Here is a 72,089-nt window from a genome sequence, read left to right as displayed (position 1 = left end):
CTTGGCATAAGCTTCAGTGATGGTCATTTCCTCAGCATGAAACAGTGATTGCCTATTCATATTTCATTGCAAAATTACTCATAATGTAGATGCAAATATATTGAGTAAACAAAAAAGTTGCTGAAACCCCTATGAATATTTTTTATGTTGAATACTGTAGGAATTATTTACAAATAAGAACTTAACCAACAAATGTAGTGTTTGAATTCTCTGGTAATATGAGATGTTAAAGTCATATAGCAATATAAATACTAATAAAGGGCATGTGTAAATATGAGTAAGAGGTGAGCGTTGTCTGTACTTTTCTCGTTACATATTCAGCATATTAAATAGCAAAACCAGTTAATGTTCCTACCAAAAGTATTCCAAATTGTTCTGAAAGTAGCTATTCTAGTTCAGTTACATTTGGAATCTAAGGTAAGTGGAGATAAATTAAGTTTAGCATTAGCAGGGGGTGGGGAAGACCCAACTTATGTTTGCCCTTTGAAAGAACTTCTACCAAAAAAAAATTATATATATATATATATATACATATATATATATATATAACAAGACACAAATGGTAAAGCTAAGATAAATTAACCACTACAGTAGAAAGGTAGAAAGTGCTTTGCCCTTTAATCTCGCAACCACTATACGGAAATCCATCTAAGACTTGCTGTTAAGCACTGTAAAAGAAATTTGTACTTTGTAAAGTGTAATCCAGCAGCTTGTAAGGAATTAAAATAAAATTTTGGGCCAGGATTAAAAAAAACCCTAAACAAAACCAAAACTCATCAAAATAAAATGATGGTTTGGGTTTTTTTTTTTTTGAGGTTTGTTTTGTTTGTTTGTTTGTTTTTTAATTAATGTTACCAGCCAAGAAATGATGATATATCCAAATTAGAAAGAAGAAGAAGAGAATTGATAAATCAATTTGAATGGATCTGTATGGGCTTGCTTTTTCCACAAAATATGATGGTGTAGGAAAAAAAAAAAGTACTAGTGATCTGAACAAAAGCATTGCAGGACAAAGCCATGAAGCTTAAAATTGATAGAAATGTGTAGAATGTTTAATCAGTTTTCCTTCAGAAATTCTACATTTAAAAATTATTGAGAAATAATTTAGGAAGGTCTGTGAAGCTGTTCTTGAAAAAATATCTATTCCCACATGCTTGCATGCAAATTCAAATTTTGTTGTAGTGGTATCCTGTTGCTTGCATTTTAAAAAAATACATAGTAATTATTTCGATTTTTGTTCCACATTTATGTTCTTGGCAGCACTCAGGGGAGCTAACTGGTTACAGAGGCAGAAATATAACAAACTAGGTATTTCACTATACTGTGATGAAGCCAGACTTCTCAAAATGGTGCAGATTTTGCCTTCATACAAGTGTATTAAGTTTTAAGTGATCTGTTTTATCTTACTTTCTTGTGAGGTTCCATTGACTTTGGCATTTCCTAGAACATACATGTGAAAGGTTAATTTTCAGAGGAAAAATAGTGAGTCCTTAGAGCACTCTCATAAGACCAGAAAGATCAGTCCCTAGCTACACAGAATATATTTCTTGTGACTAGCTACTTAAGGGCATCTACAATGCAATTCCCCTCTTGACTCTGAGGTGGTAATTGTTGCTTATCTTGTCCATGATATTTTGCAGCTAGGCTGTCTTCAACAGCCTGTACACTGCAACATATTCACATGCTGCCTGTGAATGTCTGTCTTGCAATAACTCAAAGCCTTTTCTGTAAAATGAAAAATAAAACTATAACCTCATTATCTTCACCTCACTCACTTCACCATGTTTGTTTGGTTTCTTTTCTTTATTTTTTCTTCAGTATTAACAGTGAAGCAATAATACACGCCTTCCACTAGAGAATAAACAACACTGAAATAAACATTCATATTCCAGAACACAGGAAAAGGGCTATGATCTGAATTTAAAAGGAGTTAGGATCTGCTTTGATTGGGGAGTCAAACTATTGCCCAGTACTTACATATCACTTTATAAGCAGTGACAAATTAAAACTTTCCTTTAAGAGTGACATGTTTTCTCTATTGCAAATTGCAAAGAGAATCCCGTAGCAGCTACACTCACTGGGAAGCTGCCAGCTTTGCTCTGTGCCCTAGAGAGTTGAAAGAACAAGAAAATGAAGTTGTTCGAGGCTAGATTTGAAGATGAGCTATTTATTTTACAGGGAAAATAAAAAGTATTGAAACCCAATTTACAAGCCTACCAGCCTGTGAATGAAACCAGAGTTCAGTGGTAGGACTGCTCTGAAAATCTTGAAATTGCTTATATTAATTTTTTAATTGGATCCTAATAAAACACACAGTTAAAACCCCTAACCTCTTACTCCATGCTTGAGAAAGGTCAACAATGAAAAAAAGAAAGGTACAGGGGAATCTGAAAATGTGTCATACAAAAAATAAAAGAATCAATTAAATGCAAAACTTAATAACCTGCTTGGCTGGGAATACTACTGTCAGAGGAAAATCATTCCTGTGTGCTTCTTTCTGCTCTACCTCCTGATGCAAGAGAATGTATTTTAATTTCTTTGTCCTGACAGCCAAGGCTTTCAGACAAAAGCTGGCAGTCAGAGACTGAAGGTAGTGAAGTAAAGAGTAGGAGGTGGAGGGAAAATAAGGAAGCAAGGATGTAAGCGCTGTGAGATTGCCTGGTGCTCAGAAAGTGAAAGTAAGGAGTTTGAAAATTTTTTGTTTGCAAGACAACTGTTTGTAGCAGATAGGTATTTAGCCCAAAAGACATGTTCATTGGAATTACAGCAGTGAATGAGATAAAAAGAAGCACCAGAAGGAGTGGATGTTTCTAACAGTGTTCAGATCTCCAGTGGTAGGCTAAACAAGACATGGGCAAAGCAGTTACAAAATGTTAAGTGGAAGAGTTGGAGCACAGTAGTAGCTGTTTTTTTGACTGTCTTTCTGAAGTCAGTTTGAGCTGGCTGGATAACATGGATAGCACTCTGAGAAGTGACTTGATTTTAGAGATGAAGATACGGCATCAGGTTCTTTGTGAGGCACTTAGAGATCAGGGCAAAGGATTTTCTAAGAGACTGTGCACCAGAACTATTGTACCGAAGAGGCACAAGATCAAGTAGATGTTAAGGGCAAGGCTCAGAGAGGGAGTAAGTGAAACAAGAGCAGAAGCACACAAGTTTTCTTCTTGTTTGCTATATTTGTGACTTATGTAGTGATTCATGCCTTTTGTATATCATCCCAGAATTTCATGAACTAAAGATCTTATGAGCCAAAGACCAGCTTAATATGAGTAGAAACAAAAGAAAAAATAAATAAGAAAAAAACCTATATCTGACTGTCTCTCTCCTGCATGGAATATTGTGTACAAATGTGCCACTATGATAAGGGAAATAGTTTAAGAACAGTTAAATGTCCTTTTATTTTGTACACTTCCACACACCGACAAACAGGAGGGGATGGGTTCAGCTTAAAACATGTGTGAGATGATGTCCCTAACAAATACACATACAGTAAATGTTTCTTGAAGTTCCCTGGGGAGTCAGGAAAATCAATGATCAGAGTTTATCCACTGTTTGAGAGTCCTGGCCAGATCAACCTGCCAGCAACCTCTGGTAGGTCATAGACATTGAACATCTGTGCACGCTGCTTAAGCTGAAGGGGATGGTGGTTGCAGGGCAGCAGGCTGCTGGTAAGGATGCCAGTCCCATACAGAGCAAAGTGCCAAGATGAGCGCTGGCAGTGTGACTGCCTCTGCTGTCATTCAGAAGGGAAGAGTCAGAACAACAAAGCGAACTGGTCAAGACCATTCACAGGGCTACTTAAGGGAGGGTCACAGGGCGGCACACACTCTCTGCTGCTGTTTTAGCAAAGAAGAGAGGTGAGGGGGGACTGCCATGGGCAGGCAACATTTTGGCAGCCAGAAATTAAGCTTGGAAACATACACAAATGGATGCTTTAAACACTCCTCCCCCCTTTTTTTTCTAGATTTCCATGGGTTTATGGGAAAAGATGCAAAGGGAGAAGATAAAAAATCTGGATGAAATCTGTTTCCTAATCCATCATAACAATCTCTTATGTATTAAAAACGTTTTGTTTATTCCAGCTAAAGAGAGGAACACGTGTAGGCACAGCCTATTAGAACATCTGTTGCAGAAATCTGAACAACCTGACGCTTCAGAGAGGAAATGACTGAAGAACAGCTCCACAGGGGGTAGTTTGGATGTCTGTCAAGGTGGTGTCGTTCTGATTCTCTAAACATGTGCTTTTAAAAATCAGCCGGATTGCTGGAATGGGGCTCTCTCTTAGGCGGAGCCTATGAGGCTCTTCTTTCAAAGCTTGATGACTGAAGGTCAGTCCACAGAGTCTGCATTTCTAAGGATACAGTCTATCATTGGGGCAGGGTTTGGATACAAATTCAGAAAGATAATTGCTCCATTATGAGGCCAGTAATGGAAAGAAATATCTGTGTTGGTGGCGAAAACAGTGACAATGAATGCAAAAAATTGAATTGTTACAATGAATAGACAAAGTTGATAATAACAGTCTAGAGATTTTTCTAGGCTTTTGTTTCTTCTTAAATTGGTGCTGTGCTTGGTTTTGTTATCGCTAAAATAGGGAAGGCTAAATTAGAGCTTTAGTATAGCTAAGGATATAAAAAACAAGGTACAATGCATTGTGTCAGCTATTAAAGCACTCATATATGACTGACGGATGCTGTCCTCTTGTAATCTTTACCTCAGAAATCTATTTAGGGACTACCCTTACATTTTTTATTTTCTTGATAATAATCAGAATATGATATGCCTGTCTTGAAGGACAGATTGCATAGTTCAGGAGCATTGCTCTGTATTAAGTATGGATTTCTCTGCATAAATGTGGCTCAGATACACATAGCTCTATAACATGCTGCTTCTGGCAATGGCAGTCAAGCTATGGTACTCCTCTTTTCCTTATTTAATCATGTAATTTAATTTCTGTACTTCAGAGAAAGACAGCAAGGCATCCAATAGCAAGAACCAGACAGAAGTGGGAAATCGATCAAATAATTTAATGAAATACTTACTGGAGTTGGAAAAAGCAAAATCCATAGATGTTTAGAAAATTGACCTTAATAACAGCCACCAGGGAGACATATTCCATCTTTATATGCACACAAACAAGGCACTGTAAGCCTGTTGGGGCACAGACCACATAGAACTCCAGCAGCCTGGCATCTGTTCTTCCAACAGTGTTGCGTAGTTTTGTACTGCCAAGGCTGATTGATGAGTGCTAACAAGTATAACACAGAATAAATGAGCCACAGAGCTTCTTTAGGAAACAAAAGTGAGACGGGCTGTGGAAGAGGTGTGCACCAAGGAAGCCCTCTGTGTGGCAGACTGACCCTATGCAGCAACAGCACAGAGATTAATTTTTATCTCAGTATTTGTTATTATTAAATATCAATTTAAAATGAACACCAAGAAAAGTGTTTGGGAGGAGATTTTGGGTTTTTTATAACCTTGCAAAGTACCACAGCGTGAAAAACACCTGTGGATCATGCACACTTTCAACAAGAGTATAATTACTGTGCCAATGTAAATACCATGTTAAATTAACACTCTCTCACATTCATATCTCAGCTCTGACCCAAACTTTGTTAACCTTCAAATCAATATTCAGCAACTGATGTTCAGCTCTGACACCAGATCCATCTGTGTGACTTTTGTTTCTCATAGGTTCGTGGTCATGGACTACTTATCTCACTTGTTGAGGCCAGGAGAATTTGATCCCCGAGCTACCAGGGGTCAGACCGGCAGGCAGGTGCTCAGACTACCCAATCTGCCAGCAGCTGCGTGTTTCTCTCAGCCAGGCAGGGTGCGGTGGAAGATTCCCACAGGCAACACCCAGGCATGGGTGTGCTGGCTCTGCCCCACCTTGCACTGTGGGGCATCACATTCAGCAGGTACGAATGAATAGGCTTTCCCTCTCAGTTTTCTATAAAGTAGATGATTTTTTTCTTTCTTTTTTTTTTTCCCCCTCATTTTAGCTGTTGCTCTCAGTGTTATCACTGCCTTTTTTTCAACTAACACAAATTCTTATGGTGGGAAAAAAATGCCAAACTGTCATGCTAGCTGTTTCATCATTGGTCTGTGGAATTTGTGTTAACATGATGTAAGCACAAGTTGCTACCTGATCCCATTATGTATTTTAGATTTCCTTTCCACTGCTCTTAATGGTGACGTAAAATGCAGCAATGCTGAACTGAACAAATAGGAGAAATGAAAGATGCATTTTAGTTACTGTTTCATTAAAAAATAAAAGTAAACTGAAACAAAAGACATAACATTCTCTAATTAACATGTTAAACTCATTTTAATCTTTGGATTTCCATGGTGATAGCTGGTTTTGCCCATCTGGGCCTAAGGATGGTCCTCACCTTTTTTGCTGAACCTATGCTGCTAGCAGTGAAGAATACAAGATTACATTTGCAGCGCACAGAATAACACTATGCAGAGGTCCCTGTGGTGTCTTCTAGAAAGCTAGCTGTGGAGTGCAAAAATGATATAACTTCTTTATGGGTCATCACATGACCAGTGGATAGCCCAGGTTTGGTGTTCCCCTCATGCAGCTGTATCATAGTCTCTGACTGTGGCCCTATGGTTCATTCCCTCTTCAGAGCCATACTTGAGAGGAACATGTCTTGACATGTTATTTCTCTAAGCAGGGAGAAACAGTTACAGCCTGACCCTTTTTATTTTCAGTCCTAAATATTCTTTCTCAGCTGTTAAAAATCATAATCTTTCAAATACATAGAAAAATAATTCCTTTGCTTCTCTGTAGATCTGCATGTTTTGTTCCTCTCTTCCCAGTACACCTACGTAGAGCATGTGTGAAAATGCAGACTTGTGCAAGCACAGACATGCACACACACACACCCAAATACCCTACCCCCACCCCCCATCACATCTTGTCTCTGTGAAAAACACAAGTCCATCTCCAGTTGCCAGATAATTCAAATTTGCAAAGAACTATGGACTTACTTGTTTTACTTGCTGACAAGCCTTTTCATAAAGTGTTCTTTCTGTACCTTCCCTTTTGCCTTATCAGCCTCTGGAGTTATTTTCTATGACTTCTTTGTCCTGAGGATTTTATATCGTGAAGGTTACACATCTTCATAATTGTATACAGGACTCTCAATGTTAATGCATCGCTCCATAACAGATTTTAAAACGAGTCAGTGAGCCATCAGCAGGATTCTTCACCAGAATGGCTATTACCCATGCTAAACCAGTTATATCACATGAAATGAATCACCTGTGGGTGGGGAAAAATGTTGCATAAATTGAGAATAACTAAACAAATGTTTTCCATTGTGAATGGATTAGAGTCTTTTTACAATCTGGAAGTTTTTGCTAAGTGCATGAGTTGCTTCCCATCAGCATGCTGTGACTAACCATGCAGAATAAACTACATAACCCATAAAATTTTATTTACTTAAAAAACCCAATCTTTACATTTTTTACTCTCAGTTCCAATTAGACCAGGAAGACATTTTTCTGGCAGTTTCTGATAAAATTTAGTAAAGCGCCATGTCACAGCATGGGAAACATAGAAGCTTAGGAATTTGGAACAGGCAGGTAAAACCAACTCTTTATTTATATATTCCATATAATGCAAACCTACACCAGAAAAATTCATTGCAAATATTCAAAGCTAGATATTCTTCTGCAGCTTTGGGGTAATTTGAATCATTGACTACAAAGGCTTTTTGATCATGTCCTTCATTTTCCTTACTCAGATTCAGTTTCAAACTGCATGATCTGAAACTTTATTTTAGCAAATTCATGTGTATTTTGATTTAATTAAGTTTTCAATTCATCTTTGTTTGAATATTGCCCTTCTTGCTTCTGAGATATTTGATTAAGAATTAGTAGTCCATGTTTAAACCTGCATTAGTAAACGACTACTAAGCTTTTAATAAAAGCAAACTCCACACGTATTGCATTCAGGCCTTGCACATGAGATGAAATGGAATCTTCAGATTATATATCTCTATTTAGGAAAACTTCATTTTAGTTAAATTCAGTTATAGCTGTGTTGAATCTGTCATAATAATCCACACTAAATGAGATGAATTCGAAGAAGATTCTTCTTTGCATGCATTGTATGTATATGCCTATACATACTAATTTATATAAAATTAATTCTAATGAAGTATTGATTCTAAAAAACCCAGTAATCTTCATGACTTACACTGAGGTGATCTTTGCAGCTACCATATCTCTGTCATTATTGACAAGCTTTGAAATAAAATATCATATGTGTGCAAATGTCTTAAAATTTGAGGAGTTGACTATTACAGAGTGTGCTGATTTACCTCTTTGGAAACATTAAGAGATACAAGAAAGAGCAAAACCAATGTTCCTTTTCAGAGAGCCCTTCTAATAATGTGAGAATAATTGCCTGAACCTCTTGTACCAAAAGCAATCAGCTTTGCTAATCAATAAGAAGGAAAAAGAATGAAACTAAAAAAAACATACTTCTGGTAGGGAAATTTCCAGAGCTTATTTAGAAGGCTATTAGTACCTGAAGGTAAAAGTTAAAGATTTTTCTGGTTGTCATATTTTATTGTTTTGGTTTGTTTTTTTTTTCCTACTCTTTCTTGGTTTTCATCTTATAGTGATCTTTTTTACAAAATTCCACAGAATTTAAGTGTAAATAACTCAAATGTTTCTAAGCATCTTTCTGAGTGGAATTCTGAAAAAAATAGTGTGGGCTTAGTGGACAACAAATATATATATACCCACATAGATCTTCATTAGGCCTATTGGGAGTGATGTGCCCAAAATTACTAAGGCTGACAGCATTTGCAAAGGAGAGGGCAAGAGGTGTTTTGCAGATGGGTGATTAGAGACAGTTCCACTATGCTGGTTTTGATCACAAAACAAGTTTGAAGTGCTTTCCATATGAGAGTAAGGCCTGTTCTACTATAACAGGCTGTTGGACTACTGAGAAATGGTGCTGTAAAAGGAAAAAAATAATTTTTTACACAGTATATGATGTGGAGTCATAGAATGATGTAGTCTGGAAGGGACTTCTGAAGTGCAAGCTGGGCTGCTGTGATAGTTGAAAGAGGTTGCTCAGGGCCTTCTCCAGTTCATTTCTGAAAATATCCAAGGACGGAGACTCTCAAACCTGCCCAGGAGCCTGTGCCAATGTGATCAATCTTGATGACCTTTTTCCTTTTACCTAGTTGGGATTTCCCTTGCTGAAGCCTCATCCTTTCATTGTGTGCTTCTGAAAAGAGTTTGGTTGAGTCTTTTTTATTATCACCCACTAGGTAGTTGAAGGCAGTTGTACCAAACACAATTCACAGTAAGATAGTTGGTATTCATCAAGGATCCAAGCATTGCAGAATATTAAAATTGCTTGCTAGAGTTTCCAATTTTACATTTAAAGATACTTTAAGAAAATGGAAAAGAGTGAAGAAAAAATTTGATCTATTAATAAGGTAACTGGACAAAAGTAAACTCTCTGCTTATATCTGCTCTGGATCATCTTTTCATTCCCGAGGCTTTTCTCATTGCTGTAACAAAGTTAATCAATTCAGGATACCAGCTAGACAAATTGTGAGTATGACTGTGACAAAATTGGGAAGACAGCAGTATGGTGACTATGTAACTATTCTTGTGTGAATCCGAAAAAAAGTTGCACCTTTTTTTTCCACTTAATCTATCAGAATATGCTTTTTAACAGAAGATATTGTCCTTAATTCTATGAAAAAGACAGAATATGTCCAATACGATAAACAAATTTTAGTAACTTTAGTACCTTTTAACTGGTGTTTCCTATGTTAATATTAATTAATATTTATTTTCTGAAGTGGATCAGCATTCACCTTGGACTAGGAATGCTAAGGCTTCCCAAACCCTTGTGTAATCACCTGGAAATTACACAATTTGAATTCTTAAAGATTTTAAATGTACTTCATGTTGCTACAGCCTAGAGTCTGCAGGCAATTTTTTTTTGCCGTTTATTTGTTTCATTATATTTATATTAGTATGCAAGTGAGTATTGAAAAACAAAATCAGAATCCATTAAGTAAATTTATTTGGATAAAGTTATGTTAAGATACCCACATAAACAAGTATTATGTGGTACTTTAGAACCTGATTATTTTCTGAATAGATAGTGAAGTTTTCTGGTTCTCATTTAGTCCTGATCATCCTTATAGCTCAAGGTATTATCTGTGTTGATTATCATATAAATGTATTATTTTAGGTAGAAAGGTAATACTTTAAGATGAAAACTAAGTTATGAAGTATTTATAGCTCTTAAGACACCTTCTGGATGCTGAAACACTTAAACACAAATTTATAGAATAAGCATATAACACACAAACTTGCTTTATTAATTCTTACAGAGTTAAATTATCCAAGGTTTTCTGCATAATTCTTTAAACTGAAGTTGATATTTTGTGTGGGGTATGAAATATGAGAAGGTGATGTCTTTGCTACTGGAAATACTGGATCAGAAGAGATTTGTTTAGCATTTATTTGTATTCTAGTAGTCTGTCCTGCATATCCCCGTTTTTTAGGATTCCACCACCCTTTGCTTTTAGAGTAGTTTATAACAGTCCATCATACCTTTCAATTTTCCCAGAGGCTGGTGCATGGTAAGGTATATGATATACCCATTAGATACCATGTTCTTTGGCCCATCTGTCTATGAGATTATTCCAGAAATGACTTCCATTGTCTGACTTGATTCTTTCTGGGGTGTCATGTAACCAGAGGACTTGCTTCTCAAGACCCAGGATGGTGTTCTGGGTGGTGGCATGGAGCACAGGATAAGTTTCTAGCCAGCCAGTGGTTGCTTCTACCATTGTGAGCACCTACCACCTGTCTTGGCATGTCTGTAGGATAGTTATGTAATCAATCAAGCAAACCAAGCAGTTAAAACCTCTGTGGTATGGAGGATAATAGCTAAAATAGAAATAGGAAAAGAGCTAACTCACCAGAAACCCACAATGCCTAAGAAAGCTTGTGTCTTTTTGTAGGGGAGTGATGCCAGGTGGTGCAGAAAACAGCCTGGGCTAACTCAACTCACCTGTGCTGGCTGCTCAGAGAGGTTGACTCTGGCCTGGACAGTACAAGGACATTATCAGACATCCCATGGTTAGTAGGACTGTGGAAGCTGATCAATTCTCCTCTTTGTCTTCTAAGCAGGAAGTGGAAACCAGTCAAGAGTTTTTTCAGTAATGGCTAGAACACAGTAGAGTAAAAAAAAAAAAAAAATGCAAGAAGCTGATTTTTGCCACCAGAGAAGGAGTGAGAAGATGTAAGAAACTGTGTAGGCACCAAGGTCAGTGAAGGGACCGGGAAGAGGTGTCCCAGGTGACAGAGAGAAAGAAGCCCCTGCAGCCCATGGAGAAACCCATGGTGGAGCAGGTGTCCCCCCACAGCCCATGGAAAAGGCCAAGACCCCACCTGCAGCCTGTGGAGAGGCCCCACGCTAGAGCAGGTGGAGACATACAGGAGATGCTGTGACTGCAAGCCCCTGCCAGCACTTGCAGCCCATGGAGAGAGACAGAGACACAGAGATGAGCAAGGGAGAGATTCATGCCTGAACAGGTTTGCTTGGGGGGGATGTGTGGTGCTTGAGAGACTGAGAGACATTATATGATTCATTACTGCATGCCATAGCAGTGACCCACACCGGGGCAGCTGGTGAAGAGCTGAAGCCTTGTGGGAAAGGACTCACACTGGAGAATTTTGTGAGGACTGTCTCCCATGGAATGTCCCCCACCTGGCCAAAAAGAACAACTTGTGAGGAACTGACCAAAACCCCCACTTTCCCCAGTCCCTGCCCGTCCTCATGCCACAACGGGGGGGAAGATGGGAGAAAAATCATGACTAAAGTGAAGTCTGCAAAGAAGGGAGGGGTGGGGGGAGGTGCTTTAAGATCTGGTCACACTTCTCATTACCCAAATCTGGTGTCACTGGATGTGCAGTGCAGTGTCATAAATTAAAGAGTTTTCTTTCCTTTCTTCTGTGTTGAGTCTGTTGTGTCCGTGATGCTGATTGTGGAATGATCTCTCCCTGTCCTTATCTCGACTCCTGAGCCTCTCAATATATATTTTCTCACCTGTTCAATTGAAAATGGGAGTGACATAGCAACCTTGGTGGGCATCTGACCTCAAGCCAGGGCTAAACCACCAGTTAGTAAATATAGATCTGCATCACCTATTAAGTTCTGTTGAACTGAAATTTATTAGATTAGGCTTAGAAAAGAACAGTTTGCCAAAGTTTTGTCTTTTGGTACTTACCCATCTCTGAGCTGGTCCAAATAAATAAATCCACAGTTTATTTTTGTCATTACCCTACTAGAAGATCACACTTATGTCTTTCACCTTGCCTTGCTTGCCTTTCCCTTTTATTTTCCTCTTTAACCTTTGTTTTTTCCCCCTTTTTTATTCCTTTAATTTTATTTTTAAATGTCCTTATCTGTAGCACAGCTTTCCTTATCTTAGAAAATGAAAACAAATTAAAAATTCCTTTTCTACCCAGTAGCATTTAAACCTGAACCCACTTACTCTATACTGGGTGTTCTGCTAATATTATTCTACCTTGTATTAACCATTAAATATTCACCGAAGTAGTATCAGAACCCTAAAATTCCTGACTCACAGTCATTTCCATTACAAATCATTTTCTATAAAATTAACAATGTCATGTTGGGAAACTTTAAAGACCTTGTTGGTTATAATTTTATTTCATTTTTTATAAATACGAAAAGACAGAACAGTGAGTGTGAACCAGTACAGGCTGCACTACACAGCCTCCAGATGGACATTTTGCTGCTTTTTTTTTTTCCTCTACTGACCAGAGGATGCAAGTCTGCTTGTTTGGCTGCTTTGTGGCAAATATCCTCATTGCTTTTTTAGGATTTTCTGAAGTGGCATTTGGCTTGCTCTAGCTCAGTTTCTGTTTGCCTTTTTTTTCAGTTTGATTGCTGAACTGAAAAAATAATTTATACAATCCTTCTGTTGGAATGACATATTCCCACAGTTAGCTGCACACAAGCCCCTAAAGCAATGCAAACCCAAGATGTATTCTAATAATGGAATAAACTTTTTTCCCCTGTATGTTTAAACACAGTCTCCTGCACTTAAGTTTGTATTTCAGGAAGTTTGTGGCCATTGTCTCCCATTCTATCCCTGTGAACCACTGAGAAGGTCCTGTCTTCTTTCTTTTTCTCCCTCCATAAGGACTTTTTATCTCCCTCCATAACAAATTTTTACTAATTGGTAAGATTCCCCCAGAGTCTTGCCTGGTCCAGACTGAAGAGTCCTAGCTCTGTCAGCCTTTCCTTACATAAGTGATGGTCCTCTCCCCTCAGCACCTGAATGGCCCTTCTCTGGACTTGCTCTGGTACCTTCCTGTCTCTCTTGTACCGGGGAGATGAGAACTGGACATGGTTAGACCACAGGTGGGGTCTCAGAGAATCATATGTCCTTTTATCTTTCCTGCTAAAGGACTAAATAGGTTATATTTGATTGTTGGACCAGAGACATCAAAAAGCTTGGGGGGGAAGGGGAAGGCCATGCTACTTATAATGATTAATAAGCAGGATTATATGTTTTTTTAAATGGCTGAACCCTTTGCATGAAGGATATTATGATATTTATATATTCTTCTATAAACACACAGAAACATTCAAATGCACACGCTCCTACATTCAATTAAAACTTGGATTAGCACTTTAACACACTGAAAAGAATTAATGCAAAAGGTGAGCTTGTATAACATGACATAAAGTATTTCTAAGTAGTAGGTTTTCCCTCAGGAAAAAGTTGAAAGTACTGGATTATTTAAGAGAGATAAAAACACCCTGAGAGTCATGAGAGAGACAATACGAAGAAAGATTTTCCTTAACATAAGGATGGAAGTAATAAAAGATTTGCAAATACAGGTATCTTTGTTCACTCAAGTGACAGTATTCCACTCTTTTACTCTTTAAAACTACTGATCAAACTGTGGGGTATGGAATTTGATCTGTCTGTGGAATTCTGAATCTGTTGCATTGGTTGCGCTGTACAGCAGGTTACACACGGAGAATGCATAGGTGTGCATACCATAGGTTAAATAGGAAATGATCTAATCATTAGATGCAATTTAGTTGCCAATAGGTTTCCTTCTCAGCAGGGAAGCCGGACAGATTATGTGCCTTCAGCAGAGAACGTGCTTTCCATTTTCTGTGCTAATTGCAGGTCCACCAAACTGTTGCTGGTGTTTCCAGGTGTGTTATTTGGGTTAATCGATATGCTTCAGTCAGATCACCCACAACTTGAGCTGAAGCGATCTGTCTCTCCTTTCTGTCAGCAGCATGCCAGGGGCTTGAGTCTGAATAAAAGGTGTGGTAAGCAACAGCGTTTAGATGTTGCTACTTTTGCTTTCCTTCTGCTTAAAGATGCTTTTAATTTTATCTCAGTCTGTTGTTTGAGTGACAAAAAAATGTGTGAAAATTGGCTGAAACACACACATACATACTTACATCTGTTCCATTTGCTGCAGGCCTTCTATAATATTGTTTTAATTTAGTAAGCAGATTGAGGCATTTGATTAAATGTCTGATACTTACTTATAGGTTCACATGCCAGATAACTGAAATTTTTGGATGGGAATTCTAAAGGTACTGTGGTGTTAGTTGCTGGGATACTCTTGACTATTAATGGGAGGCAGAACTCTACTATGCATATGCTCTGCGTTGTCATAGCATTAACCCTTCAGTCTTAAAGTTACTAAGAAAATATTCAATTGATCAATTAACTAATGATGATAGAAAATATTCCTTTGGAAGGGTGGATGAGATGAGAAATTTATGAAACAAACAGCTCTGCAAGAAAACAAAGGAGTGAACCAGTTTTATTTGTCACAGATAAACGTTTCTCTTTCAGAGCTGGAGCACCATACTGTGATTGCAAGACCCTGGCTGGGCTACAGTATTTTAAACGACAGGATCAAGATGTGCCTGAGAGGTGGGGTTTTTTTTCCGGTTGAAAGCACAGTGATAAACAGGAGTAAGGCAAACTAAGCTGTATATGCAGTCGTGCAGATGTACTGTGGGAGTCAGAAGATGGCAGTCTTCACCCACTGTTGAAATTGCATAACTAACCCTAATGATGTGTACACTTTACAGGTGAATAAAATGAATATGCATCTTCCCCTGTGTTTTTAGTTGTTAAATTTTAATTTCAGGTGCATCTTGATAATGCAAAAACGACAGCTTTTTTTTTTTCCCTCAGAAATCATTCACGATGAGAGCAGCTAAAACACCAGTTAATAGCCTCTTATTCAAACAAGAACATCCCCCCGCCCCCTACACACACATACACACACATTTAGTGTAAAGAAACATCTAAAAAAGCATAGGGGGTGCATAGACAAACATATACAAAAGGAGGATCGACTGAGGCTGCTCAGCAATTGTGTACGCCTCGAGGCACCTAAACCTCAGAATCTGATTTTGTTCGCTTTCTGTTCATGTCAAAAATTTCCTCATGTAGGAAACGAAGAATTTAATATCTTTTCAAGGCACAGTGGGATACAGGAATTAGACAAAAATGGGTCACCATTCCCCAAAGGCTTGATCCAATAGGTGAATGTTGAACATGCCTGGTATGCACAGTGGAGTCTGTAACGTCAGCTGCCTGTTAGATCCTACTGATCAATGTATATCTACAAGCAAATTAAGCCAAAAGCCACCCTGGCACCAAGGGGAACCAGGGTTTTATCTTACCCAGGATGCAAAGCAAGAAGGTGCAAGCAGCTCTGCTCCTCCTGGTTAGGGCACTCAATCATCCACAGGAATTTTTCTTCTAGGCTCCTTTCAAAAGAAGCCAAAATGGAAAAGTTCTAACTGTAATGAAGCCAAATGTACTAATTTAATTTCTTGCAACAAACTTTGAAAAGTGAAAAAACACCCTACCACCTGAGGGACTTACCCAGTAGGACATAGAGCCACATTCATTTTCTTACACTCCTTCTGGCATAGAAGTTTTGAATGCTTTCTTTACCAGCAGCAAAGTGTCTCCTGGTCTTGAGTAGCTGAAAGACTCTCCTATAAAGGAAGAATGGGAAGGAAACAGAATTTTAATGCCTTGTATTTGGAGTTCCATGACCATCAGACTATTGTAGACCCCCTATTTCCCCTTACCATCCTGCCAGCCCTTGGGTTTATATATATATATATATATTCATAAACTTCATTTTTTATGAGAGGGCTGGGAGATTGAACATTTTGGGACTATTTGAATCCCTTGCAGCAGACACATTGTGTACCTGTGCTGGTGATTTGGTACTGGAGGGTTCCTTTTTGGTGCAAATTCTCTCTGTGTGTACTGTGAATCTCACCATGAGTGAGAACACCATGGGTAAGTTTCCTTCCTGGGAGAACCAAGGTTGAAAGGATGATTGACTTCATCAAGAATGTAGGGGACATGTCAGAAACCATTTCTTATAGTAGGATAGCAAATGCATTCCGTGGCCCTCCAAGCATGCACCACATGTGCCTAAGGCCATCAGTGCAAGCTTCACTGCTGGGTAAGACATGATGTGGATGCACAGTCCTGGAATAGCAGTGAGCCAAATCACATTCCAATTTGGTCATTCCCTTTTGTGCTCACCTATCAGTAACATATGAGGATCTGATCTCCTAAAACTGGTTGTCTTTTAGCTCTTTCCTTTAAGCGTTTTTGTCTTAGCTATTACTGTTCATCATACAGAACATTTTGTTTTCTCTGTATTGACATGCATAAATGAAAGCAGATATTGTACAGCCAAACTCTGGGGTTTGTATTCCTATCTGGCATCCAAGCATTAAAAAACCCTTAACATTAAAAGGGTTTAAATTCGGCAATGTTGATTGGACCTATTTTTTATGAACTAAATAGCAATATTTATATTTTTAATCCGTAACTATAGTTCTGTGAAGACTTTATTAGGAGCATAGCTTTAAATACAGAAAGATTTCTTAAGTGTTATGTTAAATGGACTATCTGAAAATATTTAGTTAAACTTTTAAGTCTTCCACAAAGTTAAAGACTCCAATTTGCACTTTTAGAAATAATGTATCAGATGAATACTTATTGAAATTCAGCTCCATTGAGTTCAGCAGAGACACACTAATTTTAATCAACCAAAAATCCCATATGTCAGATGATACAATCTATTTTTTTCCTAATCAGTTTAGTATTAAGAATTTTTCTACGTCTCCTATTGAGAAAATGAACAAGCATACCATACTTATGGTAATATTTTGATTATTAAATGTACCTGTGGTAACTTATAATCACACTAGGGTTGTTAGAGTCTTGACTTTGCTTGGAAATGAAACTGGAAAGATAATAATTTTAGCTTTGAGCAAATTTGAAATTAGGAAAGCAAAAGTATTCTTGAAAATTCTGTTAATCAGAAACATGGCACCTATTGCTCTGTTCAAGAAGAGTTACAGTGACTCACTTCTAAAAATTTGGTTCCAATTTAATTCATTTTTTCATTTTTTTTAATCCATCTTGAACACAAATAATCCAGAAAAATAAATTATGAAGGATGTCTCTTATTTGTCATGCAATTATTATTTTACAAGAATTTGTTTGCAGTCATATAGCAGTGAAACACAATAGTAGGTAACATTTTAAACCAGAAAATTGGTAGCATAAGGGAAAAAAAATCCACTGAAAAATGTATGCTTAATGTATAATTTTAACTCTTATTGATATGTTTTATAATATAAACAAACAGAATCTTTTAAGAAAGAACCAACAGTTTAAGATTGATTTATGCTACTACTCAGATTAAATATTTATCCCTTCAAATGAATCAACTAATGTTCCTGGACAAGTAGCTATCAGCTACATTTTGTTCCATAAAAATGTTTCACTTCAGTATTTAAAACTCAGCCTTGTAATTTCTTATTTTGTATTGATTTTCCATAAAGTAAACAGATTATCTAAACAAAAAGTCACTTTCAGCCAAAGAATGAAGAGTTTCATTTAGACAGTTTGAAAATTTGAAAAGCCTCCCACTCTCCTTAATAAACAACTGAAACCTTTCCACATAATCTTTCCTTTGACAAAACATAATTCAAAAAATGTGTTTGAACAAAGCTCAGGCAGTGGAAATTATCATTCTTATGCAACTGCAAAATGTGTAGATAGATATCATATAAATACTTAAAGTAAATAATTTTATGTCAATATTACAGCTTTATAATATAGACCTGTGGATGAGGTTTTTGAACATCAGATTGCTTGTTTCTATGATTTTTTGTGGTTTATTTTTTATGGTTCATCTATGCTTTCATTGCTCAACACTTACACATCTATCTCACCATTTATCTAGTTCAGAAGGTTTAAGTCTCATTCCTCTTAGGATGACCACTTTTAAGTGAAAATACGCCTTGAAATACTAGGAATTGGCACGCTTAGACAAAATGTCTTGTCTGACCTCTGCAAGTGACTTTTGTAACAGATTAACAGTTAGCCTTATTGTCCTGCAAAGCTGAGTTAAACATTTTGCTAAGAAAAATATTTTCCAACTTTTTATTTTGCTCACCTCTAGAACTTAAGTACACTTTTCAAGTTGGCTAAGTTCCACTAACTATTAATCCTCCAATTTTTACGCTCTTATCACTAGGAAGAGCATATCTTCTTGTTGAGTCTTCTATCTGAAGCATCCTTTTTATACAGCTTGGCTCAAGGATGTTGAGGAAGCTTGGAGGACCCGTAATTCAAGTCAAGAGTGCAAGTGTTGTTCAAAAGGGGTAAAACCCTTTATCACTGTGGCTGCCCATAGTAAAACATCAAACACCTGCAAGTCTATTTCTGCCAACAGCCACAAAAGGATTCTATTTCAGCATAAGAGAGATGTAGAAGGATTCTCTGAGTCAACTTTGAAAATTTTTATGATATGGAAGAGTCAGATAACCACAAAATATCTTGCAGGGAAGGTATCTGTCAGGACCCTTCAAAAACACAGAAACCTAACATCCTTCACGTAGTGATACTTTACAGTGGGCATTATCCTTCTTGCTTTATACTGTCTTGTTTAAACCAGCTAGTGTATGTTTAAATAACTACTTTAAAGTTAAAAGATCTATGCCAGCTCATCTTACAGAAACCTCAATTCAGTATACTTTGAAACAGGTAGCATCATGTCCTGACTGACATTTCCTTCCATTATGATTTTCTTCAGTGTTTAAAACTAGAGAACAGACGTTTCTTCCTCACCTCTCTCCCCACTGCCCTGTATAAATTTTTGGAATTAAATTTGAATTTAAAAACTTGTAAATAATAATTTCAGAGATTATTTAAAAAAACTAATCTAAAATGGTTAGATTAGCATTTTCTGAATTGAATACCTCTGTTGTGTGACATATTTCTGGTTGGAAATTGCATTTCTGATTTAAATCAGTTATGAATATAGAACACACATTTTCAGAATTTGTTGTCACCAGTATAAAGTCATGACTACATTTATTGTATTTGAATTTCATTATTGTTGAAAGGAGAATGTACAAGGATAAACAAATTAAGTTGTTAACTTTTTTTTTTTTTCTAATGCTGCTTTTTTTGTAAAGTGCTACATTCCACTACAAAATTCTCCATTTATCTAGGTTTGTCTGATTTGGTAGTCTGGTACCATATTGACAAACTACGCATAAACACCATGATAGGTCTGAGATTAGGGTACTGATTACTAGTTCATTGCTCAGGTTTTATGCTGGAGCAATTCTATTGATATAATTGCTTCATTTAGAAATTATGTGTGTTGTAGATGTTCAATAGATTTAAATTCCAATGTTGCTACTCCCTTTGAATTATTAACTTATCATTGGAAACTTTTCAGTGGTCTCTGAAAAATATTATTGTCTAATTTCAGAGAATACCAGTTCTTTTGCTGAATGAAACTTGACTGAAAGACTAGTCTGCCAAGGACTCTGCCACTTCCCATGTCATTTTCACCTACTGAGTTAGTTGAGATGGAAACTGTGTGGAGGAACTGGTCTCAGTTTCATATGGGAGTGCTTTTTTTAGGTTCTGCTGTATTTAAGAAGAGGAAATGTGAGTTTTCATTTATGCATGGTTATAACTGGGCTAATATGTTCCATCAAGATCCATGTTCTTCATAATTTTAAAGAATGTTTCATAAAAGCTGCTCTTGCAATTCTTTCTGAGCTGCCTTTGGTAGGTAATTCTTATAAGTTTACATATAGGTTTGCACACATTGATTTTAAATATCCCTGTCACACTAATTCCTTATTTGAGAAGGATTTTTTTTTTGTCTATGTGCATGCCTCTAGTGATAAATATGAGATGACAGAGTAGACAAAGGACAAGGAGAGTTGTCTTACTCAGCTATATAAAATTATATACAATCTCTGCAAGCTCATTTGCAGGTAAGTCCTCATCTGAGATGACCTGGTCCTACAAGAAAGGTCCTAAATCCTTCCTGTAACTTTGACATTCAGCAGTCACATTGACACAAAGTGGACAGGTGAGGGACTTCCAGGAATGGTTCACAGGTTAATGATTTTCTGTAGTACCAGTGCCTGCATCAGTAAATCCACATGCCATGTTACATAGTGTAGGAACAAAAATCATTGCTGAACACTTTGCCATTCAGAGTTGGGTCAAAAGATATATCTTTGAGTGAGAAAAGCAGTGGAACTCCAACCATGGCAGAAATTGTTGCTATATTCATCAGAAAAAAATATTCAGGTTTAAGCAATATGCCACAAAAAAAAATTATCTGTCAGCTCTGCCACCATACATAGGGAAAGAAAGGTCAATAAACTGACATAAAATCTGTCTTGAACTTGTGACAAAAAAAGTAATGTACTCATTACAATTGCAATACTTTTGAACCAGTATTTACAGAACTTAGTTTGTTCCAGTGAAAAAAGCTTGAAATTACCTGCCACTAAATAATATCTGATTTTAATTTCAGAATTTATGTAAATTTTTTTCTTTCAAAAAAAATACATAGAATGTGATTTAGAGGATTAAGCAGAACTGTGCAGTAACTGCAGAAAGCCCACAATTCTCCCCTTCAGCTCTTCCTATTGTTATATCTTGATACCTTTTAAACACAGTGGTGCTAAAACTACAGCAATGAAATGCCGCTGCCTTTCAAAAGAAATGGGATCCCCAATGCAATGAGATTTCTGTCCTCAAGTAGCTGACCCACCTCTTGTCCATGAATTGAATTAACTAAATTTAGTCATCATTTGGTGTCACGCCAAAAGGGAACTTGCCTTACCTATTACAGCTAGAAGGGTTGTAAATCTTAGTTGAATAAATATGAAACAATTTTTCTAATCCATCTCTCTTCTCAATGTTTTAACTTCTTCTCCCTTCTGGTCCATTGGGGTGAAACTGAAAATTGTAGTATAAAGTTGTTTGTAGAATATTTTTGTATCTTAGCAAGTTTAGTCAGGGCAGAGACAGTGACCAGTTGACCTGGTCTCATTCTTAGAGAGTGTTTGTTGGAGAAATAAGAATGCACCTAAAGCTGTACACCTGTTTTTTCACATTCCTAGTGCCTACCTGAACCACCTGGCCGTTGTCACTTCAGTAGTGGGAAAGTGTTTCAACTCTGTATAAATAATTAGATCCCATGTGAGAACAGGCATAAAACTACATTTTCCTGCCACTTTGACATTATTTAACCTCTTGGCCTGAAGTGTCCTTCTCTTTCCTAGTAGGCATTTCAATGATTACATAACACTGTCAAAGCCCAGACTATTTGGATAAAGAAACACATGCCCTACTACTAGGCTACTCTGGCCTTTTAATCACTAATTTCAGAATCTCAATTTCCCCATTTACTGTCTTTTTAGACTAGGAATCCCACAAAGACGGAATACAAATGCAAAATTTTAATTTTCCACTCAAAACCATCTACACCAAAAAGCCCCTTGATGCCTCTAAAAGTATGGCAAAAAATGTGTTCTTAGTCATACTAAGCCTGAAAAATTCCAATCATCTCAAGAAGATCTATTCTCCACATTTAAACTGCAGAAGTTCAGTATAAGCTTGCTAACAACTTGCTAATTTGATTTTCTGGTTATTATATCTTTACATAGCTAAATTATTTTTGTTTGCTTGCCTGCTCCTTGGTATTAAATACTATAAACTGTATGCCAGTACCTGACAGTTATGTATATCATCAGTTTTCCAGTTAGATTAGTCCACATGCCATACAAGTGAAAGTGAGGTATGCTTGCAAATGGAGTTCCCTTTCCAAAGAAAAGGTGAACTGTCTAGGACATGACATCCCTCATTCAAAACTAACAGACTTATTTAAGGACAATACAGAATGTTTGGATCAACATGACTACATGATACTGATATGTGGAAATTTGCAGAAATTATGACTTGCATATTTTTGTATGTTTCATAAATACAAAACAGTATTTTTTATAGGGTTTGTATTGCTAGGTTGGGCAACAGGAGTCACTTCTGTGAGAAGCTGCTAGAAGCTTCCCCAATGCCAGCAAGCTCCAAGATAGACCTCACTCTGGGCAAACCTGAGCCCACCACTGATGCTATTAGCCTCTCTAGGACTATATAGATAAGAAGGGGGAAAAAACTGCTGCACAAGAGCAGCCAGGAGAGAAGAGGAAGAAGTGAGAGAAACAACTCTGCAGACACCAAGGTCAGTGAAGATGGAAGGGGAGGAGATGCTCCACATGCCAAAGCAGAGATTCCTCTGGAGATAATGGTGAGACAGCCTGTCCCACTGCAACCCATGAAAGATGATGGTGGAGCAGATATTCACCTGCAGTCCATGGATGACCCCATGCTGGTGAAGGTGTATGCACCCAAAGAATCACAAATTTATTAAGAAGGCTCTGACCATGTTGGGAACCTATGTTGGAGCAGGTTTCCTGGCAGCACTTGTGACCCTGTGGGGAACCCTCGCTGCAGAAGTCTCTTGCTGAAGGACTGGAACCTGTGGAAGGTACCCACACTGGAGCAGCCCAAGAAGAACTGCAGCCCATGGGAGGGCTTCACATGGGAGAAGTTGGTGGAGGACTGTCTCCCATGGGAGGGAGCCCATGCTGGAGTAGAACAAGAGTGTGAAGAGTCCTCCCCCTAAGAAGAAAGGAATGGCAGAGACAACACATGATGAATTGACAACCACCCTTATACCTACTCCCCCCTGTACCACGGAGCGAGAGTAGGTAGAGAATTTGTGATTAGTTAACCATAAAATCTTAGAATCATAGATTGCTTTGGATTGGAAGCGACCTCAAAGATCATCTAGTTCCAACCCCCTGCCATGGGTTGGGCCACCCTTCCCTATATCATGTTGCCCAAAGGCCCATTCAACCTGGCCTCAAACACTTCCAGAGAGGGGGGCCCAGTTTCTCTGGGCAGCGTGTGCCAGGGCCTCACCACCCTCAGAGTGAGGAAGTGAATTTCTTCCTGATGTCTAATCTAAACCTAGCCTCTTTCAGCTTGAGGCCACTACCCCTTGTCCTATCACTACACTCCCTGGTGAACAGTCCCTTTCCCACTTTCCTGTAGGATCCCTTAAGTATTGGTAGGACACAATTAGGTCTCTCCAAAGCAAGCCCAAGTCTCTCAGCCTGTCTTCATAGGAAGAAGTGAGGAGTGGGAGAAGGTGTTTGGTGATTTGGTTTTATTTCTCATTATTCTACTCTGCTTTATTTGGTAATAAATTAGATATTTTTTTTCTTGAGTCTGTTTTGCCTGTTACAGTAATTGGTAAGTATCTCTCCCTGGCCTTATCTCAACCCATGAGCCTTTTGTTACATTTTCTCTCCCCTGTGCAGCTCAGGAGGGGAGTGATAGAGCATCTTTGGTGGGCGTCTGGCCTCTAGCCAGGGTCAACCCACCACACCACACCACCGACATTGAGTTATTAAGTTGAGAGATTGAGAATAATTTAAGGTAAACATGCAGAAGTGGGTATGTGGTAGCTCAGTCCACTCACACTAATTCTAGCTTTTCCATGCCTTGGCCTTTATAAAAATAAAGCTTTTATTAACATGATCATCCACTACTTCTAAAAAAAAATGTAAGGAATGACACAACTATTAAAGAATGGGTATTTATTCAAATCTGGACTTTTACTTGACCTCCTTTTTGGCAATTTTTCTGCAAGACTGAACTGTGAAAAGGAAAACAGAGGTAGCATCTTCCTAGCTTTACATTTTATGACTACAAATGTACAAAATGACCAGAGGTTTTTTCTACTTTTTTTGTTTGTTTACTATTCATGAATTATTGAATTTACTTTTATCTTTTTTCCCTTTCTACCAAGTTTTTGTTTGAAACAGAAAATCCAGCTATGGGATCAACATTTAGCTGGCATATTTTACCTTAGTTTAGGGTATGTGAATTTAATCTTCTTATTGAGATAGATTCAACAATACCCATTCACAATGTATTCATTTAATATACTTCTAAAATACCTATCTACTCACTGAAAAACCTCTGCAGATACTGTGATTATTCAAAGTGGTGTTAAAAGATACCGTTGCATTCCAAAGCCTGTAATAAAATAAGATATATTTAAATCTTTTGCAAGAACAGTCTTTGAAATTCTTCTAGTGCCTTGAGATAACATATACAAATACCTTCTTCAACAATACAGAAAGATTCATCTTTTAAAAATAAAATTTTGGAGTTTATTCATACCCTGTGTATCCTGTCTTTATTTCAAAACTGTCTTTCATACTTCAACTATTTAGAGCATTTTACAAGATTAGGTGATACTTCTTAAACCATAAAAGGACAAGAAGGAACATTCAGATACATAAACTAATTGAATTTCTCGGATTATTTTGGTTTGCATTATCAGTGTAGTTCCTTTCCTACTTAAATGATCAACAGAACTCCTGATGATGTCCAAAAAAAAAAAGCTAATATTGTTATGCTGACCCTCCAAGTTTTTGGAACTTTCTAAACATTAATAAGACCAGTTCAGATGATTTTGCTCACTAGAGTCTAAGTGTGAAGAAAATACAGTAGACAGACAAGTCAAGTGATAAGCCAAATCCAAGTTGCCTGCACTAGAGATGCACATTGTCTTTCCAATTCCTGATATAACAACGTAAAAAGTTTAGATAACAGTGTGATGAGCAGGACCAGGGAGGTGATCTTACTTCTATACTCAGCATTGGTGAGGCTGTACCTCAAATACCGTGTGCAGCTTTGGGCACCTCTGTGTAAGAAGGACACTGAGGTGCTGGAGAGGGTGCAGAGAAGGGCAGCTTGGATGATTAGAGGTATATTTTCTTGAAAAAAAAAAATATATTTTTAATGATATTCATCTCATCTGTCTAGTATTTGGTAGAAAGGTGATGCAAGACCTAAGCTGTTTTGGTTAGGAGTGTTTGGAGCCATGACTTAAACTAATGACATCAGCTTAAATTCAAGAACAATCTTTACTTTATAACTAAACTGTGCAAATCAGTTGCAAAATAACTTTTTACCTGCAATAATCACTGTAGAATATGTTTCAGTTCAACTCTGTTACCCAATAAAATTCTTCACGGCATGAGATATAGTTAAGGACACCATTTTACTGGTGAAAACAAAATCTTCACTATTTCTGCGTAAAGGGGCAAGAAGGCTTGTCTCATCAATATTATTTTTCTCTCTGAAATTGTTAAGGTAATGATGCTGAACTAATAAAGATCCTTTTTAACATCATTGCAAGTGACTTAATGGTTGCTATTTATAAACATGTACATATGTTTTTCATTGCCACCATGCTATTAAAAAAATAACCTATAATACCAATATCTAAAGAGCTTTTAAGTTGTATTTATCTGCATGTGTAATACAAGCCATAATAATACTATATGCCGAATTGTGGAAAAAATGTGGTTTGAAAAGGAAATTTTTCACAACCCACTTTGAGTAATTTCATGCTGAACCTTCTATCTTGAAATTTAAATGGAATTTAAACATTAATGACATAACAGTGAGTTTGTGCTGCAAGCTCATTTAGCTCTATTTGTTATTCTGTACATACTAGATGAGGAAATGTTGGGTAATGTAGAAGGAAGGTCTTCTGCATCAAGAAGACACAGGTGAAAATAGAGCAAGAGTATATGAATGCCCTCTCTATGTATGTCCAGAAAGGTTAAGAAATAACCATTCTCCTACCCTCAAATTTGCAGAATGAGCTTCACCTGTGTAAAATTTGAAACTCACAATTCTAGATACAGTAGCAAGTTTTCCAACTCAAATGTGGGCATAAAAAAATCAAACTTAACCAACCAAAAAGCAACCCCAAAACAATGTCCAAACAAATCTAGTGCTTCCTGGACCCACCTGAGGAGTTGTAGTCTTCGAAGTGAATTGCATTTGGGTATTTTCCTTCTCACATCTTTCACTCAAATAATAGTAAAAATTTGTCATGGAAATAGCCCCATAAATTAATATGACAAATCAATACTGTTTCTCATGGTAATGTCAATCCACAATCAACATTCTACAAATCTGTTCTCTGCAGTGCTTTTAAGAGCATTTTAATTTCATCAGTCAATAGCAGAAGTAGCAGTTGTAAATGATACCACTGCTGAGTGCAGAGGCTGAAACTTTAAAGCTAATGACACTATTGAGGAGAAGCAAGTCAAAAATAGTAAGGAACTGCTTTAAATTGGCTCACAATATGTTCTCTGAGATAGCATTTGTGTATCTGCCCCAGTGTCAGCTCTCAATCAAGATGCTTGCAGTAGCAGCAGTGGGAATGGTAACTCGCTTGTTTTATCTCTTCTAAAGCCATTCTCATTTCTATATTTGTACATGGTCAGGGATCTATCTGTTGCTTTCTATTTACTTATTATGTATGTGGTAAACCTAGAATACTAGAATGGAACTAAGAAAAACAAATTAAAAACAAACAAAAAACCCCCACAGAACCAGACAGACAACTTCAGGCTGTATAAATTGATTATAGCTTTTGTGAAGCTAAACAAATTAAGACCATTGCAGGGTTCTGTCTACCCTTCCATCAATCTATCCATTCATTTACCCATCCACTAATTTCCTGTAATTTACCCCAAAGATTGTAAGCCTTTTCCTAGTAAAATTAACAGCAAATTTCCTAGCGGAGTTTCTGGAGCATCAGACATTTCCAGAGTCCTTTTCACTCTTGAGATGATAAAGTAATGAGGAAAAACATTAGGAGTCATGGCAAAATATAGATAAAATAAATCCTTAAACTGGAAAAGAAAAAAAAATCCCCTCATTTCTGTATAAAGATGAAAAATATAAATATAGCTCATTTTCTTAGGGAAAAAAAATGTCCAAGTTCCAATTCCAGAACAGGACTTTTATTTACAAGAATAAGCACTGAAGGGGAAAAAAGATTGCAGTATCTCCACATAAACTCCACTATGAATTTTCTAGCAGTGCTATTCATTCTCACTTTTTCTCACTCAAAATGCAGATGTTTGCATGTCTCGCAGCTACATTTGTACAGGATAAAGTCTCTCCGTCATGTTTTCTTTTTTTTTTCATGCACACTTAAGTCTACCAAGATTCAACAGATGTGTTTAAGTCCTGATTATGAAGGGAAGGATTTGATCAGCTAAAATATTGGTTAAACCCAAAAGCATTGCTAATCTGGTAACAGAGCTGTACTAGCCTTGTCACTTCTATATGATGGGACTAAAATGGGCCGTGCAGAGGTAGCTGTCAAAGGCAGTTTCATGGATAGCTTGAAGTTAGAAAGAACAAGCAGAGAAACCATATATAAATGTTTAAAGATGTTGAGTCAAGTGGATAACTAGTATAACATATCTAAATTTGTTACAGCCAATTTTGAAGGCCTTGGGCAATGTCTACAATTGTATTTGCCTAGAGAAGTACAAGATGGTAACCCTTGGCTGACTGCATGGAAGCTAGGGATGACTCTTGGTCAAAGACTTATCTTTAAAATAAAATTTTGCAGGAAAACAAATCCATCTCAAGTTTGAGCAACATTAGAAAATCTGGTTGCAAAATATGTATTTTCATTACATTTTTTTCAAGTTAACTGGAACAGAAAGAAGTTGGCTGAGTGACTAAATAGAAAGTCAGAAATAGAAGGGCCACAGAATTCTGAAAACATAAGGGCATTCTTTTTTGCAAATGTAGTTTATGAAAGATTATTGCAAGGCCATCACAGCAAAAGAGAAGCTGGTATAGTAAAGACTCTTAATCTGTTGTATCCAATGACACCCGTGATACACTCTTTCTATAAAACAATATTTAAAACAAACTGTACAGAATGATTTCCATTGCAGAAATTTGATCATAATAATTAGTATGGTTCAACTGACTTGCTTAAAACTGAACACATAGCAAGAAATATCGCTTGAATGGAAAAATAAATTTCATGCAATAAGAAAAGTCACAAATATAGCTTGTAAATCTTCTCCAAAAAAGAGTCAGAATTAAATTCTATGACAATATTCAAATAAAAATAAGTTTTATTCCCAGAATCTTCAGTTATTTTGTTTCCTAATCATTTTCTGAAAATAAAATTACTTATTTCTTTCATTATGGCCTTTTTTATCTTAAATTTTATCTTTTTTATTTCTCTCTCTTTTTAAAATACAGCATATATTCCAATGTTTATCAGTCTATGTGGAGTAGCTCATTTATTGTAAAAATTTTGGTTTTCTAACCATCCGTGCTTTTCTACTTGGTCTGATGTTTTCCACTGTCTTACCCTCACACTTTTTGTGTCACAATTCCAAGCCCATGTTTATTTCCCAGTTATTCAGAGTGTATTCTAGGATAATTTCACAGGCAGCTGCTAAGGTATTTATAAGAGAAGATTTAAAGTAACAAGTTATATCACAGTTTATATCACAGTAAGAAATCCAGTCTTTTAGATTATGTAAATCTAAAAGACTTTTATATCCTGGTCTCCTATATCATGACATTAATCTTTTTAGGTACTCAATTTTTCACAATTAAGCAAAGACCTGGCAAATACATATTGAGAATATCAAGGCAGTCTAATGCTGACTGCAGTACAGGCGAAGTGTTCAGATATGTAATATTTTTTGGTTTATTTTCATAATACTTATGTATTTTTTTCCATATTTCATTTCAAATTTCAAAGGAAAACATTGCATTAATAGAACAACAATGGAGAAAATCCATTTATAAGAGATCTCAGCTAGTAGCAAGCAACAGATTAAAATCCTGGCAAGATGATTAACTGCTAAATGATTACTGCATCAAATGTACATGTCTAGATAATGTAATAAACAGTGTAATTTACATTTTCATGCCAATTCATGTTTGAGCTTTATAGGTTATAAAACTCTTCAGTCCAAGATCTATTACTTAGCTGTAAAATAATTTTTAGGATAAATGGGGAGCTAAATTGCATAGATTCTTCACTCATATACACAAACACAAGATTTTGGATATCATACAGTAATCTCATCAAGACTCCTTTGGGAAACTCCAATTATGATTCTTCCATTGATCTTACTGTTATAAAAACTTTCAGAAAATAAATATATCCAAGTATTTCAAGGTGATTACATAAGGCGATTTTCTTCTAAGATGAAACATTGGCTTCCTCATCTTTACCTGTATTAGAATCCCTAATTTATTAACTGTTGTGTTTTCTAGACATGCAAAATATATCCCTTCATCTCTGATTTGATGCATTGTTTTTTAACATTGAAACCCACGAAGCAAAAATCTATGCCTGTCCATCAACCCCCTCTGCCATAAAGTATGGAGATTATCTTCAGCTTTCCAGCTCTGGCACAACAAACAGCACTGACAGACTGGCATGGCCTTCAGTACACCCTCCAACAGTAGGATCCAACTTGTCTGCATAGGCTTCAGATCACAGTATGACCACATGCTAAGCTATGACCACATGTTGTGCCCATCATTATCACACTGGAAGGGCCTCCCCACTGCCACATATCAGTCTCAAAACTGGACTTTATCAATCTGCTGCTGCAGTTGTTAGAGCTGCAATCCATGTAGCAACACCACCCTTGGTGGTTGTGGGACCTATGCCCCAGTGCACTCACTCTGCTTGGGCAGTGAAGCACTGAAGGTTAGTTTGCACTTGTGACGTGGTACTCCTGATCTGTGCCTGTGAAAGGAGGATGAGACCTTCAGTTTCTTCATTACATCTCATGTTTTAAGGTGTATGTCATATAGGCTTGTGTCTGATAAAGTATGCATGGTTGATCATCTTCCTTTTGTCTGCCAAGTGCTGTTGAACAGGGACACTTATTTGTGCTTTGCATAGTGAGTCTTCCACTACATAAAAATATGTCTGGGACTCCAGAAGTGCCTCAGTTCTACAACCACCATCTTCTTTTACCACCACCTTCTCTCATTAAGACTTCTCACAATTTTTTCTCAGCTTTTCTCTTGAAATTATATGCTAAATAAATAAATAAATAAATAAATAAATAAATAATGCCATTTCCTAGCTTGTATTTTGACATCTAAGTCCTACATGCTAAATAAATCTATTTTTAGTATAGGGAGAAACTTCTAAAGTTCGCTGCATGTGTCCACACGCAGATGAGACTCCAGTTGCCTTCAAGATCCTGTGTGGCTTTTTTCTGGATGTTGCTTAATTTTAGTGTCCTTTAGTTTGAGATAGTCAATAATCCTTTAGAGTCAAATTACAGTTATCTGAATAGGTTTGTACTCTTAATGGGTTTTAGGAAAATTAGAACATTGCAGGAGAAAAGACAATTGGGATTAAAACTTTGAAAAAAACCCAACATAATCCATCCTTGTATTATTGCATGTCTGGGTTCTGGTGGAGAAGGGAGGCTGCAGGGGTGGCTTCTGTAAGCAGCAGCTGGCAGCTCTCCGCAGGTCTGACAAAGCAAACACCAGCTGGGCTCAAGGCCAGACCCACTGCTGACCAACGCCGCGCTCATCAGCAACAGCCACAGCGCCTCTGGGAACCACATTTAGGAGAAAAAAAAAAAAAAATGCAAGCAGCTGCTGTTTTCCACTAGAGGAGGGAGTGAGAAGATGAAAGAAACTGTGCAGGCATCAAAGCCAGTGAAGAGGTGGGGGAAAGAGGCGCCCCAGGTGCTGGAGAGAAAGATGCCCCTGCAGCCCATGGAGAAACCCATGGTGGAGTGAGTGTCCCCCGCAGCCCATGGAAAAAGACGGGGAGCACAGACCCCACCTGTACCCTGTGGAGAGGCCCCACGCTGGAGCAGGTGGAGACATACAGAAGACACTGTGACCCGTGTTGGAACAAGACTCTGCCAGCACTTGCACGCCATGGAGAGAGACAGAGACACAGAGATGAGAGAGAGACCCACACTGGAGCAGGTTTGTTGGGGAGGGGGGCTTGTGACCCCGTGGGGGCCCAGGCTGGAGCAGTCTGGGCCTGAGAGACTCAGAGACATTCTACGATTTATGACTGCACCCCATAAAAGTGACCCATGCTGGGGAATCTGGTGAAGAGCTGAAGCTATGTGGGACAGGGCTCATGCTGGAGAAGTTCATGGAGGACTCTGTCCCGTGGGTGGGGCCCCATGGTGCAGCAGGGGAAGGGTGTGAGGAATGTCCCCTACCCAACTAAGAAGGAAAACAGCTCCTGAGGATCTGATTGAGAACTCCATTTTGCCCATTCCCTGCCCCTCCCCGTCCCATGATGAGGAAGAAGGGAGTGAAATCATAACTAAAGTGAAGTCTGCTAAGAAGGGAGAGGTAGGGGTAGGTGCTTTAAGATCTGGCCACACTTCTCATTATCCAACTCTGGGGTCACTGGGTGTGCAGTGCAGTGTAACAAATTAGAGAGTTTTCTTCATTCTGTGTTGAGTCTGTTTTGCCCCTGACACTGATTGCAGAATGTTCTCTCCCTGTCCTAAGCCTCTCAATATATATTTTCTCCCCTGTCCAGCTGAAAAGGGGCAGAGTTAGATTGACTTTGGCGGGTGTCTGGCCTCCCGCCAAGGCCAAACCACCACATACATTTAATAATTACAAATACAGACTTTTATTTTTCAAATAAATGAAGAAAAAATTGTCTATAATTAAGTATTCTTAAGAGAATTTATTGGGAAGGACTATTTCTTTTTTCCCCTTTTTGTACAAGGAAAAGTCCTTTAGAGCATTCCAGAAAGTAAAATATAGTATGTAACTGTGCAGCCACAATTTACAGTTTTAATTTACTGAAGATCGAAAGAGGCTTATCAGCTGAAAATCAATACTGAGCTGAATTTAAGCTTTTGTAACTTGGGACTTCTAAAGTATATTGAAGAAGTGCCATAAAAATGAGAACACTTGCCTAAATAATTTATCAGATAGCTGTTTATTTATGTTCTTTTAGGTATGTGTGTCTCAACCGGACAAACAACTGCATTTTTATTATGCATTTTTAACAATCCTTCTAAAACAATTTTTGTACACAACTCCAGATAAGAAAAAACATACTTAACTTTGCTGATTAGTTCAAAACTTATGGTATGCATGTATCTTTGTAGAATAAGTTCTAAAGCTTAGAGATAGCAAGTTCAGATTATAAAACTGTGCTGAATTCCAGAAATATTTACAGCAAATTATTTGCTTTGACTCTATTAAACTTCAGCCTGAATGTCAGTAGTGCTGGATCCATGGTCAAGTGCATCACAACGTGAAGGGACTGTGTATTGTCATGATATTCCATTAAGGAGGTATTCCATACCCCCCTCTTTTCTTTCTCTCAATCAGCATCATCTCCATGACACCCATACAACAAAGTGAATTCCACTTGTAAGGAACAGATCATAGAATCATAGAATGGTCTGAGTTGGAAGAGACCCGAAGGATCATAGAGTTCCAACCCCCCTGCCACAGGCAGGGCCACCAACCTCCAGGCCTGAATCTAAATAAGGTTGCCCAGGGCCCCATCCAACCTGGACTTGAACACTTCCAGGGACAGGGCATCCACACCCTCTCTGAGTAGCCTGTTCCAGCACCTCACCACTCTCTTTGTAAAAAACTTCCTCCTAATATCTAATTTAAACCTTCCTTCCTTTAGCTTCAATCCATTCCCCCTTGTCCTGCCATTGTCTACCCTTTTAAAGAGTTGATTCCCCTCTTGTTTGTAAGCTCCGTTCAGGTACTGGAAGGCTGCAATGAGGTCCCCCTGCAGCCTTCTCTTCTCCAGGCTGAACAAACCCAGCTCCCTCAGCCTCTCCTTGTAGGGGAGATGCTCCAGCCCTCTAATCATCTTTGTGGCCCTCCTCTGAACCCTCTCCAACAGTTCCACATCTTTCTTGTATTGCGGGCCCCAGATCTGGACACAGCTCTCCAGATGGGGCCTCACGAGGGCAGAGATAAGAGATAAGAGGTAAGATATATGTCTTATACATCTCAAAGTGGCTTATCTTGAAGTATGTAGTGCAAGTCCTCTATGCATGTGTCCAGGCCCTAGATCAAAGGAAGGGCAAATTGTGAGGGAGCTCGAACATTCTTGAGGGGGCTCAGACTCCCTTGAACTTTCAGGGACTCTCTGGAGAGGTTTAGGGGCATACATCCTACTCCTGGGTGGAAAGTGTGGCAATGCCAAGGACTTATTGACTATGCAATGAGACAACTCCATAAAAGCGCAAGACCAATAAATACAGGAAGGAACATTCCCCCACCAGACCTGAAGACATGGGACTGATGGGACACTACAAATCCGTAGCGATCTCTTTTTCTCTCTCTTTTTTCCAATCTTTTCTCTCTTTCTTCCCCCGTTCTCTTGAATGTTTGTTGTGGGCTGAATAAGGTGATTTGACACTTGACTCCATTTTGAGTCTTGATTCTTTTCCCAAGAAACATGAAGAACTGGTCATGAAAAAACATGTAGTTGAAGCTCACTCAAGAGTTAAGCCCAGACGTCCCCAGTCACCCAGAGCAATTTGAGGTCAGTTGAAATTCAAGGGGGTTTAACCTCTGCCAAAGTGGTCTGTCTAGTTGAGGATTGTGACACCCACCTGGAATACTGTGTCCAGAGGAGGCACCACAAAGATGGTCAGAGGGCTGGAGCATGTCTCCTATGAAGACAGGATGAGACGTGGGCTTGTTTAGCCTGGAGGAGAGAAGGCTCCAGTGAGACCTTTATAACAGAATTGCAGTACCTGAAGGTGGCCTACAGGAAAGATGGAGAGTGTAGCAATAGGACAAGGGGTAATGGCTTTAAACCAAAAGAGGGTGGATTTAGATATTATGAAAAAAATTCCTCCCTGTGAGGGCGGTGAGGCCCTGGCACAGGCTGCCAAGAGAAGCTGTGGCAGCCCCCTCCCCAGCTGTGTTCAAGGCCAGGTTGGATGGGCAACCAGTCTGGTGGAGGGTGTCCCTACCCATGGCAGGGGAGTGGATTCTGTGATTCAATGCTACATCTCTTCCTGCAATGAGTATAACACAAAAGTTCTTCCAAAGAACGTTTTATCAGGAGTCACCCTAGAACTTACTATGGTTTTAAGTAGCAAGGTTCTGGTGGAGTTGGGGGGAGCCTGCAGGAGGGGACTTCTGCAAGAAGCGGCCAGAAGCTCTCTGCAGGCCTAACAGAGTAAACACCAACTGGGCTCAAGGCCAGAGTTGTTGTTGACCAAGACCAAGCCCATCACTGATAGTCACAGCATCTCTGAGAATCACATTTAGGAGAAAAAAACCCGCAAGCAGACGCTTTTTGCCACCAGAGAAGGGACTGAGAAGATGTAAGAGACTCTGCAGACACCAAGGTATGTGAAAAAGGGGAAGGGAGGAAGGGAGGAGGCACTGCAGGCACTGGAGAGACTGGTTAAACCATCACAAAACTGTTGTAGTAACAGTAGTTAAAATTTAAACTCAAGTTCAGGACTGAGTTAATCTCAGAACTCTCATGGATTCTATAGAGTCAGGAAATACTTCCAAATGGTAAGGTGTTTCAGAAGGGTCCTTAGTTATGTTATATTCTCCTCTTAGGCAATATGCCTTACAGAAGCAAAAAATCATTTTTCAGTTTTAGCGTTAGTATTTTAAACTTATAGTCAGAAGACTGGCTGAATGAAAACTTATCTTTGGAAGTTTTCTTTAATACTTATTAATTGTTCAAGAGTGTAATTTTTAGTCTGTCTAGGATGGCTGTATGGCAGTGGTTTATATGAGTGATGAAATGAGAGTATAGCAAGAAATCTCATGAATACTTTATGCTGTTGAGCAGAAACAGGAATTTCTTATCTGCCTTTGAAAATCCTAGCTTTTTGATCAAATAGCTTGAATCATCTCTGTAATAGTGCATACTTTCTAACAATTTAGATGATAAGCTCTCTGCTGAAGAGGCAATCTTTTCATCCCACATGTGTGCAGGACCTAGCACAATGAGGCCCTAGGCTTTAATTTCTGCTAAGTTCTATTCAGAGCAAATAATTATTGAAATCGTGTGTAGAGCACTTTGGTGTATTTGGATAGGAGAGAATAGCAAATGTCTAACAAAAAAATAGTGATATGCTAAAAATATTGTGTGTACTATCAAAGCCAAAGAAACTGGCATTTCTACAAGTACTATATTCCCTACCGAGGTGTTACTGATTTAATTTTGTTGTGGGAACGCTGTACTTTCAAAGGGGCACAGTTATGCCAAAGGGGAAAAGAAATTACTTTGCTAGTCACCGTTCTCATGGGTAATGCCCAATATAGACAACCTCCCACCCCTATGAAGACAGGGAGAATAGGGGACATACAATGGGAGATGCACATGGACTGTGTGTCAGCAAGGTGGGATGGCACAGCTGCTTCCATACTGTCTGCAGGTGGATATCGGCAGGGGGACAGTATGTCTAACCAAGGTCTTCAGGGGCTACAGGGTAATATTTACAGTGACAGCTGGAGCACCTTCCCCTCTTTTGTCACTGACCTTGGTGTCTGCAGAGTTGTTTCTGTAACTCCACTCTCCTGGCTGCTGTTGTACAGCAGTTTTTCCCCCTTCTTATCTATATTGTACTGAAAGTGCTGCCATCATCACTGGTGGGCTCAGGTTTGGCTAGTGGTGGGTGTGTCTTCGAGCTGGCTGGAATTAGCTCTGTTCGACACAGAGGAAGCTTCTAGCAGCTCCTCACAGATAGGACTGCTGTAGCTCATCTGCTGCCAAAACTGTCAGCAAACCAGATACAAATTACAAAAGGTAAACAGGAGTAATACATATGCAGAAGCTGGCCAACCTTGAACATTATGTAGACCAACAAGACAGAAACAAAAGAAATGGCAGAAATGAGAAACGTTGATGATTATGAGATGGTGGAGCTCAGGATATAAAGAGGAAGGAGCAGGAACATAAGAGGTAGCAAAATGTGGGATTCGGGATGATCTCTGTTGGTGCTTGATCCCTGAAATTTAGAGAAATAATAAACCTGCTGCCTCCAGGATACCCAGGTCTTATGTTCATAGCCTGGAGGGGTCTGGTGCACTTTTTTTACAGGGAGGGAGTATTTAGAGAACTCTTTCTAGCACCAACAGAAAACCACTCGGAAGGTACAACCATACAGCATCACTCCACCATTTCCCCTTCTAAAGGGAGATGTCCATTCACTTTTGATTTATTCTGTTTCTAATGGAACTATAAAAGAAAAGCAAACCAAATTTTCTCTATGTCATTTCTAGACATAAGTAAATTACCAACATCATATCTATATTGTAGTCATGGTAGGTATCTTTAATGAATATTTGTTACTTAATACCTCATCCTTTCAATGGCTGAAAATAGCACAACTCATCATGAAAAATATCTGAGGACAAGATTTCATATTACATGTGTCAAGATCAGTATATATTAACAGGCATATGTTTAAATCTCAACCATAGTAATATTTCATTATATTATTATTGTCAATAGTGTCATTGTAGTATATTGTCAATGTACTACATTCTTATAGTGTTAGTTCTACTTGTTGACTTTGACATATTTTCATAATAGCAAAGGACTTATTCTAGAACATCACTAGAACTAGTACAGACAGCTCTGGAAGGAGAACAACAGATTGTGCTGAGTACAAGAATTTAAAGTGTGTTGAGTACAAGAAATCCTTGAGGTCACCTTAATACGCAAACAAATTTTTATTCGTAGAAGCTTTGTTGCATATTAACTCAAAAAGATTTATATTGAAAAATATCTAGCAGCACTAACACAATATATTTTTAGTGCAGGAGATTTTTTTTACTTCCTTTCTCCCTACAGCGCTAACACTGGAGACAGTTATGCTCCTCTCTGTAAACTTTATTTAAGATTTAGTTATGTTTTGCTTCAGCTAATGACTACTGTATATTTGTATTCAAGAAAATCTTATAGGAGATTGTTAGTTTTGTTTGGTGGTTTGGGTTTTTTTTCTTTACCTACCAATCTGTATTAAAACCCCCTCTTTTTTGTGGTCAATAAAAAATAAAAAATCCAAGTCTTAATGTTTACTTTCATTAAGATAAATTGTCAGAATTATTTCTCTTCAGCTTGCATAAATCTTTTGTCTATGTTCTATTTATCTTTATTTTCTCTCCCACAGCTTTTTTTCAGTGATACATTAAATATTTGTGTTGTTCTGAAAGCGATGTTTTTATTAAGAAATTGTCTTCAATCGATACAGCTATGCAGTAATATAAATATGTACAGTCTTGGCCCTTTTCAGAATATTAAATTTCATTGTTAAATCATACTCCATTCAGATAAGACTGGAATTTTCATAGCAGCTTAGTCTAGAAAAATTGAAAGCAGCTAGCTGAGTCTTGGATGGCTTAATGAGTTTCAAAAGTATTTTCAAATACTCTTTTCTGGAGATACATATTTTCTTTAGAACAGCGTGGATTGACTCACAGACACTGCTAAATTTCCATTAAGAAAATAAAACTTCATTTGGAGGTTTTGCCACTCTATAGTTCACTGAATCTTTCACTTTAAGAGGGTTAAAAAGCTTTAAGATGTAATATATACATAATATATTGTGATGGAAAGTATTATGCTAGACAGTAATATTTTTTTAAAAAATTAAAAATCAGGGTTTACTGTATAAAAATGCTCCTTTTAGTTTTACGATCTTGTATTTCTGTTGGCCTTGGGAGAGTTGTTTATTTTTTACAGTACAGTGAACAAAACCCAAAATTGTCAAGAATTCAATCATAAATATACCAATTCACTTTTCCTGGTGTATGTATTGCCAGAGGCATCTTGTGTGATGGAAGAGCATGGCATGTTTTCACTTCACTTCCAAGACGAGTCCAAGAGGCCAGGAAGGGACAAGAGATAGTGAGCAGGTATCATTTTTAATTGGAATTATCTGGGAAAGTATTGTTTTCCCAATAAGTGATTTCATGAAGACAAGACCCTTTTTTAATTTCAGTGTCTGTCAATAACCAACCTTTTTTTTTTTTTTTCTGTAAATTCAGTCATCCAATAACAAACATTGTGGGTGTGTGGGGTTTTTTTGTTTCATTTGGTTTGGGTTTGGGGGGAGGAAGGGACTTTTTTTTTTTTCAGTAAAACCAACCAGTATTGACCTAAAAAACTTCAGGTTTTGTTTTGTGAAACATTTAAATTTTTAGATTTGTTGATTTTCAACAAATGTCTCATGTTTTAAAGGAAGGGAAAGATAGAAGCAGGTGCTTAGTTTTTCCATTTAGAGAAGATGCTGTATCCTGTCCCTTCAGCACATGGCCAAATACCAGGAAAGATGAAGGAAACATACTGAATTGAATTTCAGTGAATTTTTAGTCAAGTTCATAGTCCCAAAATATATAGATATAATACTTTGGAGAAATCTTTCAAAGAAATTGAAGAGAAATTCAGAAGGCTGGAAGGAACTTATTCTATTGAGCATTTAAATGACCATAGGACTTCACCCAGTGAGGAAGAAATTATTTTTTTAATTCCTTGTTAATTAGATTGACATGAAATATTGTGTGTATTGTCTCTAGGCATCGTAACAGGATGAATATAAAACAACTTCTTTTGGCTTTTGTAGCATAAACACAAATGCATCTTTTGTATTGCTAACATTAATTTTTCCTCCAATTTTAGATATATTTTTTTTATATTGCATTATCTTTTTTATTTTCAAATTGAGCAGTACACAGTAATTTTTGGGGTTAAATTCGGCATCCAGATTAATTTCTGTTGCTATGGTTATTTTGGCATAATTATTGATCCCAAACACATAGGTAACAGGTGGAAAAAGACTTATGCTAATGAGCTAATCTACACATAGAAAGCCATTGTCTATTATTTATTTATTTTTATTTTTAAATGAAGCACCAGAAAGGAAAAATGCTTTGACAGAACATTATCAACTGAATATTTCTGTAGACCTTGCTGTATCTGTAGACTGCGAAGTATTTTATTGTAGTCTGAGTAGAAACCTTACTCTTCTGGTTTTTATATACAGCTTAAAAAACTCTACAGTTTAGTGGTTAATTTGAAAACCACACAGCTCCAAGTTTTGATGCCCCAGCAGCCTCCATACCAGGATTTCTGTGCTCTTCTGCATAGATGGGATTCCCAAGACACTGATCAGACCAGGAATTATAAAGAACCTCATGAGATTTGTTAAATGTTCATTGGAAATGCCAGTGATACATGGCTGAAAAGCATCTAAAGTTTCTTTTCTGTCTCCCTCTCTTCTTTACCCCTTTTCTCCACTCTATCTCTTTGATATTTGGCAATTAACAAGCAAATAACATGTAGGGTCTTACATTATATAAAAATGTCAGCTGCAGTTTATAAGTAAAAAGATGGAATTTTGAATCAGAACATTTAATTATTTATGGATTCAAAACAGCTTAGATTGATTTTTCAATAATGTATTAACTTACCTGCATGCCAAGGAAAAAATGGATCATTCTGCTGTGAAGAAAGCCTACACTCAGTAAGTCTTTAATATAACTTTTTATGTTGCACTTTAATTAGTAACTTTGAAACTTATTGTGTATGTATATGCTATATAACAAATGTGGAAAATTGAGGTAGCTTATTATGTTGAAGTTCTATTTTTCCTTTTTTCTCCAGTAACTGACAGCTCTAAAATTCATGAGATTGGAAACTCTCGCAGAATGTAGTTGTCAGATCATGTGAATCAATTTCACTAATGTAAAATTGTACATTCATAATGACACATTTGAGCTTTATTTTTAGATCATCATATGGTAATACAGTAAAATAAAACAATCTCTTCAATTATTGGTAGATTTTTTTATGGATTACTTGAGTCTTTTAAAGAGACAAATAGGAGAAATAGTAGAAACCTCTGTATCCCAATATCTAAAGTATCCTAAGCCAATTCTTGAATCCATCAAATCATAAACAACTTAATGGAGAGGAATTGATAGAATGGTGGCATACACTTTTGATTTCCATTCCTTTTTCTTGAACAGTATTTGAGCATTCAGTTTTCTACAAAAATCTTAATACAATGTGACACCCTCCTTCTCCTCATGTGCCCTAGGAGACCACAGGTACGTGAAGACTGCTTTTACCATAAATAAGGCTGTTTGTTATGGTTTTAAAGGACATGATTTCAGGGCATTTAGGCCTAGATTAGTCAGGTAGTTTAGGTGTATAAGGTATATTAGGGATAGATCAGGTACCTGATTAATGCTGAAGCTGGATGACAAGGTTACTACTTTGTATGATAACTTCTGTGGTTATCATACAAGAACACAAGTTCATCCCATTTAAAAATAAGTGTTCATGTTAGGTAAAATAATTTTTAATCTGAATTTACCTTTTACAGTTCTAACTATAGTCAGCAAATTTTCAGACTATTAAATTAAGCAAGAGGTCTATCTTCCTGTTCATAGTTTCCTGAGATAAGGAAACATGGTTCTTCAAGGTCTAGTTGTTTTCTTTGCTTTTTTATTCATTAAAATGCTGCTATATAAGTAGCTGAGCTTGAAGAAATCTATTCTGATTCTAGTTCTAAGCTTTGCCATCATTATTGTTTTTAAATTATTTTTATTTTCTGTATTGCAATGGAACTTGTTAAAAAGAAATATCTGTGCTGTCAGCCTGGTATTAAGATGTGACATATCTGTAGGTATCCGAAGAGTCAAGCATAAGTCAAATGGACCTTGAATTACTCAGGAGAATTTAGGATTTATAAACACAGATGAATCATTCTACATTTTATCTTTTCTTCAGAATGTTTTTATGGATGCTACAGCCTTCCAAAATGCTGCAACCTCAAGCATTTCCTTTAGAACAAGAAATGTGTCACATTAAGGTTCCGTAGAAGAGATCACCTTGGTCCTATGGCAAAATTCCACCCTCTTTTAATGATGTGTCAGAAGGGACATATCTTGATCTTCACTTGCTCTCTGCATGACAAATGCCAGATATTATCAGAGAAACCCAAAGCATACAGTTTTTAGGACACCATATACGAGTATGGTAATTCTGGAAGACATCCTACACATTTGCACACACAGAAATAGGATACAGAAAACTGAAGCTCTTAATGTGTTCTGTAACATGCTGTGGCATTAATCACTGTATTTATATAATAGAAAATATGTTTTTCTGTATTATAAAAAAAAATTCTTGAGGAAACAAGCTACATGCCATTAAAAACTTAGATGACCTCTGCAAAAGGAAAATTTACCAATTACTGATCAAGCAACAAGAAAAAAAAATTTACATTGGCATTTAATATCTCTGTTTCTAAATCTGGTGATATTAATGTCTTTGTACATATAAGCTTGCTGGCTATATTGTTTATCATAAACGTTAAGTCCTTTGTTCATTTTATCTCTTTAGAAAATATTTTAAAACCTTATTATAAGACTTATGATCACTTTTTATAAATAAATGAGTATCTGAAACATTGCTAGACAATTTATAATGCTTAATCTCTTGAATGAATTCTCAGTGACCTTCACACATGGTCTATTTTTCCGCACTTCATCTTAAAATCAAACTGTCAAATTCTGGAGTAGCTTCTAAGCTGAGAATGTTAAGAAGTTGAATTGATTTATTTATAAACTACGGAAATATCGTTCATCAGAATGAAGAGTTATTTTGTCAACCATATGTAGATTTATGTTTTTTCCCGGTTATTTTTACCCTCAAATACTTTTCTAAATTAATTTACTCTAAATAGCCCAAAGACAAGTTTGCATTTCAAATGTGCTGAAATCAAGAAAACAGGATCACAGGATGTGTAAAACAATATAATATATGCACTTTCTGCAGCTCTGTACGATCAGCACAATTAATACTGTATTCAGCCTACAGTACATTACTTACAGCAGCTAAGGAAAATTATGCTTTTAAAACTTTTGTCCACTACATAAGGCTAAATCCTCAATTTGTGACCAAGGCTTTCTGGTGCTTTAGATCAACTACAATTCTATCCATATTGTTAGCTTTTTAGATTTATGAGAAACATAGAAAGATTCCAAGGCCCAGCGCAACATAGCTGATCACTAAATCCTTATCTCCTATCAAAAACACTTGCAAGCTCTCCATCTGCTTTTTAAAAATCTCATACAGTCTGATAGTCACATGTAATGAACACTTTTATGGATGTTTGAAGACACAGTATCAGAGCATTAATAATAATAAAAAAAAAAACCAACAGGACAACTGGCTCTAAACACAAGGATAACCACCATATAAATAGTTTGTCTAGGGGAGAAAAGTAGCCAAGAACCAACTGCCTTTGATTCAGAGGAAGACAACCATTCTTACTCAATTACATGCATTTCGTGAATTTGACATGACATGCTTTCCTTCTCATTTTTTCATTTTACTCTTTTCTCAGCTTTTATTTCATTCCCACCTACATTGTCACCCCTTCTTGCTCAGGCACTGTGTTTATCTCACTCCATGGCTGAATTTCACACAGCATTTGTTGTCTCTACCCTCCAGCAGTACCTAGAGTGTCTATGAAACAGTATCAACTATTAAGGAAGAGAAATTATTAGGAGTACAGAGAATTTTGAAGAGAGTCAATGTCTATTCATTAACATGATGATAAGATTCACATTTAAATAAAGAGAAATTAAAGTCACAGCATACTTCTAAAGAGTCTTCACTCATATCTGGATGGTTTATCCATGCTGACCCACAGCCAGCCTTTATTCTGAAACAGCTCTAATCCTGCAGGATTTGTTAGCTCAGGCATGTCGCTGAGTGAATGCACTTATCTTTCAAGGACAAATGGAGCAATCCTGCCACTTCCCAGTGGCACACAGAAGTAAGGATGTGCCTGGCTCTCAGCTACCTCCAGACAGCTTGTCTGGGACCTACGTTTTTCTAAGGTTCTCACCTGACACGGTATATTTTGGACAGTGGTGTGGAGTTGTCCATCAAGCAACATGCCTTGCTGTGGTGTGTCACAGCAAAGAAAGACTCTTGGAAGCAATCACTAGGAAGCATGAGTCATGAACATTGACATGACCCTTCAGGAATCAGGCTGCATCCAGCAAAACAGTTGCCTAGCTGCTGCTAAATGGCAAATCCTGTTCCTCTGATTACTTTGAGACTTCCTGCTCTGCTCCCTTGCATATCTCACAGCGTCTGTAATATCCAGCCTCACTCACTTGTCATTACCTCCATTGGCAGAACAGACTCAACTTAAGGAAAAATAATTTCATTTGTTGCAATTAAAATAGATATAAGTGGTGAGAAACAAATAAAAAAATAAACCACCACCTTCCTTCTTCCTCTCTTTTCCCAGTATCAACTTCACTTCTTCACCCTGATCTTCTTTAGCTCTCCATCCTTGAGCTGTGCAGGAGGTGGTGAATATGGGGCTGTGAGCAGTCCATGACAGCTTCTCTCTGCCTCTCAGTTTTCTGCTGCTCCAGTGTGAGTCATGCCCATAAGATTCAGTCCTTCAAGATAAACCTGCTCCAGTGTAATCTCTCCATGGTCAGTTCCTCCATGACTTACCCATCTGCTTCAATGTGGAGTCCTCCACAAGCTGCAGGAATATGGCCTCCTTCACCGTGGTGTCTCCAGGGGCTGCAGGAGATCCCTGCAGTGGCACCAGGAGCACCTCATCCCCTCTCCCATCGTAGGTTAAAGGGCTGTTTCCCATCCTTCTCCCCTCAGCCCTGGCTTTGCCCTTTCTTAGCCAGGCTTTCCCTGAGGCGCTGCCATGGTGACTCAGCTCTGTCCTACGCTGACTGAGTTGGAGGCAGGTGGAACCAGCTGTGTCCATCATGGGGCAGCCCTGGCCACTTCTCACAGAAACTGCTCTGCAGACTCACAAAGACATGTGGGGTCAGTAAAATGATATATAAAAAATTATTCTGTTAAAGCCAGTCATTTGAGGAGAAAGGCAGTTTCACCACTTACGGAAAACACAGCTAAGAAGTGGTACACAAAATTGGATGAGGACCTGACCAGGATGAACAAGTGTTTAAGTTTGACAGTGAATTAATAGGCATGACAGGCTGATGTTATGCTACCAATCATCTGTCTAGCAGTAGAATTTTCTAATTCAGTCACTTTTTTTCTGTGATATTGAAAAGAATCAAAATTTGTTCCAACTCTACTTACATTTGGGAAGTTTACAATCAGAACTATACTATCGAAAAAATCTTGAGCAACATTTACTAGTTCAACATTCTGTGCCCATCTTAAAAGTCATACACAGATGTGAAGGAAAATGACCTCAAGAGGTCAGATAGCCCGATTTCCTGCATGTCAGCAAGTCCATAGGTGTCTGAATAAGCTGGAGGGCCACCAGTGATGGGGGCCTGACAATTCCCAAACTCTGTGACCTCCATCTGAAAGAACTGTCCCTTCTCAGATGGCAGCACAGTGCCATCCATGAAGCTGCAAAAGGCTGTTGTCATCAGCTCATTGCCTTTGCCACAAACTAAAATTTTATATTCAAGATTCATTCTGAGACTAAATTATATTTTCTATTTATGGCTCATAAGAACCATAGAATCATAAAATGAATAATAGAATGGTATGGGTTGGAAGGGACCCCAAGGATCATAGAGCTCCAATCCCCCTGCCAAAGGCAGGGCCACCAACCTCAGGCCTGGATTTACACAAGGTTGCCTAGGGCACCATCCAACCTGGCCTTGAACACCTCCAGGCATCCACTACTTCGCTGGGCAGCCTGTTCTAGCACCTCACCACTCTCTTTATAAAAACCTTCCACCTAATATCTAATCTAAACCTTCATTCCTTTAGTTTTAATCCATTCCCCCTTGTCTTGCCATTGTCTATCCTTTTAAAAAGTTGAATCCCTTCCTGCTTATAAGCTCCCTTCAGGTACTGGAAGGCTGCAATGAGGTCCTCCCGCAGCCCAGCTCCCTCAGCCTCTCCTCATAGGCCAGGTGCTCCAGACGCTAATCATCTTCATGGCCCTCCTCTGAACCCTCTCCAACAGTTCCACATCTTTCTTTTATTGCGGGCCCCAGATGTGGACACAGTACTCCAGATGGGGCCTCAGAAGGGCAGAGTAGAGAGGGACAATCACCTCCCTGTCCCTGCTGGCCACCCCTATTCTAATGGAGCCCAGGATGCCATTGGCCTTGCGAGCTGCAAGAGCACACTGCTGGCTCATGTCAAGCTTCTCATCCACAAGAATCCCCAAGTCCTTCTCAGCAGGGCTACTCTCCAGGAGCTCTACTCCCAGTCTGTATCTATGTCTGGGATCCCTCTGGCCCAAGTGCAACACCTGACACTTGGCAGTGTTGAACCTCATTAGGTTCACATGGGGCCACCTTTTCAGCCTGTCAAGATCCCTCTGGATGGCTCCTTTCCTTCTGGGGTATCGACTACACCACTCAGCTTGGTGTCATCCGCAAACTTGCTGAGGGTGCACTCAATTCCATCATCGATGTCATTGATAAAGATGTTAAAGAGCACCGGTCCCAAGACAGACCCCTGGGGGACACCGCTTGTCACCGGCCTCCATCTGGACATAGACCCATTGACCACCACCCTTTGGCTACGGTCTGTTAACCAGTTTCTTATCCACTGGGTGGTCCATCCATCAAATCCACTTCTCTCCAATTTAGAGATAAGGATGTGGTGGGGGACTGTGTCAAAGGCCTTGCACAATTGCAAGTAGATGACATTGGTTGCCTTCCCTTTATCTACTGATGCTGTCACTCCATCATAGAAAGTCTTGGTGACGCACGACCTTCCCTTGGTGAAGCCATGCTGGCTGTCCTGGATCACATGCTCTTCCCTCATGTGCTCCAACATGTCATCCAGGAGGATGATCTTCCCAGGCACACAGGTGAGGCTCACCAGCCTGTAATTCCCTGGGTCTTCCTTGCTCTCTTTCTTATAAATTGGAGTGACGTGACCTTTTTTCCAGTCCCCAGGGACCTCTCCTGACAGCCACAATATGAAACTACAGTTTCTTGTCAGTTACTCTGGCATTTTGCTAAGACTTAAAGGAGTGTGTCTTATATTTCATTAATAAGCAGACACTGGGGATAAACAAGGTGTGACTTAGCAATTTGACTTAATGGAGTGATATTGTATCGTAGTTGTAGCCTTTTCATGAAATTAATGACCATGTAGGAAGAAAAAAACTGTACAAACATGGTGACCTCTATCGAGCACTGATTAAGTTTTAGTGTTGACACAACATGAATAAATTAGATTTGCAATCTGTAAAATTCAGAGCAGGATTTCTTAGCATAATTCAAGCTCAATATTCTCCACTTTTATTTATCTATTTCTTGTTTGTCTTTGCTGTGTACTTTGTCTACTCTTTTTCTTGTCAGACTGATAAATTGCATCTTGATTTCCTCTCTCCGCCTTCACTCGAACTGGTTCCAAATGAATAAATCCCTAATCAGGCACCAACTATCATCAGACTGGTGTTCCTGCAACAGCCTACACAGAATAAAGTTCCTAGTCAAGGGATTACAGAAAGGTCTACCACAACTGTATACCAAAACTAGTATTGCTTATATTGTCTGGTCTGAAAGTTGACTGTACTTGACATGAATACAACATAATTGACTAGAATTCTAATGAAATATTTTAGCATAAGTAAAGTTGCAAAAGTCTTGTTATGGTACACTGAGATTGTGTAACTGCTCCAACACATGCCAGAACAAATAAATAGTAAAGTTCATTTGGCTATTGGGAAACTCCAGATCACAAAACGATATACCTGAACAATGGCATTAGAATGCTTTATCAGAAAAGCACAGTACTTCAGTTTGAGTAAAGTCTCCATTGGCTTTTACAGTGTACATTTGTTTCTCTGTTTGATGGATGTTTTATGGATGGCAAATATGAATTCACACATTTTATAATTGCATACTAATAACAGGCTACATAAAGGTGGCAAGTTCAAAATGAGCTCATAATAACACTGTAAAAAGGTTAATCTTGAATTTCTAAACTAAAAACTTCTGCAAATGCTGACACTGCTGTGCTAGGAAGAAACTCAATAAGGTTGCATTCATTCTAGCATACACATTGTATGTTTTGTTTAAGAATGAATTAAGTTCTTCTATCATGGGTTATAATGCTTCTTCAATAAAGTGAGACCAGGATGATTGTTGATCTTTGCTTCACTGAGTTAATGAAAGTAAATCTGATAATGATTTGCTGAAATTATCCCCTGAAGGTAAACTGCTGTATTGTTTGCCCGTTGGTAGCCTGCATTGCCTCAGTGCTCTAGAAGTTTTTATGGCTAATGATATAGCAAAGTTGCAGCTAAATTTATATTTATGTGAAGACCATCACTGATATATATTATTATAATCATTTGGCATATGTATGAGATATAAGTACATTGGATCAAAAAATATGTACCTATTTTATTACAACTATTGGAACATAAATTTTGCACAAACTAGCTCACATCTTGGTTAATGGTAGTGTTATTACACAATGTAACCCAATGAACAGAAGATGATAGGGGTCAATAGAAGTCTGTGACATTTCAGTACCACTTACCACAGCAACATTTGGCAGGGTTCCTTTAATGTTATTTCACATGCTCTGTGCCTTTGTATATTGAAATGCCTGATACAATTTATGCTGTTAGTCCAATGATAGAGATGAGGTAGAGTTGAAAAAATAGGAATTTCTTATTCCTGAATAGTAATTAAACATTGGAAATATTAAGAGTGGAATGCAGACTACCTCTTAATATAACTTCTTGTGAAGTCTTCTACAGAAAACCAAGTGTTCTCTGGAGGGAAAAAAAATAAGTAAAAAACAAAGACTTTGTTGGTAAAAGTGTTCTTGAATTTTTCACCTTGTTTCTCAAAAAGATCTGAAATATGTTTAGTAGTCAGCAAGTGTTTATGTTTGAGAAGCTGGCTGTAAGAATGATGTGGAATATAGAGTAATTAAATCCAGTTGTGGGAAAATAATGACCTCACAAAGCACCAGAAGATTTTAATGGTCGTGAGGAAGAGCATAAGTGGTATAAGTGAAAATCAATGAACAACAAAAAGTTTGAAAAAAAAATAGAATTTTTCTACTATTGATCTGAATTGAATTTCTAGGGTTTCTCAGCAGCAAGAAAAGATACTTGAAAATACAAATTATTGTATCACAGCCAGGTTCAAGATTGAAAATGTGTCTCAAATCTCTTTTTTAATACCAATCAAATAAAGTAATTGTGAATTACAGTTTAAAAAATCAGGAAGGTGACAATTTTGTATCAAAACCAATAAATCTGATATGATTTGCAACAGGTAAAAAATTTTCTTTAGAAACAGCTAAAAAAGGCTTTGTTAAAAAAGGAACATTTTCCAGTACACTGTTCAAAAGATTATAACATCCCCTATAGTAAAAGAGGGAAGGCAGTATTATTATGTAAAAATTTAAAAGGAAGGGTTTCCTTCTCTTGACATACCACACGAGTTTTTAAAGTATAATTTTCCTCAGTCTTATTAATTATTTTCAGATGTCTTCAGAGGACAAAGTAATTATAATAATAGATGGTGTAATTACATGTTCAGTGACTATATAATAAGAATGTAGCTTAGACAAATTTGAGCTATATACAGTTTCTATCGTATGAAGGCTATTAAATTGAGTTGCTCTTCTGCTGGAGATTTTTTTCTCATAATTTGATGATTCCAATTGTATAAAATGATCAGATATTAATTAATCCTAAACAATATTTATTATTGATACTGAATTTCATATGAATAAGATATTAAGATACTTTATTGTATGTTTGTTAAATAGATTTTTTAAGGCTGCATCTATGATTTTAAAGTTACAGTGATCTTTGTATTAATTATATTCATTATCTGTAATAACTAAGAATGTTAAAAAAAAGTAAACTGTTAATTCTGCTCTAGAATATAGTACATCAGGATCTACATAAATTGGGGGGGGAGGGAAAGGGTGGCGATGGCAAATCAAAATAATGGAAGTCAAACCCAAGGAAATATTCCAGAACGAGTCATCAACTTTAATAAATTTGAAGGTCTTAATTTTTATATATGCTTGAATGTTCCACAGAATATTTTAATGTGAAGTTCAATATTCCTACTATTGATATTTTTAAAATTTCAATATTAGGAATAGTTAAAGTGTTTGTCAAGTGCTTGCATAAAAATAGCTATTGGATGTAATCTGTTATTATAAAACTATCTGTATACATCTGTATATAAAAGCACTGATAGCTGTGATGATGCCAATGAAATGTTTTGCTTTGTTAAAAAAATCATACAGATACAATGTCTCTTCTCCTGTATATAAATGATACTAAAAATACCCCGCAAAAAACAAAACCAAAACAGCTCTGTCAGCCACTGTCTTTGTCCATGAACAGACATTTTTGTAATATTCCAAGAGACAGGTGGAAACATTAAGCTCAAATCATTCCTTTAAAAAATTTTCTGTTCTGTTCTAAGGTAACTTGCAAAATATAGATGTTGCTATGACTTGACATCACTATGCTAGTGTAAGAATTGTACATGTACTCTATTAAAATTACATTGTGAGTTCTTGTCTTGATGTTACAGTATCCGGCATCAAAATTCAGTTCACTTTTTAGCATCTTTCCCATAGAAAACTTTTGCCATAGCCAATACCAAATACACAGTCCTTGAATTATAGTTTTAAATTGCACTAATAGCTCTCAGCTAAGACAATAGACGAAAGCTTAAATTATAAATAGCTAAGAGTAATGCATGCTGTGCATTTTTTACCTCCCTTTATACACTTTTACCGCTGTAAGTAGCTATTAACTTCACTTCCTCATTTGTAAATAGGCTGTGCAGTCTGAACATAAGAAAAACATTTTCAAGAATATTTGTCTGTTAGAAAATTTCTATTGGGTGTGCGTGTTTATTTTATTTAAGCAATATACTAATAGCAGTTTCCTGGCCATGCAAAACAAGGAACAATTATTTTATTCTTGCAAAAATACATAAATGTGTAAATCAATAAAAATAATGGTCCCCAAACCTCTAGAGATGGGTTTTCATATGGTCCCAATTTCTGTATTCAGACTCTGAAATATAAAACTGTCTGAAATGCCTGTACAGTGCACAAGCAGTCGATAAGTAGACCCTGAAAGACTAATTCATAATTATGAGATTCAGCTTGCAATCATTTTGCTAATAACAAAATCCCATCTACTCTTTCACCTAGTTTGGATCTCTGAAAGTAACAACAAAAATTGTGCTCAATGGAAAGCATTCTAAATCCTTAGTTTAGCTATAACCTATATAAAATGCCTTATAATTTCAACCAAAACCTACAATTTTCTGTGCTTTAATGCAGCAGTATGGACATGTCTTCCAGTTTAATTCATCACGTTGAGAGTTTTTGTTGCAATCTAGAGAATAAAGTGTGATTCAGAGGTTCAAATGTTTCTGAATATCTGAGATATCCCTAAAATGCCAACATAGTAATAATGGAAAGAAGGATAATTCCCTAGTGTATGGACAATGGGATCAGCTGAAACCTAAAAGAAATCCCAACAAATTGATAAAATAAGGCTGGTGTTTAAAAAGCAAGAAATAACTCCGTGGAAAAGATGGATTGCCTTATTTTGTCAATGTAGGAAACATGAAAGTGGAACTTTCTGTGGCAAAACAGACATGAAGTAACAAAGCTGAAGCTCCTTCTTTGGTTACAAAACACCCCACCTTTTTGCCCTTTTACTTTTAAACTAAAATAAAAATGCTGTGAGTGCAGATTAGATATTGATTACTGAAATAGTTCGAGTTAAGATGTTTTATTTGCTGCTAGAACAGCGAATTCAGGATTTTTTATTTCTCTAAAATTGTCTGGGTTAAGGTGGACTGTCTGGGCCTGAAGTGTCTTGCCAAGTTGTACTAATCCATTACCTGTCTCTAACAAAAAGGAAAACTCTAATTCATTTTCTGGTTACCATTCTTTTAGAGCCAGAGAACATGAGATATTGAACATCTAGTACTGTAACTAAAGGCCCTAGAAGGACAATATCCTGGCAATACCTTTTAAGACTGGGTCAGTTAATTTATTTCATTGATACTACCTAACCTACTTGCAATTTAAAAATAATATAGCTCATTAAAAAATAATAAAGCTCTTACTATGTGAAATTTAATTTTCTTTCAAAATGTGTTTTCAATATCTTGTATTTGCTGTTGTTTACTTAACAGTATAATGTAGAGTCTATAAAGTGGACACCAGAGGATTTGGAGTCATTTTCTCATTGAAAACAACTTCCTTTTCACCTGCTTCATTGAGCCAAAAGGAAAGCAGAGAAAAAAGACTAATATAATAATATAGATGGCATTCAAAGTTGCAAACTTATGAATGAAGAGCTATTTGTGAATCCCCTTCTCCCAGCATGATCCTGGTTGAGGGATGAAAATGACAGGTATTGCAGTCCTCCCACCAAATTTTAAAGGCAGTAATGACCGTTTGCTACAGGTGCAGACAGCAGTAACCTTAGAAGAGGATTTTATGGTGTTCAAAAATAGATATTAATCTGAATAGCACAGACATATGAAGGACAGTTGAGCTTGTGAAGTCTTTGCTGTCCATTGGCTTACAGGGATGGGTTTTACCTCCTAATTGACTGTATCTTGTCCCTGTGTACCTTTCAGGGACTGAGGGAAGATCCTTCACTTTGGCTCTTCATAACATTATCATACAGTAATTTCTGTTTGTATAAAAAGGATTGCAGGTGTTGGTATTAATCTTAACATATGGATTACTGAGCAGACTGCCTCACCTCCACGCCTTTAAGATCATGGAACAGATCCTCCTGATCAACATGTCCAAATACGGAAGACAAGTGGTTATTAGAGACAGACAACATGGCTTCACCAAAGTGAAATTGTCCTGACTAATCTAGTGACCTTCTATGATGAAGTAAGTGCATCAGTGGACAAGTGAAAAGCTGCACATCATCTACGTTTACTTCTGAAGACCTTTGATACAGTAACACAAAATGTTCTTGCTGATAAATTAGAGAGATATGGGTCTGATGGTAAACTGTTAGACAGATAAGGAATTGGCTGGATGGCCACATTCAAAGAGTGTGGTAGTCAATGGTTCAATGTCTAATTGGAAACCAGTAACAAGTGGTGTCCCTCAAAGACATCCCTGAAAGGTTCCTACTGGGACCATTATTATTTTATATCTTCATCGGTGACATAGACATTGAGTGCAACCTCAGCAAGTTTGTAGATGACACCAAGATGAGTGGTGCAGTTGATTTGCTAGAGAGAAGAGATATCACCCAGGGCTACCTTGACAAGCATAAAGAATGGGCGTGTGTGAACCTCATGAGGCTCAATAGAACCAAGTGTATGGTCCTGAATCAGAGCAATCCCAAGTATCAATACAGGTTGGGGGGCGAGTGGATTGAGACCAGCCCTACAGAGAAGGGCTTGGGGATGTTGGTCAACAAAAACCTGGGTATGAGCCAGCAAAGTGTGCTTACAGTCCAGACAGCAAATCATATCCTGGGCCTCATAAAAAGAAGAATGTTCAACAGGTCATCATAAAGTCATAGACATCATCTAGTTCCAAACAGCCTGTCAGAGGCAGTGACCCCTTCCACTAGCCCAGGTTGCCTAAACCCCCATCAACCTGGCCCTGAACACTTCCAGGGAGGGGCAGCCACAACTTCCCTGGGAAACTTCTTCCAGCATCCCATCATTCTTCTACTGAAGAATTTCTTCCTAGTTTCTAATCCTAAATCTGTTCTCTTTCATTTTAAAGCCATTACCCCATGTCCTCTCACTACATTTCCTAATAATGCATCACTCTCCATCTTTCCTCTAGGTCCTTTCAGGTACTAGAAGGTGGCTATAAGGTCTCTCCAGAGCCTTCTCTTCTCCAGGCTGAACAAGCTAAACTCTCTCAGCTTGTCTTCATAGGAGACATGCTCCAGCCCTCTGACCATCTTTGTGGCCTTCCTCTGGATTCACTCCAAGAGATCCATGTCCAGGTCAAGGAAGATAATTCTTCCTATCTGTTCCACTGTTGTAAGATCTCAGCTGGAGTCCAGCTCTGGGTTATCCAGCACAAGAAAGCATGTCCACAGGACAGCAACCTCTCCTAAGAAGGGCTGAGAGAGTTTGGGTTATTAAGTCTAGAGAAAGCTTTAGTGACACCTTATCACAGCCTTTCAGTATTTTTAAGATGCTTATAAGAAAGATGGAGAGAAACTTTATACAAAGACTTGTACCGACAGAACAAGGGGAAATTATTTTAAATTTGGAATAGACATTGTGAAGAAATATTTTTATGGTGTGGGTGGTGAGGCACTGGAACAGTTGCCCATAGTTAGGGTTGCTCTATCCCTGGAAGTATTCAAGGCCAGGTTGGACAGGATTTTGAGCAAACTGATCTCATGAATGATGTCCCTGTCTATGGCAGGAGGATCACTTCCAACCCAAGCCATTCTGTGATTCTGTGATTCTATGAATGGGAGTGTTAGGAAGTAGAGTCTTCCTGCTTTGTTCTTTACAGAAAAAGAGTTAAGTGGAATAATTTTTTACCTGAGAAAATTCGTAAAACTTCCAGCTGCTGCTCACTGTAAGGCACCCTGCCCTATTTCAGTCTGATACTTCTAATACTGCCATTTTTTTGCCTAAACCAGTACCTACTTCCTGGGCATCTTCACTATTCTCTAGGGAAGATAAGAAGTCACTCACTCAGCCAGGAAGGCCCCCTGAAGCTGAGGAGGTCAAATTCAGGAAAAATGTGGAAAGCAGCACTTGCTGCACAAATCACAGTCTCACCATGAGTGTTGGGGAAAAAAAAAACCCAAAACTCATGAAACTATGAGAATGTGGGAATTTCATTTGACTTTTATAAACCAAGTCAGACTTAGTAGCCTTGGATTACATTGTTTTGAGAAAATGGGGAAATGAAAACAAATAAATGAAAACAAATAAATGTGACAATGAAAAAGAAATTAATTAAAAACTATTTCACAGTAAACCAAATTAGACAATGTAATTTGGAACCATTACCCAGTGTAACTGATATAAAAGACAGGTGTGAAAGAAAATACGAGGATTTTTCAGTTAATTGGTAATATTGTTAGTATACACTAAGTTGGAACTTTATTTATGTTTAATGTGTTATTTAAAAGCAGTAAAAGAAAGCCCTTAAAAGCATGACATGACAGGGAGTAGAACACTTTCACTAATCACCATATGAATTTTAGCTTAAAGGTATTCTGAAAAAACAGTCTTTAAAAATATATTGCATGAAAGACTAGAAATTATCAGGCACTGATATGTATGACAATACTGAACAAATCATATTGCACATCTTATGGGTTCAGAAATGTAAGTTACACTTTTTCTGTGCATCCTTCTCAGACTCTAGCCCTACTTTATCACATCTAAATTGAGATATGTTTTTTTAATTCCAGCTAACTGAACCTGATGATGACAGTATAATTTCCTTGCATGCCAGTGAACACATCACACTGATCTGGCAAGCCACAGGGAATACAGCATATATATGGAGCCAAGAATTCACTGTTAATCCAAGAAATGTTTCAGCTCTCTCTAAGAGTCCTTCTTATTCTGTTAAGAACAGCTTCATTAACAACATAGTTGAAATCACTAATGAGCCCCAGCAAATCATTCCAGTACCTCTACCTTGTCTCGTGCTGTGATCCAACATCCCTATGGACTGAGGCTAATGATTCTGTATCCTACAGAAAGATCTGGGAAAGATGGGCACATCATCCCGATGGCATTGACTCTGAGCTCTCACTGGAAGGAGCCTGATGCTGGAGTTTGAGTCACTCTCTTCTTAATTCTGGGGTCCTTTTGGCGATTTTTCCATACAATTTCCTTTCATTTCATACGTCTCTGCCAGCTCCCAGAGGTGGGATAAATGCCCCTCAGCCCCCCTAAGTATTGCCCAGGGCTTGTCTGTGTGTCAGAGGCTGAGGGGGGTGCCAGCCCTGGCCCCAGTAGCACTCATAGAGCTGGAGCTGAGGCAGGCTGGGCAATGGGCACTTGGCCACAGGGCACCTGGGAACCCAGCTCAGCCCCTGCTCAGGCCAAGGGCAGCCTGGACACGCCTGGGACCCAACCGAGCCTGATCTGGCACCCAGCAGTGTCAAATATAATCGCATTTACTGGGCCATGACTATCAAAGCTGATACGACTTAACCTAATTAGACTTAGTGATATCTTTGATCTGTGGAATTGCTGAAGTGAAAATATAGGCAATTATCAACAGTATGTGTTTAGCTTGTTATAAATTATTTTAATTAGTCCAAATATTTGACAATATATAAAGCTTTTGATTAATGGCAAATATTAAATATCTATTTTTATATTCCTGTTGAGAGGAGACTGGAAGAGCAATTTACATATTCATATAGACTTGCAGCTTCACAGCCTCATTTAAATTTTTACTCAGAAATTACAGGTTGACCTCTATTTATTTCTTTCAAAGCGTGTTTGAGGATGATGATAAGAAGAGGGGAAAGGTACAAACCTGAAACATCCAAATAGTGAAAGATGGATTTATTATTAATTACATCTCCTGGGACATGCATATGCTATGTAAATAAGGGCAGTTTAGTATTTTATACACAACAGTTACAAACATAACTATATTTTATTAATGATGCATAATTCTTGCTCCAGGAACTTTACCTGGGGCTCAAACAAATTTTAATTTAGGTTTTATTCCTAAAAAAAAAATAGATGATATGCATATATATTTCAGTATATCCTAACATTAAGGTTTTTGAATCCACATTACAGTTTTACTTTATTAATCTTCATATCAAACAAGCTTTTTAAAATATTTTGCACAACATCTGGTTGATATTTTTGAATGCTATTTTCTGTGGGTGAAATAAGTGAAAAAGGTATTTTAAGGAGCTAACAAAAGGCAAATACTACAACAAGTTACATGCTAGAATAGTATATTTCCATCTACATTATGATGTTAGTCTCTGCCTTTTATACATCTGATTGCATCTCTACTTCCATTAATTCATTCAATCACCTTTCTGGCTGCCTTGCTAATACTGCAGCTGCATGAATAAAAAATGAAGGGAAAAGAAAAAATTCTCTTATACCTTTTTCTTTGTTTCCAGACTTTAGGTAACAATTTGCTGGTAACAAAATGACTGCAGTATGTACAGACAATTCAGAATAGATTGTAACAATTTTTCGTTAGGTCACAAAAGCAATTAATTAAAAGGGAAATATTAGCAGAGCTCTCCAAACATGTTCTTTTTCAAGTATGTTGCACCCCTGGAACTCTTAAAATTACATACTTGATTATCTTATCTCAAATCTTACAAGTACTAGAATTAGGAGAGTAGCTTTGTCCCCCCCAGCAATTCTTTTTTTTCATTCTGGTGGGAATTTTTGGGGATTTTTTTTATTTGTTTGGTGTTTTTTTGGTTTTGTTTGGGCTTTTGTTGGTTGCTTTGTTGGTTGTTTATTTTGTTTTAACTCTGAAATTTAAGGCAATAATACATATACGGATCAGTCCGGTGGTCTGGATCTCACACAGGTGGAGGTAGGATGAAGTCAACTGCCTTTCTAGATTAGAAAGTCTCCTTCCCATTTTCCTTGCCCTGGTAGCTAACAGATGATTTCTATTGAGATATTAGGATATGCTCATGGCATAAACATTCCCTCTTCCAGCTGAGGACACACTGTAATGTCTGGAGAAATTTTAAAGTGGATTATTCTTCCTATCTCATTTCTTGCCTGAATAAGACCCAGTTGGACAAAACAAGGGTGGAGTCAAGGCTTTTTTTGATGTAGATTGTCGCTCATATATATATATATATATAATTTTTTTTTAAAAAGCAGAATGTTGTCATCTTTATTTCTATATTTTTTCAATTTTTTCAATTAACATGTTTTTTCAAGTGCCTACAGTCCAATCCTGATTAGGCAGCTCTATTGTGCAAAGCACAATCTCCAGAAATGGTGAGATGGTAATCTGTTTTAGTTAAGATTTTAATGCTCTTGCTACACTTTTCAGAAATGTGCTCAGGTTACAGAAAATTTCTTAATTCCTTATAGCATATTTGTCTCTGTACACACCTGTAGTATCTTAAATACTTGATGTTTACCTCTGAAAAGGAGAGGAGAAAGTGCTCTCTCAGTGACAGGGGGCGTGAGCTGTTGTTCAAATAATTTCTAAGGCATCATGGCACACAGCCACTATCTTCCATCAGACATACACAGAGGAAGTGGGCTGGTGTGGGAACAGCTGTGGTGTCTGCAGGTATGATATAGTGGAAATGGTTAGTTGGAGCATTTCCAGTGCTCTTCTGCATTGTGAAAATGAGGTAATACAGGCCTAACCTGACGATGCTTTACACCAGGAAAGAGAAATTCTGGCCTCATCAGAGTCAAGGCTGAGCTATTTCTCTAAAGTTCTGATCACCCGTGCTGTAACCTGACAGGGTGATATATTCAAACTTTTCATGATGCTAAGTAGCTTAACCTCACTGAGTTGGTGAACATCTCCACTACATTCATGTTAATTATATATCCATATGTTGAACTGATTTTAAAATGGTTATTTCATTTTGTCACTGACAAACATTTGTCTTCAAAATGTTGTGCAAACTTCTAAAAAAAAGCAAGTGGCTATAACCTTTTCATGGTTCAATTAAAACAAAATACTGTATGTATGATAAATTTGATAATGTTTCTTGCTGTTGTGAGGAAAGGATCTTCTGGTACTTCTTACATCCATCACTATGAAAGGTTTGTGAACAGCTTTATCACAGGAGAATTAAGATTATGGTCTGAATGAGCCTTTGCAGATAATTTGAGAAACTACAGTCATCATTCGAAGACATTTAGAATGATGAAGTCCATAGTAAAACCTATGCAGTTCTTCCTTTTGGAAGTATATTTTTTTAGTTAATATTTATTTATTTACCCAACTCTTCCTATGATGTTTAGGAGTAATGAAAATGGAATAATGTATATTTCTTGAAGTAGTCAATGAAGCACATAGTTTAATCAACCCAGAAAATGTTGCTTACAGATTTGAATGTAAATATAGTTTTATGTGAAGAAAAGTGTATGAATTAAGACAATTATTTATAGCTTATTTTCAAAATAACTCCATAGCTTAAGGAAGTACCAGTCAACTTCCTTTTATAGATGGAAATTAAGACACAAAGTGTTAGATAAAATGGTGGGGTTTATGTACTTTACACCAAGAAGTCTCTAGATAAATGCTGGGTTTTTGATCCAAGTTTACAGTCATTCAGGGGAGTGAAGCTGCAACCACTGGGTTACAGACCTGAGTGCTTTTTGTACTTTCTGTGGCCCAGTGAGTAGGAAATTATTTACTTATGATGTCTTCTTAGTCTTGCAGTTAGATCAGCATGCACATATAACAAATACAACGAATAGTGATTGCCCCACTGAAGTCCCTTACAATTGACTTCACCAGGTGCTGGGTTTCAGGCAAACTTTGGCAACATTTTAGGTCTTTATATCTTGATTTGGATTCTTATATAACAACCAGTTGAATTATTTGGTCTATTCTAGGACATTAAATGACAGCTCTTTCCCCAGATTTACTATAAATCATAAAATATTCTCAGGATCGTTCAACTTCAGGTGAAATACTGGAAGCTTGATGCTACCTTTAAAAATTTTGTCCTGTTTGAATGTGTACATATACTGTCTTCTCATTTTTGTTGTCCTTTTACCCTGAATTAATTATCTTGGTGAGTACTCTCCTGCATTTTAAACTTCACTGGATCTGTAATGTTTCCTTTCATCCATGTCAAAAATATTAGTTACACTTCTTACTACAAGTCATACTTTCTCTGATTTAAATTCATTTTGGCACTTATCTCTTTTTTTCTGTTTGGCCTGTAATACTTTTAACTTGTTGTGAACATTTTCACATGTGCACATGTGAGGTTAAGTTATGCCAGGCAAGACTGGTTATTTAATTTTTGATTCAGGATCAAGTTTCTACTTTACTGTTGTAAAGATTCAACACTTTCTTACGGGTCTCTAATCTTCAGAAAACTGTAACACAAAGGCCATCTATTTGATGGATAAAATACTTGTATCTTTCTCAAGCAAAATTTCATTTCATATGCTAATATATTATAATTAATAAATTGCAATTCCTGGAGATTTAGGTGGTTTTTGCAGTTTTGGGACAGGCTCTTATCTAAGTTTGTTTAAATAGAAGTAGCATTTCTGTCCTATTTTTTTGCTTTTAAGAGGTGAAAATAGTTAACAGTCTTACTATTTGCATGTAAATTATCTCATACCAGGCACAAAAGCTGTTAGAGAGAATAAGCTATCTTTCCCACAGTACGATATCCCTTGAACGTTTGTAACAGCCACTCTCAGAGCACTTTTTGTGGGTGAAGGAGGAGAAAGAAAGAAGTAAAGCTTTACAATTTGTATTAGTAAACCTGATAACCTCAACAGTAAACCTGTTAAGAAAAAGAAGATTGGTCTGCAAATTAAATGTCTGTATGCTTTCTTTCTGGTATAAAGAACTGGAAATAAACCTCCATCTCCTCTTAATGATTTTTATAACAAAATAAGAAGGAAGCAGAGAATTAAGATGTTTATAAAATTTTTCTTGTTTTTATGGAAAGTACAAATTTTATAAGCAACATTTATGTCTCTGAACCTTTAAGATGGATCTTACCTTTCCTACCTACAGCCATCAGTATCAATTTGCTGTGGACATTTCACTTATTTTTTTTCACACAATTCACCTAAAGCTCCAATGTAGAAAAGCAATTCAGAATGTGCTTAAAGCCTACTGAATTCAATGAGAGTTATACATCTTTAAGAGAAGAACGTGTTTAAGTGCATAACTGACTCAGAACTTTTGACTAAGTTAGGACTATGTTTCTGCTGTTCTCCTCTGAGAAGGATGCCAAGATGGGACACAGCACACAGTTTATCATGAATAGTAAACACTGTTTTTCACTAGTACCAAGCTGATTCCTGACACCATTACTTAGCTGGATACTGACTACCTACTCTTTCAAATTTCTCATGGCAACTAGGAAAGTTCTTCCCAGGTAGCCCTTAATCCCATGTTTCAGTGCTCTAGAAGACATTCCAGGCTCTTCATACAAGAATTTTATCTTGTCTGGCTTTAGAGAAATCTTTAATTGGTCCTTTAATAGGAAGTTCAGACTGTAAGTGCAACAACATTTTGTCCCCACTACCTAGCAGCTTAACTGTTAAATGCCAGAAGACAACATCACCACTATCATTAGTCTTTCTTCAAGCTATATTTTGAAAGAAAGCAGACAAAATTGCACAGTTGAAACATAAATTTGATCATGTTGTAACGTAAGACTTGCTCATCCATGTCACAGCAAGGACCACTTAATGAACTTTAACATGTTAACTTTCAAGGCCTGGAGTGGAGGCTGGATGGGAGGAGGAGGAGAAGAGGGCTGTGCACTTCAGGTATGTGATTCTAATGGTGTTCCCTTAATTGCACAGTAAATTAAAAACAAAATATCCAACAAACAAACCCAATCCTAGACTGCATGTGTCTTTTCCTGCAAAAATATATTTTCTTTTGTGCCATAGTGTTGTCAGGCCATAGCATAAAATTGTCTAGGTGATGCCACGTGACACCCTGGAAAGGCTGCCACCAGCCCCTGAGCGTGTTCTTCAACACATGCCAAGTGGAGTGTGCATGCAGCAATCCTGGGAGAACCTCCCAGGGCTGGGCAAAGTCAACAATGAGCCTTTAGCATACCACTGATCCCCAGTGAGTGTGTTTAGCTTTCACAACTTAAGTTTTTTCTGTGAAATGATTTCTACCATGTAGTCCGGTGTGCTGGACATTTCTATCTTTTCCTTATTGTCATGGTTTAACCCCAGCTAGCAGTAACAAAAACATACCTATATTATTAACACTCCTTTCAGTACAAATACAAAACACAGCCTCATACTAGCTACTATGAAGAAAATTAACTGTATCACAGCCAAAACCAGCAGGCTTATACATCCGTTTCGTAACATTACAGCTTCCTTTGACTAGAATTATAGCATCATTTAGGTGCAAAGCACTCTCAGCTCCTGCATACACAGACCTCAAGTGTCCTCAAGTCCCTTCAGTTTCAATGGTTTCAACATAATAATCTTCGTCTGACTGCTCATATAACCAGTTCACTAAACCTGTAAAATGAGTGTGTTTAGAAGGAAAGTTGTCTTTATTTTCTGAATATTTTCTTGTATAATTTGTCTGAGATGTATGTTATGTGGAAAATGTTTTAATGATTAAGATATATCTTAATATAGCCTAATATTTTTCTACTACATGCTCTTGGACAAGCAAAATTAGAGCTATATATCTTTTAAGTCTCATTGGTTGTAAGCACTTTTCTTTAGCTTATTGTGTCAGGTTAGAAGATTTGTTTTTAAAGTTGGCAAAGAGTTTTGAACTCTGCACCTTTTGAAGAGAAATGTTATTTCCTACCACAATTATCTGTAGGCAGTGCATTTACCTTGGATGATCTATGGTTATTTTATTGCTTAAAGCTACATTTTCTATCCAGATACTTCAATGTTCATAAACTAAATGTATCAGGGCTATTTTCCTCATTGGGTGAGTTGTTCCATCTCAACAGAGACATGTACAACTTTCACAGGTGTTTGATGATCCTATATCTTTGCTGCTGATAACCTTGTTTGAAAGTGTTTAAGAAGTAAGCTCGGTCTGTGAAGTGAAATGAATAGGAACCAATTGCTCGCTCCCGTAAGCAAAGTGAACTTTCATGCCCCATTAGAAGACAGTAGTATCTGCACTCACATTGGAAGTGCCCATCTGCAATGCCTCTGCTTGCTTTTCTCTGGCAGCTGAGTAAAGATGTGGATGGCGAGCTTAGTCATGGCCAGCAGCTGTCCTCACAACAAACGACATGCTAAGGCAGCTGTGGCCTTTGAACAGGGCCTTTCGAATGATTGCAGCAGGGTTTCTGCTACCAGGAAGGTGAATTGAGCCTGTGCCTCTCAACACCTGCAGTCTGCTACCACTTTTCAGTACTTCTCTGGTTCTTCTGTGTAAGATTAGACTGGCATCAGTCAGGTGAGTAGTTTAGGAAGACAATGATTTTTCTTCTTGCCCTTATAGCAATCTGTATGCAACTACTATTATCAACATAAAGGGTAGTGGTAATTACAGTGTAATTATCTGTGCATCATTGTTTCAGGTGGCTCCAGTTGTCTGCCAGAAATGTCCAAAAACCTTTTCTCTATAATTCTTACATAAATGACAGCTCAAATATCACCATTGCCTTTACAGCCACAGTATTGCACCTATTTCCGATTAAAAATAAAAAAGAACAAAGAAAACATGAAGATGCCTTCACTAAGGTAAAATAATATTAGTAAAATAGTTTTCTTTATTCAATAAATTAACTAACACTGGTGAACAGGTAGATGAAAAATAATATAGAGGATCTTTCTAACACCTTGAGAGAAGCCATGATGGGAATGGCTTTCTAGTTACCACTTGGTTTCTCCTATATTCCCATGCTTTAGATTTCAGTCAGTTTTCAAGGTTTGTGAATGATGGTCATAAAAAAAGTTGTTTTCACTGACATACTGTCTATTACTTTTTAAATATTTCATAGGAAGACTCATTTACAGGAAGAGCTTGTAATTATTTTCAGATATAAAGAACATCCAGAGGCAAATTTACTTCTCTACCAACATGTAACATAAGATAAAATATGGTAACATAACATAACCTATGCAATGTAACACAACCTCTTTCCCAAAGTAAAATCCAAGTTTTATAGGAATGCCATCAAAAACAATAGACAAAGAGCATTTGCTAAAACAGTAAAGTGAAGAGACAAAATCAGTATATGTGATACATAAGGAACAACAGAAAATTGAGTTACAGTCTACTACTAAGAGGAAGGAAGACCTTCCCTTGGTTGAGGAGGATCAGGCTAGAGGACAGGTACGGAAACTTGGCACCCACAAATCCATGGGCCCCTAGGGAATGCACCCACAAGTTTTGAGGGAGCTGTCAGATGTTATTGCTAAGCCACTCTCATCTTTGAAAGGTCATGAACAGGAGAGGCGACTGAGGAGTGGAGAAAACCACTTTGACCTTGGAAATTACAGATCATTCAGCCATATTTCCAGCCCTGGAAAGGTGATGTAACAGCTCAAATGAGGTCATCAATAAGCCTGTGGAAGAAAAGAAGTTTGTCAGGAGTAGTCAACACGGATTCACCAAGGGGAAAACATGCCTGACCAACCTGACAGCCTTCTATGATGGCATGACTGGCTATGTGGCTGAAGGAAGAGCAGTAGATGTTGTCTACCTTGACTTTGGTAAGGCTTTTGACACTGTCTCTCACAGCATCTTTGTACACAAGCTTAGGAAGTGTGGGTTGGATTCCTGGGCAGTGAGGTAGATTGAGAACTGGCTGAATGGCAGAGCTCAGAGCATTGTGATAAGCAGTGCAGAGTATAGCTGGAGGACTGTACCTAGCGGTATGTCCCATGGGTCTGGACGGGGTCCGATGATATACAACATATTCATCAATGACCTGGACAATTATCCGTCTGTAATTCTGTGAATTACGTATTTTAAAAAGTGTTTATTTGGATGATGGAGATTGGGAAGACAATTTCTGCAGTTAAACTTTCTGCAATTAAAAAACTTTGGGGCATTCTTTACGAGAATAGAGAAGAGAATAATAAGAATTCATTTCCTATTTCAAATCATTGTATAGCTACCAGCATCTTAATAACAGTTGAGCACAGGAACAGCTTAAAATCTAAAATTAGCTAAATTGTCCTCAGAACAATGTGATGCTTTAAATAGCAGGATAATAACAGTAGTAGAAATAATAAATGGTTTTAAAGATATAGTGGAGAGTAAAGCTGTTGGTCCAGATGGATTCTTGAAAGAAATTTCGAAGTCACTACATCTAAACTATCCATACTTTTAAACAGGTTATTTAATATTTTGCTATCTAAAATTATATGATGCTAGTAAAATGAAATGCTATAGGAAGGACTGTAGTAGTGACAAACAGGTCAGCCAAGTACCTTTCTTGTATTCAATTGTTGTAAGGCTTCTAGTAAAACCTCAAAAAATGTTCCTTTTTAAAGTGTTTACATACCTAACCGGAAAGAAAAGAAAATAAAAATACGGACAATATTCTCTGTAATGTAAAGATAAACTCAAAAAAGAACTTCAGAAATATCGTGCCTCAAATACTTGCCTAAAAAAAAAAAATCAGAAAATTAACTGATTGATTAAACTTTTATTGCTGCACATGAAAAGATTTCTTTGTCACTTCTGTACAAATGGCCCTCGGGTCTTCTCCCCAAGAAACTGGTATGCTGTTGCTTATATTTTGGGAAATGGAATCCCATTTTTCACCCTTATTCAATCTGCCTTCTACATCACTTACATTTCAGAAGCAATGCAGAAAGGGGGATGATTGGCTTACGTCTTTCCACTGGTTATTTCCACCTATGCATTTTGTCTGCCATGGTAGACATTTATGGAGAAAGACTCCTAAGTGTCAACCCTTATTTTGTTTTCTTCTTCTATGATTGTGACCAGAATCTCTCTAAATTTCTGCGTAGTACTGAAAGACTTTTTGTTCTCCTGTTGTTAAATTGTACTTGGAAGCATAGAACACAGTGGAATGTCCTAAATGCCAGCAGTAATGGTGCTTTAAATAGGTAGGTGTAGTGGTTTGACCTGGCAGGCAGCCAAAACAGCCACATGGTCATTCACTCCCTCTTCCCTCATAGTGGGGGGAAAGAGAATTTAAAATAAAAAAAAAAAAAAATCCAAATTTACAGGTTGAGATAAAAAAAAGTTTAATAAGATAAAAATCAAGCATAACAGTAACAACAACAATAAGGATGACAATAATATAAGAATATACAAAACAAGTCATGAACAGCAAAATAGCTCACCACCTGACACGGATGTTCTGCAAGACCCTGAGCTGTCCTTCCTCCTAGCCAATCGCCTATTATATATGGAACATGAACAAGAATATCCCTGTGGCCAGTTTGCATCAGCTGTCCTGCCTGTGTCCCTTCCCAGCTCCTTGAGCAGCTCCCCTTTCTCATGGGCAGGGCACAATGAGAAGCTGAAAAGTCCTTGACTGCTTGCAACAGCTAAAAACATCAGTGTGTGATCAGTACTGCTCTCATCCTAACTCACAAACATGGCATTATACCAGGTCCTAGGAAGTAAATTAATTCTATCCCTGCTGAAACCAGGGCAGTAGGCAGACTTATTTCTTCAAGCAATATGGAGAAGCTTCTCAGCTGAATAAATTTAAAGGATAACAGCCTACATTTTCACTTCCAAGTGCCTAAACTCAGGTATTTAGGTTCATGTTTTAAAATGTCTGAAGGTAGCCTTTGAATGATTTCTTAGAAAGGCCTTTACAGCAGAGCTACTTTCCAGATGGGTGGCCCTCAGCATATATTTTTGCATGGGGTTATTCCTCCTATTATTAGGGAGCCTGCTTTGGCAGGGGGGTTGGACCCGATGATCTCTTGAGGTCCCTTCCAGCCCCTAAAATTCTGTGATTCTGTGATTCCTAGGAGCAGGACTTCGCACTTCACCCTGTTGAAGTTCATGAGGTCACTGTCAGCGCATTTCTCCAGCTGGTCAAAGTCCCTCTGGATGGCAGCATGACTGGTATATCAGCCACTCCTCACAGTTTTGTATCATCAGCAAAGTTGTTGAGGGATACAGATGAATGTACATAACATGAATACGTTAAACAGGATCAGACATAGCATTATCCCCTGGGTTACATTATTGGTTACTGGCCTCTAACTGGACTTCATGCCACTGATCACCACGCTCTGGGCCTGGTCTTTCAGCTATTTTTCAATACACCTCACGGTCTGCTCCTCCAGCCCATACTCCACCGTCTTAATACTTAATCAAGCATGATTAAGTATTACCTGACTTGATCGTGTTTCATAAATGGTACATCTTCCTTGCTCCAGACTTTTCTTCCTTATTTCTGTAGCTGATCTTGTTAGTAAATGCTGAAGTGAAGAAAGCGTTCAGTAACTCTGCCTTTATCATGTTCTGTGTATCCAGGTCCCCTGCCTCATTTGGCAGTGAGTACACATTTTCCTTAATCTTCTTTTTGCCACCCTTCTTTGCTTTTGACTTCCTCTGCCATATTAAATACTAGGTGGGCTTCAACTTTTTTAACTGCATCTCTGCATGCTTGCACAGTGTATCTGCATTCCTCACAAGTTACTTGTTCCTGCCCTATGCTTCCTTTTATGACTGAGTTTGGCCAGGAACCCTTTGTTCATCCATGTAGACTCCTGGAATTTCTGTCTTCCTGCTTGCTGGCATGGATGATTCTTGATCTTGTAAAATGTAATCCCTGAATATTAATCAGATTTCTTGTGTTCCTCTTTCCTCTAGGGCCTTATTTAATGGCAGATTATGGAAGATGTCAGAGTTGTCTCTCTCAAATCCAACTATGTGAATTTGCTTTTTTGTCTTGATTCATATTCTCAGTATCTTGAATTGCTCCATATCATGGTCATTGCACTTAAGGTTGCCTTTTACCATCACATCACCAAGAAACTTTTTTGTAAGTATGAGGCACAGCAGAGCAGCTTTGCTTCTTAGATTCTCTGTCACCTGTATCAGGAAAGTGTCATTGATATGGTCGGTCCCAAAACCTTGTGGATTCCTTGTGCCACTCTGTGTTGCCTCTACAGTAGATGTCAGGGTGATTCAAGTCACCCATGAGGAGAAAAACCTGCAGACGTGTGGCTTCTTCCAGTGGTTTGAAGAAGGCCTCATCTGCTTTTTTCTCCTAAATAGGCAGACTGCAGGAAATAGCCACCACAGCACTACTCGCATTGATTTTCCCTCTAATCCTGACCCATCCACTCTCAGATGTCCTATCACCTGTCCCAAGGCAGAACTCTGTGCAATCCTGTTGTTCTGTCATGTAAAGGGCAATTTGCCCTCTCCACCTTCCTGGGCTTTTCTTCCTAAACAACCTGTAGTCATCTGTAGCAGCACAGATAACAGTTGTGTGAATTATCCCTCTGTGTCCTTGTAAAACCAATGGGATCATAGCCCTGTAGCTGCACACAGACTTCTAATTTCTCCTCTGTATTCCTTGTGTATCATCCACAAGCATATATGGATTTTAGGGATACGCCCAGCTGTACAAAAAGCTTTCCCCATAAAAGTTGCTCGTGATCATGTTTCTGCTGTACTAACAATATGGTCATTATGGTAATTTTGAAAACCATTAAGTCTATCGCAATTATTATGTTATTGAACAAGGGACATGTGTTGTTTGTCTGATACCTGGCGTGGAAGGAGGATCACACCTACTGTTTGATTTAGCGCCATACTTGTTTTGTTCTATGTTGTTTTGCTTTTTCCTGACCTAATATTTATTTATCTGTCCTGTCAGTAACCGTATCTCTTGATGAAAAGTAGATGAGACTAACAGGCTTCATCTTTCTGAAAAAGTGAAAAGGGAAATGATATATAAGGGCAATCTTCTGTCTACCAGCAGAACACTTAACTTAGATTTCCTCTAGTCCTCTGGGGACTATTGGAATCACCCTTTCCTCCATTATCATTGCCAAGGTCAGCTCATGTTTGTGTGATGCACAAGTTATGAAGATGTGCAGCCTCTTCTTCTCTCACTGGGTTCATTTGGCCCTCAAAGAGTGATTTCTGAGCTAACATCCCCTGAGCTAGTGTTAGAATGCTAAGTGTGTCTCTCTGAATTCTGGTCGAGCAACATGGTATTTGCTAGGGGACAACTCAGAAATTTGTGTGCTGCAATCCATTGCACAGTGGAAAAAAAGAGTCAGCAAGTCAGGAAAAAGGAAGCATTGCTCACAGAATACGTGCATTTTATTATTGCCTTCAAAGACCTCTATCTGCAGAGTTGCATGAACACTCTCATTCACAAAAAGAAAGGGAGAAAAGATACTAGCTTAGAGTAACAATACCATGCATGTGCTTAGATATCATGAGTACTTGCTTAGATATCATGAGTACCTGATAAAAACCTAAAACTATCTTATGCTTTTACAGCATTATAGCTCCCTATTTTTAGCTAGAAAAAATAAAACCCAGATTTAAAAAAAACCCAACACAACCTCCAAACCATAAAATGTAGTTTTTCTTCCTTTATAAACCAAAGAAATGGAAAGTACATTCATATAAAATAAAGAAAAAAAGCTGTAATTAACTTCATCATCTCTCTACAAATATTCCTATAATTTCAACAAGCAATTTCTCTGAGGGTTACAGAGTACTGAAATAGCAACTTCACACATTTGTAGTTTAACAGCCTAAAGTGAAAGGCTGAACAATCTGCCAATTAATCTAATTAACACTGTTGATTCAGATTCAATTAGAATTTCCTGGAGGGAGGGGAGTATTCCACAGGTTGCTGATTTCAGTTTCTCACTTCTGATGACTCTTTTTCATACAAGAACAGGAAAACACCCTCCAAAAAGAATTTGGATGAAATTAAAACTTGTGGTGATTTTGGCTTGATTTGTGTCTGCCAAGCTGCTGTATCATTTCCCTTTTCAGCAAGACAGAAAGGGAAGAAATATAAGATAGAAATTTCTCAAAGAAAACCCCCTGCTAAGTTATTTTGGCTATTGTTAAGACTGAACAGATTGGTTGGAATAGTGCATTGGTAGACCAGTATAGAAAAAAAAATCCACCTCAAACTATCTTATATATAATCTAAAATTAATGATAATATAAGAGTTCACTTGGCTTTATTTGTGACACTGTTTTGGGGGGATTTGTTTGTTTGTTTGTTTGTTTATGTACTTGGTTTTGGGTTTGTTTTGGTTTTGGGTTTTTTTTTTCCCCTGAAGTAATTGTACCTTAGATAATAAAGGAAGTTTGTAGTGTTTAAAAACTTAGGCTTTGTGGGTTTTGGTTTTTTGTTTTGTTTTGTTTTTTTTTTTTTTCCTAACTCTATACTGCTTCGTTCAGATGGAATAAAGGTTTTAAGGTTTTAAGATTCATGAACATGAAGGCTAAGCTTCTTCTAAAGTAATTTTGTTTCCATTTTATGGTATCATTTAGATCTTAAGATAAATCTGACAGATGAGTTCCAATTATCAGTCTACAAACAGTGTGATTCCCTTAGAAGAAATCATAATGAAAACATTATACAAGAACAGAGATGAAAATTAGAAAGAACTTCTGTTTCATTTGTAATTGTTTCTCAAAACCCTCACGCTAAAATAAAGTTAATTAATCAAACCCAGAAAAAAAACCAAGATGTCATGTCACAAATTATTATGCAACACTTGATTATCACTGGGGGGAAGAAAAAATTTCATTTTAGTCATCTCTCTTTGCTCATCTATAGTCCATTGACCTGTTCATTAGTGTAGAAAAAAACATATCAAAGGTAAGGAAGGCCTTTAAAAATTACTACTTTTCCTCCCGATATCATAGATAGATATGTTGCTTTTCTGTAGGTAGCATTTTGTACCACTCTGGTTTTGTCTTTATTGGCAGAATTACACAATGGCATTGCAGAAATGGATGGTGGGGTGATATGTTCTCATTCCTGAATCATAGAATCACAGAATTGTAGGGGTTGGAAGGGATCTTGAGAGATCATCGGGTCCAACCCCCCTGCCAGAACAGCTCCCTAGCTCATATTGCACAGACAAGCGTCCAGACGGGTCTTGAATATCTCCAGAAATATATCCAGGATGATCTAGCAGAGTTGATACTTCGGAATCTCCTAACATTCAGCTTGGCTATACTTTACACTTTTACATGTTGTTTTGTGTCAATGCTATCCTTTAACTTAAATAGCTCATTTACTTTTTTGTTACGTTTACCCTCCAAGGTGAGCTTTCCCATGCCCACGATGGCAGGTGGGAGTGGATCTAGATGATCTTTAAGGTATCTTCCAACCCAAACCGTTCTGAGGTTCTCAGATTACCTCTCAGTCTTTGCTCTGTGAGGCGACAATTTAAGGTATTTCAGAAGTCTTCTGTATAAAAGGCTACCCATTACACTAACAATCTTCCACAGCCCTGTTCTTATAAGAGTCAAGAATGGTAACCAATAGTACCGTATGAAACTGTGCTGTGTAACAGCAATATTTATGCACCAGAAGTGTTTACCAGAAATATCTTGCTCAAAATATTTTAAAAATCTCCTTTGCCACTCCTCTTGTTCAATTACATCAGTTGTTCTTAGTTTACCTTGTAAATAATATCAGATAACACTCCTGTTCTGGGATTTATAACTGAATAACCCTCTGGTGACAACAGAGTACTAGTAGTATCTGTGGTCTTAATCTTACATTTTATACTTGAAGTAGTGTAATATATTAGAAATAGCTGCTAATTATAGAGATATTCCTTTTAAGTATGAATTTCTGTTTGTGAAATTCGAAATTGTCTGCTCTGCAGCAAATTAACTGTGATGCATTTTATACGGAAAAATCACCAATGTCTCTACAAAGGAATCAGAACATGGCAAGGATGCAGTCTCATTTTTGTCACGTATATGAAAGACCCAATTAATTAAATTTTGTGTATTCTTCAAGTGGCTAGTCAGCTTTTCATCAAGGTATTATTAGCTGCAAATGTGGCTGAAAATCTGTGCTGCTTGGGCATAAGTGCCTGAACAAGCACCAAAGAGAAATCAGTTACAAAGGCATGTAGGTTTTGGGGATAGGGGAGGAATGTAATCACACAGCAGAATTACTTCAGGAATTGACAGTGTGGAATTTTAAGGAAAAAAAAAAAGGGAAAATAATATTTTTAATAAAGATTTCAGCACATTAATTCTTCAGGTGGATTTTTGTTTTGTTTAATGAATTAATTTTTAGGCTAAGAATAAATATCCCTCACTCTTCTCCCGAGCTGTAAAGAAACAATCAAAAAATATTATTTTTCATTTGTATTTGAACACATATGGGTAATCAATAATGAACATAACCTTTCCATATGCTAAAATTCTGCACTTGCATAGGTAAGTAAAAGTTCTGCAACAATTTCATTTTCCCCCACTAGTGCTAGCCACTGTAGACTGACACACTCCACCGGAAAGGTGATTTTTCAAAAGCAGAATTGGCAAGTGCCAGACAGTGCATTGATTTCTCTGTACTTTCACATATGCCTACCTCACCTGATAAAATAATTTGCAGTCTTCATTTTATACAAGTAAAAATGTGGCTTAAAGTTTTAGAGAACTATGTCCTACAATGAAACCAAAATTGTCCCATGTGGTTACACCACAGGAAGAGCTGGCAATATATTGTTTGTGCTTAACTGGAAAAATAGGAGCACATTAGGCTTAGGAGGACAGTGCACATTGCTACTGCTAATTGATTTATTTTGCATAGGTACCTATGTAAAGGCAAACAATGGGCTGATTTGGCATGGTTTTATGTGTTTTCGTGACAACATATTAATGTGCAGGTATGGAAAAGCAGTTCAAGTTATCCCCCCACTCTCCACTCTCTGAGTTTCTCTCAGTAATTTCTTTTAAGCAAGCTGGCAGTAATGTGTAGAGGTCTCACTGATAGTAAGTTTCAACAAGTTTTGGGTATAGAAGTGGCCCGAGAGATGATCCTGTACTTCACCACATATGTGCCCAACTACAGCAATGCTTGTGGCAGGAGTTCACTCTTTCTGTGACTAGCAATATCC

The sequence above is a fragment of the Gallinula chloropus genome (assembly GCF_964237585.1).
Source record: "Gallinula chloropus genome assembly, chromosome: 1".
Classification (NCBI taxonomy): Eukaryota; Metazoa; Chordata; class Aves; order Gruiformes; family Rallidae; genus Gallinula; species Gallinula chloropus.
Note: the sequence above shows the minus strand (reverse complement) of the source record.